This window comes from Rhyacophila brunnea, unplaced genomic scaffold, assembly GCF_057557595.1.
Source record: "Rhyacophila brunnea isolate RB1 unplaced genomic scaffold, BYU_Rbru_1.0 scaffold_24, whole genome shotgun sequence".
NCBI lineage: Eukaryota > Metazoa > Arthropoda > Insecta > Trichoptera > Rhyacophilidae > Rhyacophila > Rhyacophila brunnea.
In genome coordinates, this window is record NW_028232904.1 from 5,434,240 (window position 1) to 5,506,328 (window position 72,089).

General features: G+C 34.4%; 3 protein-coding genes across 4 annotated transcripts; 2 read left to right on the forward strand and 1 right to left on the reverse strand.

Moving 5' to 3' along the window:
• Window positions 1-10,673: 10,673 nt before the first annotated feature.
• On the forward strand, window positions 10,674-30,156 carry LOC147068927 (uncharacterized). Its single transcript, XM_085951120.1, has 8 exons — window positions 10,674-11,023; window positions 11,187-11,316; window positions 14,442-14,720; window positions 15,512-15,677; window positions 23,359-23,591; window positions 24,813-24,887; window positions 25,037-25,157; window positions 27,564-30,156. Exons 1-8 carry the CDS (start codon window positions 10,681-10,683, stop codon window positions 28,500-28,502), a joined length of 2,286 nt encoding a protein of 761 aa, XP_085807246.1. The 5' UTR covers window positions 10,674-10,680; the 3' UTR covers window positions 28,503-30,156.
• A 17,741-nt stretch (window positions 30,157-47,897) lies between these two features.
• On the reverse strand, window positions 47,898-49,895 carry Alg3 (Alg3, alpha-1,3- mannosyltransferase). Of its 2 annotated transcripts, none has more exons than XM_085951166.1 (2): window positions 49,840-49,895; window positions 47,898-49,640 (listed from the first exon to the last, which is right to left on the reverse strand). In XM_085951166.1, exon 2 carries the CDS (start codon window positions 49,633-49,635, stop codon window positions 48,070-48,072), a length of 1,566 nt encoding a protein of 521 aa, XP_085807292.1. In that variant the 5' UTR covers window positions 49,636-49,640; window positions 49,840-49,895; the 3' UTR covers window positions 47,898-48,069. The 2 variants fall into 2 exon arrangements, with proteins under 2 accessions (XP_085807292.1, XP_085807291.1); XM_085951165.1 differs by having other exon boundaries at window positions 49,732-49,895.
• A 278-nt stretch (window positions 49,896-50,173) lies between these two features.
• Window positions 50,174-54,263, forward strand: LOC147068929 (small integral membrane protein 8). Its single transcript, XM_085951129.1, has 2 exons — window positions 50,174-50,319; window positions 52,472-54,263. The coding sequence occupies exons 1-2, from the start codon at window positions 50,206-50,208 to the stop codon at window positions 52,625-52,627; spliced, it is 270 nt and encodes an 89-aa protein (XP_085807255.1). The 5' UTR covers window positions 50,174-50,205; the 3' UTR covers window positions 52,628-54,263.
• Window positions 54,264-72,089: the final 17,826 nt, after the last annotated feature.

Here is a 72,089-nt window from a genome sequence, read left to right on the forward strand (position 1 = left end):
TCAGCAGAGAGAATATTTTTTTCAAGATTTTCTCTGATAGGTAGGTACCTTCTGAAGTGATTCCAAACCTAATTAAACGAATTAACTCTACTTCATCTATTTGTTTGTATTTGCTCACTAAACCAGTGCCTTCCGGTTTGTTCGTGAAAGCATGTGACTAGCCTGACTCATTGCTATTTTCTAGGACATCTGCCGAACACATCCTGTAAATGCTATTCAATCAAAGATGTAGAAAGACCTATATGAATGAAATTGAAGCAAAAAAAAAGAATGTTTGGTCTACTGATTAAGTTAGCTACAAGTGACTTCACATTGCAAGTTCATTTGAAGAGAATTGCACACTTCTAATTCTTCAGAATACCTACTTAAATTCATAGGATTGGGTAGTGTATAATTAAATTTGACTTCAATTTGACATTTTTTCACACCTCAAAGGCATCTGCAAATTTTTCAATTTCGAGATTAAATGCAAAACAACTGCAAAAGTCGTGAACTTGATAATGTAAAAGTGAAGTAACTGAAGGAACATGCAATATAGATATAAACCAAATATTATGGTTTTTTTTAAAAAAACTCTATTTCTCCTAACAAAACGAAGACTTCAAACCCTAATATATCCAAAATATGTCTTTTGCAGATGCAGACAAGTAGACATTTGAATAAACAATCTATAAATACCTATGGAAGGATATTGTCTTGTAAGTATTTTGTAGGCAGCCATTGTTACTTACGTAAAACATCAAGAATGTAGATTATGGAAACAAAGCAACTAACTTTAAACCAGAACACGAGCTGCCATTTTGTTTTTGAAGCTGCCAATGGAAGAAGATAATAATGAACTTGTCACCAATACAACAATCGTTCGGTTTGAAAATTTAACTGCCTTCAAAATTACTAATATGAATAATCTGTAAAAGACTCTATCTAGGGTCCAAATTTTTTGTATTCAACAGAAAGACAGTCAAGGTTTAATTAAGAATAATTCAATTATTGTAGTATACACTGTTAATGGTAGGAAGGCTTCAATTTTTATTTGTATTTTATTCAAATATCCATAATCTTAAAAATCGAAACATACATATCTGTGTTATGGTGCAAAACCCAAACCCAACGGGTCGGGTTGTACATATTGGCCAGTATTTGTAGCTTTATAAATAATATTTTATAACCGAAACAAGTACGCCAGACCGGTTTTAACTTTGACTCACTCTAGCACCTTTCAGCCGATAATTATTATAATGATAGTTGATTTGTTTTCATTGCTTTTGTAAAAATTGAGGCGATGTAAACCAAAGTGACCTAACCTGCAAATTATTGTTAATTGTCTTCATAAAATTCTATACTTAAGCATTTCCACTAAAAATCAGAAGATACAGGTAAACCTCCGTTGATCGCGGCGGATACATTTTAGACTCGGTCACAAAAAATGAAATTTCGCATTCAACTGAGGTTTTAAAGAAAACAAATAACAAAATAAATGTCATACCTACATACTTAATTAGTTTACCATTATTATGGTTTATGTTAGTCTATTATAAAATAATTAATAATATTATTATATTATAAAAAATAATGCATTGTCACTTTGGTTTTCATGCTCTTATATTTAACATATAGATAAACATTATAAAAATAAACCACAGTGGACATATATATGAGTTTATTTCAATTAATATCCTGTCTTATCAGATGTCTAAAATGTAATAACCCAGCTACTACTAGCGTGTTGAGATCACAGGTGGCTACATATGCGCATTGCCTAAACAGACCCTATATTATACAATGATATACTACAAATTATTAGGTACCAATTTGTGTTACTCAGCAATGTTCAAACGTCACTAATTTTGGGCATCTTTGATTGACCAATTTGGATGCCTAGTAGGTACTAATAGATGCCTATGTTCCAAGAATGGAGTATTGTAAATTTCTCATGTTGCATATTATTTACTGTGGTGTATTAATTATAAAGATATTATTAAATTGTTACGTAATGAATATGTTTTAGATAATTTTCTTGTCGTGCTTTGATAATATTATGCCGAATTTGAAAGCAGCTTTCCAAATTTCAAGAATAGTAAATTTAATAAATTCGAATTTGTAAAATTTCTACCTTTGACATTAAAATTCATGTACAATTAAGAAATAAGTACTTATAATAAGTTTAATGCTGTATTCACAATACAAAATATAGACACATTAATTAAATATTTAATTATTAATAAATTCTTCGAGAGGTTTTTTGGGATAATTTTCATCAATATATTGGTAACTCTGAATTCTGGCAACACAAGAAAACTTCAACTCATTCGATGGTAATTCGAATTACAGACCTACAAACTTATCTAAAGAGTGGATGGGGGAGCCACTGTCGAAAACTACCCAATCAAGATTCGCAACTGGACAGAATCTGACATTCGAATGACATTTTCAAAATGGCGTCCATATAGTAGTTCCACTTTTGGCCATTCTACAGATAAGTTTCTAGGTCTGTACATCGAATGTGAATTATAGTGAGAATTTTTTTATGAAATCAAAAATTGAGTATTTATTGTCTATTGTTTTTTGGAAATACATTAATTAATCTGAGATACACATGCTTGTTACTCGGTCAAGGCACGTATACTTGCATACACAGACAAAATAATTGGCCACTAATGGTTATTTACCTATCATTATAGTTAATCCGTTACAAGAAGTCAGTTTGCTAAATCGGACATACTGTTTCTATCTTTTTACGTACCTACCTATATCACATTGTCCATCATGAGAATTTATAATATATGTCTTACAATAGATAGAGCGTCCCACCATTCTCTTGTTTCACCACGCCTCTCTTGTTTTCAAAGTAGTCATGAAGATTATCTACGAGTTACGACATTGTTTTTTCCTAATTAAAATACCACTGACGATTATAAAACACAAAATAATACTGATCAATGATGATTTTAGATACCACATGTTTCTACGCAAAATTTTATTGGTCATTGCACGAGAGGAGTAGGTCAAGGATGGGATAAAAGGTGATAGAAGGGTAGCATGTAACTGACTTTTATACCGCAGATAAACTATATATTAATAATTTTATTATTAATTATTGTAATATTATTGTTTTTACGCTGAAAACAGGGTTGCCAGTATATTATATAAATATATTGTAAAGAGTGAAGGGAAATGGAAAATTACCACCTAGAAGATAAGATGTAGAATTCACGCACTATTAATTATAATATAATACGTAGTAAGAGTGTAAATAAATTATATTGTGCAGATGTTTTTGTATGCTTTAAGCTTCGATAACTTGTTCACGGTGAAAACATAATAAATATTTTAAATGGTTAAATGTCAATGCTGTCTTAAAATTTATATAAGGAGTGCACTTAACGCAGAACTCACTCAATGCATGTGCGTACTTATTTCAGATTAATATACGCAGAAATTTTGTGCAATAATTATTGATGCTTGCTTCTACTGTCCAGCAAGAACTTCTTGACCATGTGTTAAAACTGTGAATAATTAACAATCCCCTCCAGTGCAGCTAATCACACTTCCGTTTTCAAATGAGGAACGCCACCAACTTTATCATTTAAATTTACACTCAGGATCTGTAATTTACATAATTTGAAACCTGAAGATCAGGAGTGATGTTAGAATTGTTATTAGTAAACTTTTGGTTTATTGCGAAGAAGAAAATGTGTAGCAGCTAAAAGGAGAACCGATACATTATTTAAACACGCCTCTAGCACGTGTTGCCGCCATGTCAGGTACGTCATTAGAAGTCTTCTACATGGGACAACAGCGATTTCTTGTAATCGCAGATTTCTTGTTGTCAAACTGTTTCAATGAAAACAACTTAAATTTGAAGTCAATCAATAGCATCATCATACCGAGATTTTGACTGAATCTGTCAATTTCTATGAGATACATTTTTATATTTTCCGTCTGTCTCTACGAAAACATTCAATATTATAAATAGAAAATTTATAGTGTTCACAATTACGTAATTATTTTTCTTTCTTCTTCATCTATAATCACTACCTAAATGCAGTATAATCTTCTCACTTCTTCCCAGGTAATAGCTCTGCCGAATACACACAATAGATGTTATTTAGCTGAATTCCTGGACGTCAGAATCCAATTGGATAAAAGAAATAGATAGGTCTGGGTAGTTGAGACTCTTTTGAGGCATGGGAACGTAGCATGAGGCTGAATCAGATCCAATTCTGCATCTTCATTGTAGATGTGACAAACTCTTTCATCTTTTAAGCCCTACAACTGTACATCCAAAATTCACATCACGATACTATTTTTTTAAGCTCAATTTATAGTTGTTTGGTGTCTTTGTAAGGTACTACGATTCACTACTAACTGTAAATGAGAAGAGAAAGATTACAAGCCGCATTTAGTTTTGATTGTTTAAAACAGAGTAGTTTTAGCTATGCCCAGAGTTAAACAGGTGACTACCTCTCATTGCATAGTACTATATTTCTTGTGACTTGCTGCGAACTGCTAATAATTATTAATACCTAATGATTGTTTTTGTCGTTGTTATTAAAATGAAATAATTACACATATTGAGTGAGAAGGCTTTAAATAAATTGTTTTTATGTCACTTTGTGCGCGTCAAAGTAAATACATACACACCTATTAAGAATATTATGTTAAATGAATTAATACTTCTGTAAGTTGGACTTTCATTAGGCATAGCTACATTTTTGTGCGGTGGTATGTGAGTAAGTGTTTCCCCATTGCTGTCAGTATTAAAACTAAATCTTAATTACTATTACAAAACATAGATGGCCTACGTCCGGGTGATGTTTTACTTATCGGTATTGTTTCAAGATGTATGACGTAGCGTATTTTATATTTTAAAATACTGTATAATGAATATTATTATGAAATACTAATGAAGCTTTGTTGAATGCATAATGTTGAGTGTTGTTATGGAATAGGTGTCAAAAATATGACGATTGCTAAAATTATGATTGCATTATGAAGAGAAACTAATAAACGCTTGTAAATAATAATGTATGATTATTTATTTAATACCCAGACCACCTTCCTATACCGTAAAAGTGTATTATTTGAGACACTTTTGGTGAATCTATGGCAACAACTTTTTTACTTAAACACGAATAAAAAAAATTATTACTTTGATTTATGGGTGGTACCTCATAGAATACATATTCAATAAAAAGAGTTTCTTATTTTATTTATTTATGGTTTTAATATAAAAAAAAACCACTTGTCTCAAGTGACCCGCAGTGTTGTCATACTTGATACAGAGGTGTTTTTAGTACTAAAATGAAATATTTTCAATCATTGATGTTACTTGGGTCAAACTATAGAAGTCTCCGGATATTTCTGTATATTTTTTTTTTAATTCGGCAAGGATTTGGATTTTATAAGAGAACCAATACATGAAAAGCAAAAATACTTTTAATAAAATTATAGGCACACAGTTTATAATAAAAATACAAAATAAAACGTCATTAGAAGATCTGTCATCTGCCATCTCTTCTCTGAAAGAGACTTCAAAATTTCCTTGAAGCTATCTATATTTACTGTACAGATATCGTCAACAGCGGGGAAGATATGTACATTTTGATTCCTACCGAATTTCCTCATGAACTTGCATTCTGCAGTCCAAGGAGACGTATTCTTATCGATAGTCAAAACTTTCGCAATGAAACCTTTTTTTTTGTCTTCTGGTTGTAGGTACACTAATAATAATGCCATAAAATCCCCACAACTTAGTTCGCTCATATCTTTTGAATTCGGTTCATCATTTATAGCATTTTCTTCAGGATCATTGAGAATTTCATCTTCTGGATTATCAATAAATTCTTCATCATCAAATTCATCATCAGCACCGCGATTTCCTAACTATCGTCTCGTGTGGCACCAGACGACATGACGTAATTGTGACGTCAGCCAATACATGCCGCTCGCTCGAGCGTGTATTGGCTGACGTCATGTCGTCTGGTGCCACACGAGACGATAGTTAGGAAATCGGGCCCCAGAAGAGTCATGAAGTGTGTAGTCACTCTCGTTGTAGACATGTCTCAAGTTAAACGCACTTTGATGTTTTTTAACAAAAGAGGGAATAAAATTTTAGCAATGCTGGCAATATTAATTTAAAGTATGGTTTCAAAATGTCAAAGGGTGAGGTTAGGTCAGATGCTAAACAAAAATCGTTAAAAACAATTGAAAGTATAGGTTGGCGATGAAGTTATGTTAGGACTATTTTTCTACGTTTGATGTACTGAAATTATAATAAAGACTGCTTCTTACCTGTGACTTAAATGTATTGGGAGAATTGTAAACGAGAGACACATATGCACTCATTCAGACTAAAAATTAAAAGTAAGGTCACTGTGATAATGTTAGGTACGACAATGAAAAAAATTTTCATGTCATTTTTTCTCAAGTTACCCACTGTCTCAAGTAATACAGTTTTACGGTACTTGATCTAAATTTACAGGGGGTCCTGGTTATTCGAGGGTAATTTGGACTGAAAAAATACCTCTTAAAGCGAATCCGCTCTGATCACTGAGCTGAGTTAACTCGTCAGAACATGTATGCGGCATCAGGCCATGGAAGAGTTAACTCATGCATTCTTGTAAATGTCATAATTTCTGAATAAACTGTTTGTGTACAATAGTATTATCAAAACAACATTTATCATTTTAGTGTGAAAATATTCACAATACCAATAATAACGATAAAATGCACTGCTTGGTTTCGCGGGGTTTAATTGAATTTTAAAAACTAACCAATGCCGCCTGTAAATTGTAGTCTTATTTCAATGAAAACAAATACGTATCACTGACAAAGCTTAGTGTGCACTATTTATGGCTAATCTTAAGAGCCATAACAAAAATATGCATATGAAAACATGTATTATCGTGCAAGTTTGCATGCATCGATTAAAAGTAGTAGACATTAGTTCTGTTGTCCGTTCAGTCGAGGTTTCCATTTCGGTCTGTTCAGTTTTGAAACGGCGGTGTATTTAGACAATCAGTTTAGTTGTCCGTTCAGTCTCAGTTACTAGTTCAGTTGGGAAACAGCGATGTATATTAAATTTAAGTATTTTTTATCCACTATAAATGAATATTATTTTTATAATAACTTTTGAAACATATTGGTTATGTAGTATAAATAATGCAGTACCTACTTTTATTTGAAGAAATAATAATATTTCAATCGAAATTAGAAAAGTAGTTTGAAAAATATGTCAAATTAACTGGCAACTCTAAAAACGGATACGATAACTAAAGGAAAACCCACCCTGGCTCGTCTCCGTTTTGGTTTTAGTCAGCCGCTTCAGTCTTGAATTTACACGTCAGTTTAACTGACACCTTGACTGAAACGGAGACTGATTGGACAGCAAAACTGATTGTTTAAAAGCACCTCCACGCGACAGTTGGAATTTGTGCGATATCTGCTCCTGCACAATAGAACGACAGTGACGAATCTGCTAGAAAAAATTATTTTGATAATTAGAATTTTTCACAACCAGTCAAATAGTGCCATAAAATGACAACAATGCGTCTCGCTTATTGGCGAGAAAGTCAGCACTTTTACAATATGTAAACAGTTATTATCGCGATAGTTGAATGTATATACTATTGGTGCCAGTAAATCCATGCACATTGATACCAGATGAAGGTCTCCCATGGGAGACCACCGCACAGGAACTGAGGGCATGGGGTAGCTGGATTACTCCTTTTTGGTGGTCTCCTGTTTGGGCTGGAGGGCCTGCAATACGGACACTGCCTCCTCCACCTTGGCCTTGAGCGATTCTCCATGCTCCAACATGTGCACCATGTACCATGTTGGCCATGCACTTCTAGGTGGTGGGGCGGGCGGCGGTAGCTGCTGCAGGGGGTACGCACACTGGGTACAGCCCCCTACTGCCCGGTGATGGGGTGGGCTGAAAAAGAATTGTGGGCAGGCCTAACCGGGGGCGACGGGCAGAAGGCCGGAAAAAAGAGGAAAATTTAGAATTTAAATGCATCAATATTTCAAAATAATTATATTATTATTTTGGCGTAATTGACGTAAACATAGTGGGTACCTATATGAAAAGGTATAGTAGGTACAAAATTAGGTATAGGTAATTATTTTACTATCGTACAATTATTATTAGCATATTATAATTAATAAAAATAAATTTTCGATTTTGATATGTCGTCGCTATAGGATTTGTTTCCCGGATAGACCAAATGTCAATTTTACAGGAGACGAAAAACAAATTTCATTGTCGTATATTTAAATATCAGTAGATGTATCAATCATTCTTTCTACACTTGCAACATTATCTAAGAATAGATTTCAAGAATAATATACTGGTATAAATCATTAAATGCACAGAAAATGCGTTTTATTTACAAGTACTCACTGTGGATATTCGGGAAATTTTTAGCGCTCTCTCAGAATAATGGATATTCGGGACAATACAAGGACGTTCGGGATTGAAGACTGTAGCGTATTGCTGCACGGCCCACGGATTACTGAGTGGTCAAAAAGTACGCGCTTCAAATGTTATATTTATTTACACGATAATTGTTAATAATTACTACTACTATTTAAATACTTAATGATCGTAATCACCGAAGTTCGTATGTAATAATAACATGCGGCAATCGTTTTTTCGGTTTTTTTCGGATTAAGTACCTAATAAAATAGTTTTTAAGTAATTAACTATTTTTTTATTGAACGAATAATTCACAAGATTTAAGAATGTACCATTCTAATAATTGAACATACATAATTTTTAAAATCACTTCTGAGAAAATATATTATAACCAATAGAAAAAATCTTTTTGAAAAAGTAAGACACCCGGCAGGAATCGTCCCTGCATCTCCTGGGTTTACGACCCAGTCCACGAATTATCCACTATGCTACGAGGTGACATACTTATGACGACAAACTTTAACTATTGGCCTTTTAATACCTGCTCATCAGTATTCTTCAAAATCAAGCGACTATCGGCGATCGGTTTTTGTTTATTAAATAAAAGTAGGTATCTACTACTTCAATTACTAAACGACGTCACGGATTTCTCCAATATTTTATGATGGTTCTTACTTGTACTTGCTAACAATTTTAGATTAATACTTTTCCAAAAAAAAATCTATGTATATCTATATATCTGTATATTATTATATCTATATATTTCTATAATTAACAATTAAACTTATTACAAACCACCAAATAAATATTATATATTTACTATTGGAATGACAACACAAAATAATAGCATGTATAAATTAATTATCATTGGCTGCTAATATTAGGTACTATAGGTACCAATATCCTAAGTATATAATATTCACCAAATAAATAGTTACTAATATACATATTAAATTAAATTAACTATCAGCGGCGGCTCTCGTGGTGCAGTGGGTAAGGCGCTCGCCTTCCACCCGAGAGTTCCTGGGTTCGATTCCCGGTCATGACAAAAACATTTATGTGTTTTTCTCAAAGCCTGGGTGTTTGTGATTGTTCAAAATTACTAACAACCACCTTGTACGAAAAAGCAAGGACATGGTTATTAATAATTCTAAAAAAAAAAAAATTAACTATCAGCGCATTCAAAAATAAATAATAGCGTCGCCTTTATTTTCATAGAAATACCTAGATTAAAAGTAAAATAAAGACAAACAATGTTTGATTAATAATAATTTGAAATAATAATTATTTTTTACGTCATAGTAGTTTCCGGGTCACACTATAGAATTCATATAACCGTTGGGATTTTGTGTCATTTATCAAAACAAAATGCAGTTATTTAGGTTAAAATACTCACTTCCATAACTTTACTGTAAGTTCATGGCGAACTGGTGATGTATCAGCTATGAATGATCTCTTCAAATTTGATGAATTCACTATTAAAACAATAGTAACTTTAAAAACAATATCAATAAGACGAAATTTGAAAGAGGATTCCAGACGGCCGAAAAATATGAAAGTGGGCGTGATTGTTTTAGAGCTAGACAGCGTGAATGTGGGAGCGAGATGCACGGCGTCAGCGCGGTTTGATTGGCTAAAAGTTATATTCGGGAAATAAAAACTCACTGAGAGATTTATTTCGACCGAAATTAACTTGGATATTCAGGTACGAATAGTTGGACATTCAGGAGTACACCACGGAGTAATTGTAACTTAACATGGCGTATTCGGGTTTTTTTTTTTTTAAATATCTCTGTTCCTAGATAAAAATATATTGTTTTTATAAATGATTTCGGTAGAGTTCGATAAAAGAAATTGAACTGCATTAAAATGTCGATTTCGACAAAAATGGATATTCGGGAAACAAATCATATAGCAACGATGTGTCAGGGATAATTTTATATTATGTACGGCAATACAAGATAACCGACGCATTGAAAATTATTTTTTTCTTACACTAAAAATATCGTGAAGAAAAATAAGATTACACTGGCCTTCATACAATGACATTTCATTGCCTTCATAAGCCAAAATATGTTAATAAATATGTAAGACAATTAAATTTATATTTTAATCGTGTTAATTTGAAAAAAAAATGATACAATATGATCAAGTAATGTTGATATTTAGACGACCGTATAACAAATGCCAGCATCGTTTCACGTAGCTGCCACAAAAGGAAATATACATACAAGATTTTCCCCAGCTGTTTTCCAGTAAAAATGGCGGCCAGGTTCAAGAAAAGGCCGCCGGGAAGGCAGAATAAACTATTAAAACTCGATTTATTAACAGTCAAAGATCTAATATGCACCGTTTGTCAGTCCATTTTCGTGGAACCCGTAAGTTTGCCCTGCGACCATGTCTTCTGCCTGTCTTGTTTTAACGGTACAATCGAAAACAACGCTCTGTCATGTCCACTATGTCGAACGCGGATCGGCTCCTGGCTCCGAGCCGCGACCAAACAAAATAATCTGGTGAATATGCGACTGTGGACTTTCATAAAAGAGAAATTCTCGGGCGAAATAGAAATCAAACTAAATGGCGGAGAGTTAGATATATCGGAAGGTGGGTTTTGCACGATTGTTTTCATTTTTTAGTTATGTCAACCTAGATAAATAATAACCACAATCTTAACGTTTATGAGCTACTTTTTTACTGTTTATTTTTTTAAATAATTTGATAATGTATTATGTATTTTTTTTGTCAATTACACTCCTGTAAATTACAGTTTTGAGGGAACGTCAAATAAGCGCCCCAGGAGAAATAAGGTCTGAATATGAGGCAGAAATAAATAAAATTAGACATGAAAGACAATTGCTCGAACAAAAACATGCAAGAGATACGGAACTACTAATCAGGTTGGTAATAATGAAACTATAATCATCATTTTTGACACCACAACCTACGGAGGTCTTGGGCTCCCCTAGAAACTATCTCCATCCTTGACAATCCAGTGCCACCGATTTCCGATTCCTGTGGGCAATAGTGGCGAAGGGTGGAGGTAGGCTGTTAAGATCCGACTTAAATAGTGCACACTAAACTTTGTCAGTCATAATTATTTGTTTTCATTGAACTAAACTACAATGTGTAGATTGTGCTTGATAGTTTTTAAAATTCAATTAAACTCCGCCTAATCCAAGCCATAGTAGATAGTAGTCAAAAAACATTTGTCTATCTATAAAATATCTAAAATTATGCAATTAAATCATAAGTACACAATTTTAAATATTTCAAATTTTTTATCAATTTATGGTTAGTTTGGTTTGGCAGGGGTTAATGAATTTTAAAAAACTAACCATGTAAATGTACTTAATAATTTATGTATTCATAATTCACCGAAAACAAATAAGTATGACTGAAAAAGTGTGCATTATTTTTGTCGAATTGCCTTGAATTTAGGCAAACTAACCAGCACCATTTACAAATTGTATTATTAGTTCAATGAAAACAAATAAGTGTGACTGACAAAGTTTGGAAAAAAAGGGATCTATACCATAGATCGCCACTAAGATGTCCGCAGTCATTAGCTCAATATTATGACATTATGGTATCAGGTAGGTATCAGAAGAATACATCCAAATAATGCTGCACAGATTTCACCTCTCAGCACATAGTATAATATATCGTCACTGTTCTGGCAGAAGACACTAATTCGAAAAAATGAAATATTGAGTTAGTACCAAAATGTTCCTTATTTCAAACTTTACCGTCAGGAAACCTTCTTAATAAATAAACAGTCTTTATTATAAAGTCATCCTTTTTACGATTACTTAATAAACTCACATGATAGACCATTATTTCAAACTTTTTAACAACTTCAAAGTCAAATTACTCAAAACTAGTATTCTCCAGTTAGTGTGTTCTGCCAAAACATAGACGATATATACTTATGTATATAAATATATCCAGAATTGTACAAGACATGGTAGTTACTAGAGCCTATGATCAATGGACCCAGCCATGGCCCCCACATCCTGAAGCGGGCCCCCAGGCTAGGATCTTTGGCGGATGCCCTTACCAATCGCTAAGGATAAAGGCACTGTGATGCTCTACAGTAGCGTTTTCCAAATGGTGTACACGGTAAAATTAATGTGTATATTTAGTGTTTTTTTGTATCTTGTAATATATCCATTTGAATTGTGGAGTTGTCGAGTATCGATACATAATTAAAAATTTTTTCGTACAAGCACATAAATTTAAGTAATAACTTTATCGAAGGGAAATAGCGCCTATTTAGGAAATAGCAGGTGACTTTTTTTTACTATGAGAGCAGATTTGTGATGTGTGTTTATCGTACTTATTTGGTCGAGTCGCCACGCCGGAGCCCTGTCAGCCCCCCCCTTGTGGGGGCCATGGACCCAGCACTCCGATATGTAGGTCTATATCAGTGGTCAACAAACTCAATAAGGATGTAAGCTATTTTCGGAAATTGAAATTGTCTGGCGAGCTACTTATACATATTCCTTTATAATTTTTAACCATACTATTAATTGAGTTAGCATTTACTTGGTAGAATTCCATTTTACAAGAAATGAAAATATAATTAATATTAAATTCTACAGGTTTTTTAAAAAAGGTTTGTCGATAGCTATTTCGGTTGTAACACCATTATCAAGACTATCACATAACCATACATATTACGTAATATTATTATATTACTTAAAATAAATTAGGACATTGGACTTCCAATAAAATATAAAATGCGTACTTTAAATATGTATTTATAAACAAAATAATAATTGAAAAATATCTTGATATAAGTGAGTAAAAATAATAATAATTAGTGGAAAGAATGGCATTCACCTTCCTTCACAATTTTTTCAATTCTCTGTGAGTACCTTGTCACTCCCAATGCCGAATGCAATTATCAAGATGTACATCTGTGAGTCTGTTTCTATATTTACTTTTAACCACCTTCATAGTGGAAAACGTTGATTCACATAAGAAGATATAACAAAAAATTGCTTTCATTTTGAGAACAATTCGAACTAAAATTTTTTGATACTTTCTTTTGGGACGAAAAGCCATACAGATTCTACAGTTGAGGCAACACTCTTAAGCGAAAATCACATACAAATTTATAAATATGATACAGGGCGGCTCTCGTGGTGCAGTTGGTAAGGCGCTCGCCTTCCACCCAAGAGTTCCTGGGTTCGATTCCCGGTCATGACAAAAACATTTATGTGTTTTTCTCAAAGCCTGGGTGTTTGTGATTGTTCAAAATTACTAACAACCACCTTGTACGAAAAAAGCAAGGACATGGTTATTAATAATTCTAAAAAAAAAAAAAAAAATCAGTGGCGAAGGGTGGAGGTAGGCTGTTAAGATTCGCTATAAATAGTGCACACTAAACTTTTTTAGTCATATGTATTTGTTTTTATTGAACTAAGACTACAATTTATAGACGGTGTTAGTTAGTTTTTAAAAATCATTTAAACCATGCCTAAACGAAACCATAATAGTTTTGGTCTAATTTGGGCAATACGACAAAATCGTGCACACTTTTTCATTCATAGTTATTTGTTTTCGTTGGATTAAAAATACATATTACACATATTGTTGGTTAATTTTTTTAATTCATTAAGCCCTGACTAAACCAAACTATAATAAATAAAAAATATTCTATTTATACAATATTCAAAGTTATGTTTGATTTAATTGCATAATTTTAGATATTTTATAGATAGACATGTATTTTTTGACTATTATCTATTATGGCTTGGTTTCTCAGGGTTTAATTTAATTTTAAAAACTAACTATCACTATATGTAAATTGTAGTCTTATTTCAATGAAAACAAATATGTATGTCTGAAAAAGTTTAATGTGCACTGTTTATGGCGGATCTTAACAGCCTACCTCCACCCTTCGCCACTGTACAATATCCTATGCGAGCTACCGTCTGGTGATCACTGGTCTATATGAATCCGATGAGGGTTTTGTTGACTTTTGTTTATAAGACTTCCTTTTTTTATATATCTTCAGAAAATTGCAAGACCAAGAGAAACAAGAAGCAGAAGCTATCGCGGAGAAACTGAAAAAAGACGAGCAGTTGGCAAGAGAACTATCAGTGAATGTCCGAGCGTCCACCCGAGAAAAGCCGGCCGCGTCTGGTCTGCAGGCCTGCAAGCAGTCGCAGTCGAATGCCCCTTCCAAGGAGTTTTACCAGCGGCTGGTGGCTTCCAAAGCTCCCCCCTCCAATGGATATAAGGTGAACACTCTGGATGCGTACCTCACCAAGAATAATAGCAGCTCACTCAACAGGTAAATACGATTTCTTTCTATCCAGCGTATTCTAACATATCACTTAACACCTAAAAAGAACTAAATGTGATAAATATATCACTTTATGTGTTCAGGCAGTTAATTTTTACAATAAGTTAATTTAATGTAGTCCTCTCTTGGCTGTGTTAACTTTTAGAGCGAGATGGAGTAAAACATATTTTTTAATACATAGCAATGACATGACTAATAAAATTGTGGCTTATGTTGATATGTTCAATAATCTTCGATTTTTCCTTCTTCTTTACGACTTCGAAAATTTCGAGCATCTCGAAGTTTGGGTGCAAAAACCATAGATACGAATTTGACCGAGGTTTGCAAATAAGAGACATATTTCACACGACATGTCTACCAACTTAAATTTTTGTCATATTACGAATTTACCAATTATCGTAGATAAGCGCTGATAGCCGCCTTGTGTATGAAATTGGTTCTGTGTTAATTTGGACCAATAAATATAACGGAAGCGTGCTAAAGTGTTAACTGCTAAGAATAGCTATGCAGGAAGAGATAATAATATGATATTTGCCTCCTGTTTGGCTTGACGCTGTCAAATAATATTACCTAATATGAATATATATATATTTATTATTATATTATGTTTGTATGGAATCGTCAATAATATGGCCTCTGATAATGAGTTCGGCCCCCTGCCGTTTATTTTAATAGAATAACTACTGATGAAACATCAGAAGAACACACTGACTGTTAGGTTACAGCACAAGGTTTGGTTATTTCATTGATGATTCAATTTACCGTGTGATATATTACAGTTTGCTGACTGATGAAAGCAGCGGAGGGGAGAGCTCGACCCCCCAAACGGCGCCCTCCCCAGAGCTGATATCCACGGCGGGCCGCTGCGGTCTTTTCCTCAAGAAGTTCCTCAGCCACAAAATGTGGGGGACGTCCGCCAAGAACAAAACCAAGACTGAACCCAAGGTTAACTTTGATAATCTATTTTTTGACCATTTCAACCAAATAGCAGCTAATTCGCTGTTGTCGTATCGCTGCAGGGTAAGGGGTGATCAGCCATGATTTAGCATTATTAATTAAATAATTATTGAATGAGCATTAGCCTGGACATTCCTCAAACGTTGTAGATAATCTATTTACATAATTTTGAAGCCTTATTATCCTTTATATTTATTTTAAACATTTGATGACTGCATAAAGTATTTTTATTACATAAAATAGTATTCTTTTAAACCTTTCGATCTAATGTTTTAGAATATAGTCATATTTCAGAACAACCGTGTGCAGTAGTGTTTAGATTTTTTAGATTTATTAATTTTTAAACGCATTTATGAAAAGATTAGTAAAATTAATGTTAACACTAGCTGAGCCAGCTGGCGGTCACCAGTCTGTCTCGCTAGGTCTTGCAGACAGCTTGGCGGTGTTGGATTTTAATATAATTGTGAAATATGCATAGATGGCGCCTTAGTTTTCCCTTCGGGATGGGTTTTTTATTCACGTCAGACAGTTTGACATTTCGCTGATTTGTCATTTTTACGATTTGCAAATCGTTACTGCCAATATAAATTTGGATTCATATGCGTAGTCTATTCAGAAGTCTGGCCTTCACAATATCGTTTAACACCGCCTTAGGCTGCTATGCCTAGCAGAATCGCCGATTGCTACCACTGACATTTTAATTTTAATACAATATATGTGTAGGTATGTGCAGTTAAATATGATAAATAATTATACGCCTCAATCATTCGAATATAAAGCAATATATTATGTGATTATCATAAATAGCGATCCAATATAATGTGATTTTAATCTCCTTCGGGTCCCATTGAGATAATAGAAGAAGATTAGCAGTGTAAAAAATAAATATAAACATTATTTTGTTTCATTGTCTATAAAAAATAAATGCTTGCAGCCATAGAATAATATTTAAAAAATCTAAATTTGAATTAAAAATTAACCTTAAGGTGATGTCTCTAGGTAAAGTTGTTATCGAAAAATAGCTAGAAAAGTTTATTAATCGGTAAATATATATTCAAAAGTAATGAGAAAAATAAAATAAAAAATTAAGATGTATCGTGGAGTTCTATATACCAAAAATACGTGTCAAATTCGGTACATTTCTATCGGGTGGTAAGAATGAATGACATAAGATTTATTATCAAAATTACGATAAAAATGTACGTAAATCTATTACCTAGGGAAACGCTAAACGTTAATTGGAATTTATTATATCCTTATATCTTTTTTTTCAAATTTAAAAAACATCGATTTAGAGGTTAGAAAGCATGCAATTAAAATCGAAACATCTCGGTTCAGACTTAATTTATCGCAAAAAACGATTAGCGTTTCTATTAAAAATATTATTTAATAATTTTTAGGCTAGTTATTTAAATTTAATCTTGTATTTTTGTATATTAACGAATCGATTGTAAATAAAATGAATATTTGACAAGACTTTATCGACATATGCTGCTAACGCGGAAATAAATCGAACTATTTTTGAAACAGTACTTGCATAGATTAAAAAATACATACACACACACATACATTGAAAATAAAGGTTCGCCAGGTACGAAGACAAAAACTGTGTTAATTCTGCTGTCAATAATTTTTGTTTGCGATATTGGAGCATATGTCAATGGACTACATATATCAACCTCCACTTTCTGAAATAGTGTTGTGTAATTATTTCAGATATTTATTACTGTTTTGACGTACCTACCTTTTATAAAGCGATTTTAAAATAAATATAGTTTCATAATAATATAAAGAAAGCATACGAGCGAAAATGCCTAAGATACTTCTGACACACATCAAATTTAATCTTTGTCTAGTAACTGTACAATTTATCCATATTTATGTTAAGTGTTTAAAATGTTATAAGTAAAAAAAAAATCGTCTATTCACGTGGTAGTCGCGAAAATTATGAACAATATACAATGTTAAAAATAATAAGAATTGTTAAAATTTCTAGTCACAATATTATTCAAAGACAAATTAACCCGATCTTAACAGCCTCGACAAACTTCCACTTCACTAACTTTTGTTCTATATGTTTATCCTGGATACAGCGGCAAACACATTTTGAAAATAGCCGATATACTGGATTATTTGTTAGTTTGGGTTAGTTTAAGTTAGATTAGGTAATCCTAACAAATAATCCAGTATATAGGCTATTTTCAAAATGTCTTTGCCGCTGTATCCAGGATAACCGACTTGTACCCTAATTTTAATTACATACATACTATTGTACTATATTTGGGCCATCAAACGTTCATTCCTGTCTACGGCCTTAAAATTATTATCTACGTGCCTATATAACTGTATGCCGTCCTGTCAAAAAGTGGAGGTTGATAATTTAGTATGTAGAAAATAGAAGTTATTATTAGTCTCCATAAAATATAGGGTAAACAATTCAGTGAATGAACACATAAGAGGTGAATTTGAAAATAAATTAAATTAAAAACGATTAAATGAACTAAGAAAATTATAACAATAGGTAGGTACAATAAATTGTGTATAACAGTGGTATTACTAATTTTATGCCGTGATGCTTTGATAGTTGAACTTTTCATAATATTTGGATCACTATTTAGTTGCTCATTTATCTGCTACATCATAAAGTCGTAAATATTGTTTTTTTATGAAGCAATCATAAATACAAAAAATTAAGATCTACTTTTCAATCATAGTAGATACCTAGGAATATGGTATAGGTGTTGATAATTTTAATTATTTATTCGAGATCTTCAGGGAATTACAAAAGTCCACACCTAGAAACCACTGGGCCAATAAGGTTTCTTTTTATATCTCCAAATCCATTTCACTTACACATTTATAGGTAAAATAAATAAAACTATCTTTTATTTTATCTTGCACTGTTCTTTAAAATCGACATTAGATTTTTTCAAAGAAATAACGTTCTGTCTTTTTCTTAGAATATTATGTAATCAGTGGTGCACTTACTTCAAATTCTAAATTTTTTTCTTACGTTTTACAATTTTTTTTTTAATTTGTCACTTATTTTGTCCTTGGGTTTGCTTATCAAGATTTGTTTGCATGTTTATTTACGTTTTTTCTTACCTCCAACTTCTTTTTTATTCAATTCGTTGCGTGTCTTACTTTATTCTTATCTCAGATATAGTTAGTTAGTTAATACAAACCGTCCACTCTGTGGAGGCCCATATGAACCCATTAGGATCGGACATGGATGAAACGAAATGAATTGGGATGTCTATATAATATCGACATTGTCATAATTATAACTACAGTCCAACTCGGTTATTACAATCTCGGACATAGCGAGATCTCGGATGTAATGAGGAAACAGTCGTTGACATTTGGTATATGATTTTCTCCGTACATTTTTATTCACTGTTATAACGAGATACTTATCGGATATACCGAGCTAAAATACTGGTAATGTGTTGATCGTTTAAAGACATTTCGACCCTAAGCAATAAAATCCGATCGGACAGGATGCCGCCGGGGACAGATTACGTTTATGACACTAGTTAAGTGTCTAATTGTTGTTTTCGCCGACAATAAAAATACCTATTCTCTGATATAACGAGTACCGCTTATAACGAGCACATTCAGCCGGTCCAACCTTCCTAGTAATAACCAAGTACAACTGTATATTCCTTATTTTGTTTAATAATAATTCGAATGGCATTTGTTTTGCTATTCATTTCATATCATTCTTTTATTCCACCTCTAGTAGAAATTCGATGTAATTGTCAATTGTACAAGATTAAACTCAATCTTATAAACATTTGTACTTAAATGTTCATTTACTACTATAAATGAATTTTACTGTAGAAAAATATTTATATTAATTCGTATTGACAACGTAAAAAAATCTGGTTCATTGACTGGACAGGATACCCTTGTATTGCCACTGTAAAAAAAACTACGGTAAACAAAATGTAAAAATCATAAACACTTTAAATCAAATCAAATAGATATGTTAGAATTGTAAATATTTTATGGGGAAAATATTAATTGTAAATATTTTTACATAGGTAAGTAAATATATAATAAATTTAAATGCATTTTTATCAAGCTTATGATTTTTAATATATGGCGACACACAATATTTTATTTTATATTTTATTGCCATCTGGTTGCGATCGACGAAAGTTTTTAGTAACACATTTTTAGAAATTCATGGTAGATGCCTGTAGATGCCTTTAGATGGCGTTGAAGTCACATTTGATCGTAAATTGAGGCAAAGAATTCGCCTTAAACAATATAGTTTCCCAGTGCAGGACATTCATATCGAGACAAATGTTGATAAATAATGAAGCAATACATATTATATTTGAGAGGAATAGAACAATTCTGATAAGAATAGGAATTTATAAGACCCAAATATGTGGAATTAGCTTAAAGAGGCCTTCATCCAGCAGTGGATTGATACAGGTCGATGACGATAAGTAATGACGATATAAATGGGTAGGTATATAAAATCACAAATTTAAAAAATAATGCAATTTATATGACCAAGTAGAGTAGAATTAGGTTGAGATAACCTTCATCCAGCAGTAAATTGATATTGGTTGATGATGATAATGACGATATTATGAATAGGTAAATATAATATCAACAATTTTGATAAATATAGCAATCGTTTAACCGCTAGTAGTAGAATCAGGTTGCGGAACCCTTCACCCCCTGGTTGAAGATGATGATCATATGATGACGATATGAATATGTAGATAAATAACATTAGCATTTTTAATAAATAGAGAAATTCAATACTGTCAAGAATACAATCAACGTAGAGAGGCCTTCATCCAGCAGTGGACTTATTGAGGCTCGTGATAATAATGGCATTATATATAGATAGGTAGATAATAATATCACTGATAAATATAGCAATTCAAATGACAGAAAGGAATAGAACCAGGCTAGGGAGGCCTTTATCCAGCAGTGGATTGGTTCAGGTCAATGTTGATAAGGATGATAGAAATAGGTATAATATCACAAATTCGTTTAACCGCTAGAAGTAGAATCAGGTGGCGGAATCCTTCATCCAGCAGTGGATTGGTCCTAGTTGATGATGATAACGATATGAATATGTAGATAAATATAATATCACCGATTTTGATAAATACAGCAATTCAAATGACAGAAAGGAGTAGATTCAGGGTAGGGAGGCCTTTATCCAGCAGTGGATTGGTTCAGGTCGATGTTGATAAGGATGATAGAAATAGGTATAATATCACAAATTCGTTTAACCGCTAGTAGTAGAATCAGGTTGCGGAACCCTCCATCCAGCAGTGGATTGATCCTAGTTGATGATGATGATGATAGCGATACGAATATGTAGATAAATATAATATCACCGATTTTGATAAATACAGCAATTCAAATGACAGAAAGGAATAGAATCAGGCTAAGGAACCCTTCATCCAGCAGTGGATTGATCTTGGTTAATGATGATGATGATAACAATATGAATATGTAGATAAATATAATATCACCGATTTTGATAAATACAGCAATCCAAATGACAGAAAGGAGTAGAATCAGACTAGGGAGGCCTTTATCCAGCAGTGGATTGATCCTGGTTGATAATGATTTAAATAATATTTATAACACCAATTATTGTTGAATACCTTTTAAATATTTTTGGGTTATATGAGCTAATTGAATGTATATAAGTTTCATTGGTAAAATTATCATTTAACAGCCATAAAAAAAATGTTACGTTATCAAATTTTGAAATATTATTCTATGGTTGATCCAGTGTTGCCTTGTCTACTGAAATTTCAGTAGATCAACTGATATTTTTTGCTAATAAACTGAATTTTTGATTTTTTTTCGAAATTCAAGAAATCTACTGATATTTGTGTTTCTCCATAATTGTAAATTAACTGATGATTCTTTTAATAATAAACTTGAAATGATTTACGCATGACCTTTTTTGATGTTATACACTTCTAAATTGACATAAAAAGCATTGTAACTCTACCCAAGAGCGCCATTTTACCCATTAATATCATCATTGTTTACAATAAATTAATATTATTAGTTATTGTTATTCTTATTAGTTTTAAATCATATCTAATTAACCACATTTTTCAAAATCTACTGATATTTTATGAAATCTACTGAATTTTTTGTCAAAATCTACTGAATTTTTAAATTTTGACTTGGCAACACTGGGTTGATCGCATAGTACTGAAAATGCTGAAAATGCGCGCGGATAACCGGATAATAAAATGAACAGTTTTAATGGAAATTTGTATAAATGTTATTACGAATAAATGATTTTAATGTGTTCAGTTATTATAACAGGATACATTTTTAAGTGATGAAAGTTAACAAAGTGTAAATAGATTATTATTATTATGACATCTACCTATATCCTACCTAATAATATGAAATATCATTTCCTTTTGATTTAAAGAACAGTATTAAAAATGACGATTGTTTGTCATACTCGTTTATAGAGACATTAAAAATATAATGATTATTAAGTAATTAACGTAAATAATGATTACAATTACGATAATTGGTCGATACGGATATTTTTAGGTTATAGGAGTATAATTTTTGAGACGACCTTATGAATAAATTTGCGAATGAAATCTCTCGGGAACATTAATAAATAAAATAAAATATGTGTATCTGTCGATTCGAATTTGAAGAATAGTTTGTCAAAAACGTATTTTAATTTAAAATTGGGGATGATATTAAATCAGTGTTGCAAGTAAGTGAATTTTTTCCCAATCGAGTGCCCGGTCAATAAAGTCGCATGTCGCTCGAAAATGTATTGGGAAGTAAGCAAAAATCACCGAAATCGACTGGAAATTAATCCAGCGGGTGTCAACTGTGAAGTTATGATTTTAAACGATTCGAGAACGGATTATTTTTTTGAACCCATCGGACATGACAAATAAGGCATACAATCGCTCGCCAAAACCCGGGAAAGCTGTAGGATAGTAATATATAGGAGATTATATAGTGAAATATTTACGATAAAAAATTATATTTATAATCTCTGTGATCAAAAATTTGACAAGAATTAGGCATTTTATTATTCAAAAAATGGGCATGATTAACACATTTGAAGATAATTCTAAAGATACTGATTATAAGTTATGTCTTTGAACATTCAAATGTGATAAAACATCCTATGAATCATTAATGATTGTTTTATAATAATTATTGACCTAAGAATGAGGTAGTATTTTTTTGAAATACGCCATTTTTATTGGCATTTCCCAGTGGTTAAGTTAAAAAAACGATTTTTTTCAAACACGCGCGTTAAAATGATCTTACTCCCTACTTCAGTTATCGTTTGTCAATTTATGGCTACGGCCGTAGGTTGGTGATGATGATATTTTTGTTACTTCCTACCTTTGAGTAATATCCGCATGCCCTGCTCCAGTTTGAAACAACCTCGCAAATTCCACGAATAAATTTAGTTAATCTAACACAATTCAAGGTATTTTTATCTCAACTCTGCTCGGAAATGTGAAACTGGCTATAAATGAACCTGCTATGTGAAATATCTTGGAGCTAATTTAATCATTGTTCCTAGTAACCATCTTGATAGAATGGTTTTTTTAACGTCTTTGGTTCATTAATTTTATTGATTGTCAGCGTTACATAGTTTACTTGACTATAATTCTAGGTGTGGGAGCCGCAGCACACTCGGTGCGGGGGCCAGGAGCTGTCCGTCCACTCGGGAGGAGTGCTACAGCGGCAGGCCGTCAGGAACGCCTCGCTGCAGCACGTCCATTCCGACAGAGACAGGGAGCGAGCGGTACAGGATGATAAGGATTTTGAGCCTGACACCGCCAGCGAGGACTCTCTCGCTCCTGAACTGTGCTACTTCAAACCACTGCAACCTGCGCCCATTAATAGGTTGGTAATTTTTTAAACTAAGCCCAATCACCTTCATTATCCTTCTATGTTAAAGTCTTTCAATACAGAAATGATTTAAGAATTCGAGAAACTTCTCCGTTTTCTGCCGCTACAGGCCAGGGTTACGTGTTGGCCTTCTCATGCGGACTCTTTTAATCTTGGCTATCTGCTCTACTTCTCTGTTCGATTATGCTACCTAAGATTTGGTTTACTCTACACTCGGTTTTTCCTCTGGTCCACAATAGAGGTCATGATTTTAGTGGCATCGCCAGATGCCTTTCTCGCAGACAGGCTATTGTGGGATTCTACATTAGAGCATATGTAGCTTTCGGGAATCACTGACAGTCAATGTCCATGTCTGTGAACTTGTCTCAACAATGTTCTAGATAGATGAGTTTGTCCACCATGTCGCATTATTAATTGATTTTACAAGATTTTTCAAGGGTTATACCCCGTTTACACGTGCATAGATCGCACCCTCGCAACTAAACTGCCACAATCCAAAAAACGTCAGAGAAAATCAGCTTTGAAGTATTTACCTTTTGCATTTTTGTACTGTGTTTTTGAAATATGTTTAGATATTGAATGAAGTTTTGACATGAATTTGATGTCTTAGAGATATGAAATTTTCGGTACATATACTATGAACGATAGACAATGAAACGTAGTAATTAACTCAAAACACGTAAATTTGGGCTTGTGGCGGTTTAGTTGCGAGGGTGCGAGATGTACTGTGCACAGTAAGAAAATGTATGGGAAAACATGTATTATCCTGCAGTTAGCAAGATTGCGTGCACGAATTAAACAAGTTTGGACGGTTCCGTATTTCAACGCGCAAGTAAGATTATTTTCGATCTGCGCCTGCGCAGTAGAGCGATAGTGGCGAACATGCCGGTAAAAAAACGAACTACTCATTTTAAGCCTAACCGATTTTCAATACCACCTGTCAGATAGTACTATAAAATGACAACATCGCGCCTCGCTTACTCTTGAAGAATGAGATTGGAGAGACAGTCAGCACTTTTACGTGTAAACAGTTATTATCGTGATAGTTTAAAATAAGCACTATTGCTGACAGTAATACCATGCACGTGTACAAGCGCTATTAGGTTAGCCATTTGCTTGGTGCTTTGGGTCTCCACATCTGGATCCGAACTTCTTCTTTAAATCGGTCGAATTATAATTTGAATCAATAATTTAACTGTCTTTTATTTATTTCAGATTCAACGGAAAATCAACAAAATGTCTTGCCATCAAATCAACTAAATTGTCAACCGCCAGTCCTGTAATTGAAAAGTAAGTGTGTCATGATTTTTCCTATTCTACCGACTACATCTCCACATGTAAACGTATACTGTGGCATAATGATTGTTAGTGATATTCACTACAAAAGAGAGGATGAGCCAATTGGACGCTAATATTTTTTCTTTCTTCTCATCGCGCAGGGTTCCTGAAATATCTCTAGTCGTGAGCGGACTTGAGAAACTGAAGGGGTGCGACTATTGGCACAATGTTCAGACTTCGGCGTTCGTCTGCCTCCTAAGCGTTCCTAACTCCTATATAAAGGTTTGTTATTTTTGTAATATGCTGACCGCTTTGAATGACTTGTTTCTTAGCTAAGGGCCCCGTATGTATGAGATTCCCAAATTCTTTATAAGCTATTTAACCGATTTTCCATCGAATAGCTAATAACACTCTTTGTGACGTAAGCGATCTGACGTCACGCGCCATTAAAAATGGCTGCCTCAGCTAGCTGTCACTTTCAAATGTCATTTTAATTTTGCATTCATTGCAAAAAACATTTGTTTGAGGCCCTTATTCGTTTTGTAGATTCTGTAAAACATTTGCGAACTTTAAAAACAGTTCCTAGTCGTGCTGTTTACAAAATACGTATAATTTTGATCCCTAGTCTATAATCTAGATAGTAGGTAACTGATAAAATGCCTCGCTTATTTCGCTTGCAATATTTCTCATGGAGACATAAGATGGACTTACGTAAGATTACGATAAAATATCTCCGCTAAACCACCGCAAAAATATGTATCTACTGCTGTATCTGGCATTAAAATATACAATTGTAAGCATTCTGCGTTCTTCAAAATATTACGGTACCACCTACCTACCTAGTTAATTATTGTAAGATAACTGTAATAAACAAGGCACAACTCTCAAATACACTGGAAACATCAATAGTATCATACGGTGATTGGTATAAATGATAATATTATACAGAGATCATTACATATTATTGTCTTAAATCATTTGCATTTTCTGTCATTTATTCTTATTCTCTTTTGAGATCTCAATAATTGAAGTGAAGTTAGTCATAATAATATTCAGTATTGCCACCAAATGTATTCAGTGTTGCCACCAAATGGAAAAGTTTACTGGCAATACAACCTTTCGTACAGTAGAATAATTATAAAATACATGTGATAAAATAGCTGATAAATTATTTAAATTTCATAATAATTATTCATGTATAATTATCAAATTTATATGGTACCGTTCGCACACTTTCAGACACATTTACAATTTCAAAATTTTGAATTATTTATCGGGGAATGAAATTTTATAATACGAACACCATGACACATGATATGTCACATTCGTGACGTCACTTAACAGCTAATTACGTTTTTACTCATGCATACAAACGTGCAGTATATAGCCTATAAGGTTTTTGGGAATCTCATGCATACGACAGTAAGGCATTCACTCATGTGATTTCAATGTGTATTTCTTCCGAAAAAAAATCTGTTAATTGCCGATTGGAATCGAATGTGGTAATTTATTTTTAAATGGCAGCCAAATGACATCTACGTATAAGGTCGGAACTGAAAAAAATGGTAACTTTTCAATGGAAACATTTTAGTGTTGCGATTACCATAACATATATGCTGATTGCCGATTACAACTGTTAATATCCTCTAAATAAAACATAATTTTTTATTTTTGAATTCTAATGGATTTAACTTTTGTACTATTCCATTTGTGTCGTTTTTTGCGACCCAGGTTTCACCTTTTTGCATCGAGGGTATACTGACAGAACGCATTAACTCAGTTTTTGCTGTTTTTCTGTTTTTAATGCCAAAATGTATCCAATTTTACCCTCTACGTCCTGGTAAAACGCACAAAAGCATAGGATATAATGGTGAGAAAATAGAAACATTATTAAATCATATTGTTATTTTTTTATTCTGATAGAAAGCATGATAATGACCTAATGCGTTCTGCATATACAAAATACAGGACTTGTAACATGTCGTATATTGTGTTTGCCATAGAGGTTAGTCTTTATAATGTAGAAAAAAAGTTTTTAAATCATAAAAAAATCTACGTGGGAGAACGCTTTGAAAAAAAAAATTAAAGTCCTTTTTGCGATTATCTCAGAACTTGTTTTATTGAGTTAATACTTTCTGTCAGTATACCCTCGGCATCTTCAGGCGCTGTGTATACTCACCAAAGGCAAACACACACTGTCAACGAACACTCTTAACTCTAACTTATATAATAAATCAATACAATAAAATAGGTAAAATCTCAATTACCTACCTATCAAGTCAAGGGCCACAATAAAAAATATAACCAACAAATTATGAATAGTTAAAGTGTTAGTAAACATAGTTAGTAACAGCACCTCTTTTGGCTGTGGTAAATTTTAGAGTGAGATAGACAGTTTTGACTGTTCAGATGGCTAACTTATTGTAATTGTTACAATAAGTTTTAATACTTCAATACAAACCTACCCTAGATAGCTGCCGTAGCGGCTGAAAGCAGTCTTGTGTATAGAATATATACACTAGTTTATTAACAATTTGTCTTTTGGAACACAATGTGATGTTGATGTTGTCAAATGTTGACAATGGTTATGTAGAATTTAATGTCAAATTACCCAATACATACTGGCCATCTATGCATTTGAATTCCGCATATCGTCAGCTTGTCATGATGATTATTTTTGATCGACAGGTCCGCGAAGCTACCGTAAAAACTTCCCAGTCCACTACCGTGTTGTCGGTATCGAAATCCAAAATGTCACCCGGCCGGAAAAGAAATCTAGCTAAATCGAGTATATCGCAGAAACTGAACATGGATGCTAAAAATAAACCCCATTACAACAACAACCTCGACGAAGTGAACTCCGAGAGAAGAAACAAGAGGTTAGAACTCAGTAATGGCAACACTAGAGATGAAAAGAAGAACCAAACTAAAGCAATTTGTGATATTTCCATTGAAACCACTCCCAAAAAATCTAGTCTCACCCGAAAGACAAAGACTAAGTCTCGTAGCTGTGTCAAGCTGGGTGCCACTGCTAGTCAAAATGGCGTCCTCACCAGGTCCAGGAGGAGTATATCCTTTGGAAGCGATCTGTGCTCTGAGAAGAGCTACAACTTCAGAGCTTCCAACGATAGCAAAATGAAATGTAAAAATTTCAACGGAAACGAAATGAAACAGACTGAAGCGAATCCGAGAGTCTTGCGGCGAAACGGTCAAATATCCACAAGTAAAGAGTCAGTGATTTTATCCCCTGATAAAAGAAATAATAAAATAACAAACGGGAGTGTTAATAAAGACTGCATGAAATATTCAAAAGACAAAGTCGCTAACGGAACTGAAAATTCATTTAGTTATTGTAATGGTAAGAAGAGCTCTTCGTCGGTCTGCGATGATTCCAGTGAAGATTTCTGTGTGGATAATGTAGACGCGAGGATCATGGAAGAGCAGAAGAGGATTGAGGAGCTGATAGCTCAGGAAAAAGCCGACCTGGCACTCGCTAAGAAGCTGCAGCGTCGGTTGAGGGGGAATAACCTTTGTAATATATCCACCGGCTACACCATGAGGACGGCCGCCAAACGTCAGGCCACCCTCACGGAAATGATGCCGACACCGAAGAAGATGAAGACTTAATCGTGGATTGATTTAAATTAATTGTGACTTTTAATTGTGTACTACATGTTTTTTGTCACATATCCTCAATGGAAGAACCGAGAGCGTGCTTTAAGTCACTTGTAAAACCGGTGTTCTCTTATACCTCAGAAACCTGAACATAAACATCGATATTGGACATTGATATTTATAAGAGGGACAGTCACAGTTTCGTCTACCTTGATTGTCATATGAACGGACAACAATGTTATAAAGATTAAATTTAATGCTGTCTATATAGAAAATTTAAATCCTACCCACTGACTAGAGCATGCCTTGCAAGACACTTGTGTGGTCAGTGCTCATCTACACGTCAGAAATCTGAACATTAACACTAGTGAAAAATCCTCTACTTATATGTCAAGCACTGCAGTATGTACAGTGATGCCAGCGTAATTTAATCAAGGAAGATTGGAAGACAAAAACGCAGTATCTTCTTTGAAACCATCCGCTATCAGAGGTTGGATTTATCGTCTCCTTTCTGAAACAGTTGTATGGAGCTGCACTCCTACGAACCTTGTATACTCTTAATCTTTCCATGGATGTATCTATGCTGTATCTATGCCCTCTAATAATGTGGCCGAGGTACTGTAATTTTCTAGCATCGATACTGTGCAGAACTCCCCGATCTTTTTCCATTCGTTTGAGGATGTTAACATTGGTCAGTCCAAAGAATTTTACAGATACCTCTATACAACTACATCTCGAAGGCTTCAACTCACCGTGAAATATGAAGGATCATGAGTCAGCAAGAAGATGAAGCTATAGATGATTACCGTATCAGAGTCGGGAGTCAATCGTTTTAAATTATTGTGTTCATTCAGATATGGTAGGTAGGCTTCTGAGTAGCACGGACATTCACTGTCTATCAGATGACGAATAGACTTGCACAAGATATATATATATATTACATATGTCAAGAATTTTGTGAGAGAAAGCAGTACAGCGCTTGCTGACAATAGAATAAATGTTGGTTATATAATATACATATGGCCATACAATGTCGGTTCAGTTGAAGGTGTTTTTAAGAGAGAAAGTATACGATATGAATATTTTTTTAACAGATGATAGAACTATTGATTTCCCGTCCGTGTATGGAAGGAAAGAGTGCGTGCGTAGCGCGAGTGTAACGTTACAGCGGTGGTGTGCCAATATGTAAAGATAAAATATATAATAATCATTTTTGTATATTATTCGATAATTGTTGATACATAGCGAATATCTTTTGTTTTAAATTAATTCTAATTACCTATTTCGTATGCGGCACTATTCTCAGCTGTGTACGTCAAAAAGACATAGATTACAAATTATATATTGTGTAGGTTATGCAAAAGACAACTATCCCACAAGAGTTTTAAAATTTTTGCTCATTCATAGTAAGTAATACATTTTACTTTTTAACGATGCAAGATTATTGCATACATTTTATTTTTGTTTAATTTTTTATTCACACCGGAGCGTAATATCGGTTGGGCTGCGTTTTACATTTATAGATTTGGCAACGTAACTAGGTATTTCGAAAAAGAGAACTTTGAATGGCATCTCACAGTAAATTTTTTCGATTTTAAATAATGTTATACAGTCAAAAATATACATGAAATCCTCGTTATATATACATTTTTGAAGTTTTTTACGGAAAAAAAAATGTAAATAAAAGGAGATGTCATCGGTGTTTTGTAAAAAGAGCGAATTTACCAAAATGCTATTTTACAGGAGGATTTTTAACTTTTGACAATTATTTATTAATTACTTACCTGTGGATGATTATAAATGTCTAACAGGTTTATAATAAAGCTTAGAAAGAATACTGTCTTCATAATAGGCATTATAATATAATATTTCAAAAGGCCTAATATGTATGTCACATTCGTGTTTTTATTCATAATACTAGGTGGATATTCGCCCTTACGATTATCGTTTTAAGTGCTTTCCTGTGGAGATACAATTTTGCCGTTTTTACACAAGACAGCTAGTGATGTAAATATTGTTGTTTCATTAAAATCTCGATTTCGCCAAAATGGTTGATTCGCCCTCTTTACAGAACGCCGATGGTGTATAACAATAAGTAAAAATTTTATTTAAAAATCACAAATTGGTTTGGAGCATATTATGTCAACATGTTCTTTCACCTTTTCAAGAATGTTCCATTTGTCACGAACTGTCTTGCTTTGTTGAGACATTAAATTTGAATGGGTGTATGTGAAAAAATAAAACATCAAAAATGTATGACTGTTAATGAAATCTTTGTTGACTACCGGGGAACCGAGGTACACAAAGCTATCGACACACTCGAAGAAGAGTTATTGATTTGGAGATCTCGTAGATAATGTTCTTGTTTGATCAGAACGAACCGTTGTGTACGTATTTAAGAAAAGAAAATTTTAAAGCCGATCTCAATGTTTTGGTAACGTTTCTTGATCTATAAATGCATCGCAGTCCTTACTATCTTAGTATGGGTGAATATTATAAAAAATACAGTGGTTGCAATGGTTATGAAAAAAACAAGTGGACTGTATTAGTTAACTGCAATCACATGGGAAAGAAATGGGGGAGGGTGTCTTTCTTTCTCTGGGTATTCGACGTCATCTCCTGACATAGTGTGGGATGGTTCATGTTTATCTTGTCCGACTTTCTCGGTTATATTACAAAATAATGCTGTTATAGTATGCTACGTAAATGAATTCTTCCGTCTTACTAAATAAGTAGGTAATGCATCGTACATTTATTTTTGTCCGTGTTGATTTAATGATGTAGGCGGTGATAATCAAAAGGTACAAGAACAATTAATAACCTCATTCAAATCACTTAACCCATTCAATGACTTCAATGCCGGAGTGTTGTAATGGTGATTTATTTGACGCGTTAATTTAGGTTCAAAAGTTACATAATTTTAAATTTAGCGTTCGAAATTTGCCGATTTTTATTTAACATTCGTGGAATTTGCCTACTTTTGTATCATTTTTGCGGTAAGTAAAGTGTTCAGCTAATTACTCACACATATTCTTGCTCGACGGTATCGCTCGATTGAACATGGTGACTTGGAAACATGCTCGATGTTGCGTCGACATGCCCGAGCAGCTTGTCACAAGACGCTCAGTCAAGGTGCACACGTTGAATCATGCTCAAGCGAGAATTTTGGACCTTGAATCTTTTTTGCATCAAGCCGTTCGCTCGATATCGAACAAAAAAGCATCGAGTGAGGTGGTACACACGTTGAGACATGTTCGAACGAGCGTAAAACCATCGAGCATGAACGTGCATGAGTACTTAGCTTTAAAATAGAGTCTTTGTTTTGTCACTACAGAGTGGTATAGATCGGACATGTCCGACGCGTCGATCGCCGAATAGATTTTGGTTGATCGATCCATACGAATTGAATCATGAAAATAACTTGATTCTTTACATCACCACTCATGACCTGCTACAGGATTGAGAGAAAGAGAAGATGTGAATTCCCTACGCTTTAAACCGATGCGTAGTCCCCCTCACCATTGCGCAGTAGTAGAATTGTTTGACGATGATTGCCCAAAAGAAGACCAAAACGTATAATTCTCACGACGAATGGGAAATTGAGTTTATCTCGGTGATGGTGTAAAACAGGTGTTATTCAAGTTGAATGGGCAAATATGATAGATCTCTGACTATCTATTTTGAAGCTGGTCATGTCTGGTTTTGTTCTTTAGTAAAAGTTTCTATATACCTTTTGATAGCGATCTCCTCATTTGTGTGTTCCTAATAGTTGAGAGATTGGACTGCCGCAGTTGAGTGCGCGGAAAGAATGTTGTGATTATTGTATTGTGACGATTATGTTATATATGACGGATAGCCAGCGTGTATTATGAGTATTTAAGTCAAGTCTTCCATCTGTCAAATATGTATCAGAATTGTTTGCTTGTCAATCATTAGATTCCGTAATGTATTATATATTATATTAAATGTTACGATATCACTCTGTTTCAATAGAACAAGGTTGTTATAGTATTTAGGAGAACAGTAGAACCTCGATATAACGGACAAAATATCCGGTCAAATGTGAAAATTGTTAAAAACATCCTGTTGATGTTATATGTTGTAAATTAATATCATGTTCAAATCTAAGTGTCACCGCGTAAACAATGTTCTGCGCATGATAATCACGTCATACCTCTCGCATTCTGTCAATGAAATACATAGACGTTCGTCACGATTTTTTACAGAAATTGAACAAGGAATTTTTTTCAGTTTCTATCTACTACTTAGTGGTTTTAATTCATTTAACGTAATGTTTTTTTATTGCGGATTGAGAATTATCATACCTGAGGCTTTATATAAAATTAAAAGAACTCTCTTTTCGTGGGAACTTAAACGTATTATGCACAATTAAATCATTATTTACCTGTGCATATTTAAATTCACACCGAGTATTAAATAATAATATAATAATTTAAACATAAATAGTAATATTACATAGGTATTTTAAAAGTACTATAATTCATGAACACGAACGCCTATTTTGTTTTTGAATTGCTAGTTACAGCATTTTTTCTCAAATTCGCTGAAAAGTCACATACAACCTTGTTATATTGAAGCAGCGATATGAAAAACTGTAATGGCCTTTTGGTCCGTTAGACCTGTTTCCACCTTAAACTGTTGTGTGTACATATTAATTGTCATAACGTAACAATTGAGGAGCTAGATAGAAAGTGTTCTAAACGAAGTAGGGGCGTTTTGCTATGACCGAAAATCGTTTCAATCCTACAACTGCAGGCACCGCTAGTAGTCAAAATGTAAATGTAACGATGACTTATATTATATATTATAGAAGGAGTCTTGTTTATAGAATAGTTTATGACATTTGAATGCATGAATGAAGTATGGTTACATTGGTCAACTGTACAGATATTAACACTCTATGTTGGTATTTATGATTTCCTAATTCAAGCAATGGCTGTCACTTTTTGATTGTCATTGTTTTTATGTTGTTTAAGCGCCAAATACATTATAATGCACGTCGCCTACTGTCACATGCTGTCACAGTAAGCAGTAAGTCGTTTTTCTTGGTGTTTAAAATGTTATCAGACGATGCTCCCACCCCGTAGCACATTTTGAACCTTTAAAGGAACATTGTCATTTAGCAAAATCTGCCGAAATCACTAGAACAATAATGAGGTCACCTCACGCGTACCCCACTGCATCAACACAGCATGACGGTATGCGACGCGCATCATAATTTGAACCATTACTTACTCGCGTGCAGTAAATAATAATGTCAAAGTGTTGTATTATTGGCTGGTTTATCTATTCATCGTGACAAATTGTCTTTTCTACGCCCTTCAAATTGACAAAAAAATCTTATAATAGAAGTATGAAGTTCTCTTCAAATTAACCTGCATTGCGGTCACTTGTAGCTAACCTAATCAATAGACTAGATGTCCTTTTTTGCATCAATTTCATGTTGGGCTCCGTCTATATAGAAGAAGGTTTTCTTTGACACCTTCAGTTTGAATACGTTTTTATAAAAACTATATTTTGCCACTTTCCTATACAGTTCCTCAATTACATTTACTTAGGTACCATAGTGTTTAATGCTCAGGGAAAGATTAATGAAATGTCTGTGCACAATCTCAAGCGGTACGCGCACGGAAAACGCATCAAATCAACTCGAAGTCATGAGCTGTCAATTTTTTTCTTACAATGTTACATTAACTGGTTGACCGCAGACGAAAAACTAGGTTATATTTAAATTCCAGGGGTTTTGTTTACTTTATGGTTGCTGCTTTAATAACGAATGGATTAAAACAAAAATCCATTGACATTACTCAAGTTTTTGACGTTGTTTATGGTGAATTTTGTGGTTGTACTTAATGCGTTAGAATCACCTGTCTGTTAAATTAACTTGTTGGTTTTTCGATCCGGCACTCGAGCGAATGGCCAGCAGCCATTTCTCATTAAAAACTGTTGGAACCTGATAAAAAAACATGTAACCTGTTTTTTTATTCAACGTAATTCAATGTAATTCAAGAAATTCACAAGATTTGAGAATGTAATGTAGCAATCATTCGTTAAAAATAGTTATTTAATTATTAGCAAGTTCAAGTACGTTAAGACTGAAATTTGCGAGATTCCTGACGCCATCTAGTAATCAAGGCAGGTACTCATTATTGGCGAAGGGTGGCGGTAGTCTGTGGATATCCGACAAAAAAAGTTCACTCTAAACTTTGTCATATATTATTACGTGTTTTCATTGAATTAAGAATACAAATTGCAGATGGTGTTTCTGTGTGCGTGTTCGCTACAGTGATTTGAAATCGAAATGACTTACGTTTTAGCAAAAGTATTTTATATACCTATTTGTATATACTGTGTTTCGTACTAGCGTTGAAGGAATGTATATAACTGAATGTCCATATTGTGGGGAAAGAGATATTATGTTTAGTAAGTAATAAAGTTGGCTTTGTGAAATTTGTTTGGACATTGGAAAATATTCAAATATATGTTATAAACAATATTGTTATATTGAAAAAAAATTCTGATCTCATTTTTATTGTAAGTTTTTTTTTAATTCATAACCCCAGTGTTAATATTAATTATTTGCCAAGCTATGTGTAATTATTATATAGTGATACAACTGTGTTGGCTGTTCTTCCGATACTGATTTTTTTAAATGCCCCGTATGATATAACTTGTAAGCATGGCTAGATAAAGACCTCCATAGGACCTATTCCAACTACATAACACCTTTTCGTTATTTATCTGAATCTGAGATAACAACATTGTGTAACGGATGTATTCTGTGTTCAAGACGGTTATCTAAAATAACTGCTAGTTTCATTACATTATTGAAAATATTCTACCTAATAATAACAGCTCGCGTGCTTAGCTAATTAATACGGTTACATGTAAAACATTTGACCATGGCACAGTTTGCCGTGAGCTTTCTTGTCGGAGAGAGATGACCGTATACTATACGGTCTCCAATTTTATTAGATTCAATATGAACATTAATTCAATTTTCCTAGCTGATTTTGGCAAAATTCATGAATTCAAGAATGAAAACCTAACTTAACGTAACAATAATCCAGGATATCGGCTATTTTCAACATTTGTTTGCCGCTGTCTTCCTGTAAAGTGTAAACCGACAAAAACCGTGTTTTATTTAGACATGAATTTTATGTCAGTACTATACGACCCAAAGAGGTTGGACGGTCTTTAATGTTACGGCCATATATTTCTGATATAACATTTCACGGTGAAGTGTAATGGCAAACTGCATATGTGCAAGTTTCCGGACATGAATTAATACAACCGGTAGAGTGATGTTAACTAATGTTATTTTAGATGTTTTATAACCCCGGGATAACGCTTGGAACACATCATAGCGTATTATTATTAAAGTGTTATGTTGGAATAGATCTGAAGGGTTCTTTATGTTATATTGTCTTACAACAAAGTTAAAATTAACTATTTATGTTAATGGTTTTACTTATATATTGGATTTTTAACTCTGTATTGTAATTTGTCTCTAACTCATATACAGTGATCATTTCAAGGTGACCTCGCTCTACCGCGTCGACTCTCAATATTTCCTTGAACCTTTCCAAATTCTTGTATTCTGCAGATCTCTCTGACGACATTAAGGCCAGAAACAGATTTGTTATACATGTCACATGACTTCATATGCTAGGACTAGCAGAACAAAAACAATAATTACCTGTCATTTCCAGTACCCTTGCAATTTTCTACTAAGCTTCATGGCGAATATGTTGATAATCAGGCGATCTGTGATGGTTGTATACGTTTTCATGTTTTTTATTTAAAATTTCATCCATTTTCAAAGATAAACAACCATAATAGACTAACCACTAAATACGAAGATACATGAGTCGATTAAAAAAAAACATGTGTGAAGTTAGTGATATGATATGATATGCGTGAGGTAACTACAGTATGGTTCTGATCAGCGGTGAAGGGTGGAGGTAGGTTGTGGAGATCCGATATAAATAGTGTCCAATAAACCTTGTCAGTCATACTTGTTTATTTTCATTGAGCTAAGAATACAAATTGCAGATGCTGCTGGATAGTTTTTAAAATTCAATTAAACCCTGCCTCAGCCAAACCATAATAGTTTAGGTATGCTATGGGCGATCTGACAAAAATAGCGCACACTTTTCTGTCATACTTATTTGTTTTCGTTGAATTGAGAATACATAATATTACAGACGGTGTTTAGTTTTTTTAAATTAATTAAAGCCCTGCCTAAACCAAATCATGATCGATAGAAAATATTCTTCTATCTTTAATTATTTATGCAATTAGGAATTTTAGATATTTTGTAGATGGACAAATATTTTTTGACTATTATCTATTATGGCTTGGTGTACGCGGGGTTTGATTGAATTTTAAAAACTAACAAACACTATCTACACATCGTAGTCTTAGTTCTATTAAAAAATAAATATGTTTGACTGTCAAAGCATAGTGTGCACTATTTATGTCGGATCTTAACAGCCTTCGCCACTGCGTAATGGTATTGCATTTTGCTAACTTCTGTAGCAACCTCCTTAGCCATTGAAGATCCGACACCGTGAAGAATGTAATACGATGTCATCGTTTTGAAATGATCATGCATCGTCTATTTTTTGTATTTCAGTATTTTCTTAACACAGTAAATGTATTTTAAGTGTATGTAAGTATTTTATTATGTTTGTATTTTAATATGGATGGGATATACCAAGTATATTTTTTTCTAAATCAGGTTGTAGACGTCATTCTTTTTTTTAAATTAATTATAATAAAAACAGTTACAACCTTGCTAGTCTATTAGCGTGTATATATATGTAAGAGGCCATCCATGGACTGAAACCGTATGCGGTTTAGATCCGTGTGCCATACTAAACTTATGATTTTTGTTCATGAAAATATATTTTCACTTAATTTGTAAGTGTATGGTATAAACGGATACGATCAGATGCTTATAATATAGTTTGTGAAAATATATTTCCAAGAACAGAAAAGTTAAGCTTAGTATGGCACACGGTTTCAAACCGCATACGGTTTCAGTCCATGGATGGCCGTTAAGTCTATAAACATCAATTCTCAGGGCAGCTATCTGTAGGTTTGGCTTTCTGTGGTAAAATGTGGTTTTTGAATGATTTAAAATTTTAGTAAAATGTTTGTAAATTCTCAACAAACTAAAATTTATTGAAACATTCCTGATATACCACAGAAAACCAACTTTACAAATAGCTGCCCTGAGAATTGATGTTTTTATACCTTACACGGATATTATATACCAATATATATTATATATATTTTTAAGAACATTAGGTTGTTTTAACATTTGTTTTTAATATGTATCTGTTTTAGTATATTATGTTCTTACTGTAGGTTTGTTTCCTCTACAAATTATAACATGATTGGAATCCGAATGACATGTTTTCGTAATGTTCATGGAGAGCCGACCGCTGCGGACAATAATTCTTGAGCGCAGATGAAAAACTAAGTATTCATCCACGATTCTTTCGCCATTTCTTTGTTTATTTTAACTGTGTTGCCGCATTTTTCGGGAATGGATAAAAATAAAAATTCACAATGATTAATTCATAAGATTTGAGAACGTAATATTTCTTATATTGAACGTACATAATTTGAAAACACCTCAGAAATTTAAGTCGTTTAGTCGTTATTTGGAAGGTTTTTTGAGTTTCGAGTAAAACACGAAAAATGATAATGTTGATGCTAGTAGTGGTGACGTTTGTAAAGCGATTTAAACGCAAGCTAAAAATCATGGTTTGAATCGCGACGTTTTATTGGTTGGCTATGTAGAGCGGATTTAGTAACCGGTTGTTTATCCTAGAGCGGATTTCGCGACCTCAAGTCAATATTCATTTTGATTTTGTGACGAAACAGGGCGGGATTTAAAACTCCCACCTCGATAGGCTGGTAGACCTAACGATATAGCACATACGTTCATACAAAATTAATTTTATTGAAAAATCGCCCAGAGCGGTATTGGCGACTAAGCGACTCATGTTTATATACTTACTAGAAAAACTACGACACCTGGCGGAACTTTGCCAACGTGTTTTACCAATAATTGAGCCATATGCGTCCTATCTAATTACGACGAATTTAACTAAGTAGTGGTTTTTACATCATGAAGCGTGTTTCAAATTGCATTCATTTTTATGCTTAGTAAGTCACGCTTTTTTAGTAAGCTTATGAATTTGTCTGTTGCCAATATTGTCCGTGAACGTTACATGCGCATTCAAGAATCCAAATCATTTTAAAAAATATAAGCGGACACTTAATTAAGATTAAATTTGGACGTGTTGTCTGTAATACAAAGTTTATTTTAGTTTGCGTGAAAATAATTTTGTAGATTTACGCAGAATTCCATAATAATAATAATGTGTGACATTTTATCTATCGCATTGCAATATTTATATGCATAATTGTACAATCGTATGGCGCGACTTTGGGTTAATGAATTTTTTTCAAATCATTAACTAAACACTAATTTTATTCATCACAACTGATTAATATTGTTTTATTTTTTTAACAATTAACTCTGATACCAGTAATTTTATATCATTGATGGATTCATTACGTACTATTATTCTATGTCCAGTTTTTACAGAAATTTAGTCATTCATTCAAATAAGGTATTAGAGAAGATATTGCCTCGTTCAAATACTATTTATCTGCATTTCACTTCAAATTTTTTATCGATTCAAATCATGAAATTGTACAAAACTGGACATGGAACAAATGTGCTAATTTAATCTCGCAACAGGGCGTATTATCCCAGTAAACATATTGTAAATAAATATGTATTGTCACTTCAATACTACAACTAGATAACTTCCAATTTAACATTTTTTTTTTTGAATTATTAATAACCATGTCTTTGTTTTTTCATACAGGGTGGATGTTAGTAATTTTGAACAGCAATTACAAATACCCAAAAACCACATAAATATCGTGTCCTCACCGGGATCGAACCCAGAATTCTCGGGTGTTAAGCCAGCGCCTTACGCACTGCACCACGAGAGCCGCATCCAATTTAATATTGTAGAAATTTTGAACCTAGTACAATACCAGTGAATTATGAGGAATATGTACTTTTTTCATAACCTTATAAACTTAAGTACACCAGTGAATTATGAGGAATATGTACTTTTTTCATAACCTTATAAACTTAAGTACACCAGTGAATTATGAGGAATATGTACTTTTTTCATAACCTTATAAACTTAAGTACACCAGTGAATTATGAGGAATATGTACTTTTTTCATAACCTTATAAACTTAAGTACACCAGTGAATTATGAGGAATATGTACTTTTTTCATAACCTTATAAACTTAAGTACACCAGTGAATTATGAGGAATATGTACTTTATTCATAACCTTATAAACTTAAGTACACCAGTGAATTATGAGGAATATGTACTTTTGTCGTAACCTTATAAACTTAAGTACGTGTAAAATTTCAAGCAGTACGCATTGATAAGCGTTTCGTAAAATTATAAAGTTTGTCTGTTGCGCGCCAATACAAGTATCAAATCAGATATTACTGCATTAACATAATATTGTCGTATCTGAGATGTACAACTCGGCCCTCATAGGCGCTGGCCTTTCATCTGGGGTCTCCGGATTCGAGTCCCGGTGAGGTCACTATATAATTTTTTTATACATACAGAATGAGAATCACTAATAACCAAATGAAAGTAATCTAGTTGTAGTTAATTGAGGTGACAATAATCATGATGATTCATGACAGTGAAATATATAAATATAGTATATTCGAGGAATGATAATAATTATATTACTATGTATATGTATTTTTTTTAAATCATAAGTGCTCAGTACATCTCCTATATAAAATGTAATCCAAACCCTTGTAAATTTTTGTATTGAATCGGCCTACAGACGATCATTGAAATTAGATTTAAGTGATGTATTTTCTGTACTTGTTTTGTTATTTCCAGAGATTGGCTCAATTGCCGTGTTATTAAAATTATTTTAAATCATACATTTGTTTCATTTTCTGTAGATATATTGCAACTATTTTTCAATATCAGAGATAACAACTTTGCGTTATGTATGTATTCACAGTGCACGAGGTTATCTAAGGTTAATTGCAAGATAACACCTGTCAAACAAAAATGTTCAGTTAGTACGGTAGAACTTGGCTAAAGCCTGAACATATAAGAATTAAGCAAAAATGGGATCTGTAGTTTATTGACTAGGTTAACTACAAGTGACTATACTGAAGGTTCGTTTACTGCAACTGTGGCACCCCTTGTATTTGAACCTGGTCACCAGCTCGACGGGCAAACCGAAAACCCTCAGAGAATGACATGCAGCGCTGCATATGGATTTGGTCTTCGCTGCAATCAGGTAAAGACCTACACGGTTCGCGGCGTGCCTGTTCATGGTTACCTCCAACCGTTCGATCGTCGAGTCAAACGCGACTGTGTACTCTTAAATTGCATACTTCGGTTGCGTCATAATTCTGTAGGTGTCTTATGCATTATGGAATCCATCATGATAATAAAAAGAAAGGGCGCAAGTACACAGCCTTGCTCGACCCCTGGCATGATTTTGAAGACAGAGGAAGTTCCAACTGATCTCACACAGCACTCAGTATTGGTGTAGAGATTATTGTCGTGTTAAAATAATGAATAGCCTTCATTATAAACGTCAAGTTTGTGTTGTTATGTCAAACACAAGACAGAACATACTCGCACGGCCATTCATGGAAGCTCAAGGACAATCGTGGCAGATGGTTAGCCCGAGAATCTACCAATGTAATTTGAGCATAAGCAGTGGCGTACCCAGGATTTAATATTGGGGGGGGGCCAAGGAGGAGAATATAAATTAGTCCCATAGGCTCTTTTTCTTCTTCACAGCCTAATTTCTCGTTTATCGGTCTTTTGTCTGTTGCACTCGGTGTACCTATACCATGGTCCTTACATCCTGAAACGGGCCCTCAGGCTAGGATATTTGGCGGTTCCCCTACCTACCGCTAAGATTAAAGGCAGTGTGAAACACTACATTAACATTTTTCAAATTAAGGGTACCTACTTATACAGTGAATTATTGGCGACTTTTAATACATCTACTTTAATAATGGAGCTGTCGAGTATCGACACATAATAATCAGAAAATATATTGCACAATTATATAATTGAAAATGTTCATGGCCATGAAGTATAATAGCGCCGCAGGCGACTTTTTTTACTATTAAAGCTGATTTATTATGTGTGTTTATCTCACTTATCTGGTCAACCCTACACACCGGGCCCCCCACAGCCCGGGCTCCCAGGCTAGAGCCCTGTCAGCCCTCCCCCAAAGGTATAGTTTATTGGCTTTCAGTTTCAATGTTTAAAAACATTCTGATAATTTTCATGTTTGAGGTGTGCCAGGGCCCCTTCCCCCCCTCCTGGGTGCGCCACTGAGCACAAGACTCCAATTTACTTGGTTGGGTAAGAAATAATAAAACAAAGAATTTTTTTATACAGGTATTTTATTGAATGTTTACTAAATTTACCCTGACATTAATTAAGTAATAATCTTTAAAACACTCACGATAACACTAAAACATGTTATATTCAAATAACGCACTCAATAATTTACAAAACTAGGTAAAAAAGAGACAATAATAATTCACTTGTCGACTAATCTATCCATACCTATATTATTATAACTAGAAAAGATAGGTACATAATTATATTCATTATGTAAGTATTATAGCTTTTTGACCTTTTAAAAAAATGGCAGAATAGATTTTCTTTTTGTTGGTAGGTATTTGGACTGTGACCATATTGTATATTTCCTTCCCGATGTTTCAAGCTTACTGTAGATGAAACTGAATTGTCAGGTTGGGTTAAGCTAGGGTTTCCCAAGAAAGCGGTGCCGTTATGTAGCGCCCGTAACATGACGTGATGCTGCATACGTAAAAATGGTAACCAGAGATGTAAACTTAAAAAAAGACGTACAATATTTGGAAGAAATGAAGTATTCTTTTGTACTGCATTTATTTTGACATGTGCCACGTAACAATCAAGGTAAACATGCAGATTCTTTTTAGTAACGCGGAACAAAATTAACGTTATTTTTTCAGTTTATTATTCATATTACCCATTGATCGCAACCGTGTCCAAAACGTATTCGCCAGTAATAATTTCTACTTTGCCATTTTTTCTTGGACCCCTAATTATTTCTTGGACCACATTTATACATTTATAAATCAAGCAACATTTTGACAAAACTTGAAAGCCTTCTTAGATAAATATGAAATTGCAATTTTTTGGCTATTTAAATTATAAATAAGCGTCTTATTTAAAGTTAGTACAAGTAAGAGGTGCAGATGAACACAAGTGACATATTATATTTAAAAAATGAGTTAAAAGTGGTATGCATAGTTAGTATTTATGCATAAAAGATGTAATTGCTTGGTATGAAACGATATAAGCATTTTATTCCCTACATTGGAGTATACACCATAGACATGTAATATAAAAATTTGACTGCTTAATATGCAAACCGGGCAACTGCATTTGAGCAAATTGTTCAGGAAATAGAAAAAACTTAATAATTTAAATATCGAGCGGAATTTAACAATTCCAAAAATACACTTGGTATCGTTTATTATTTACAAATAAGCTGCACTATGAATTAATACTCTATTTTAACTTCCCTTTTATATATAAAGAACATTTATACAAAGTGCCGAGTTGTTCCATTTACGATATTGGAAATTTGGCACTTGCAGTTGGCTGTTTTGTGTGAAGAAAGATAACGCAATATTTCTAGGTTTAAGAGTTTGAAATTTTGTGTGAGCATAGAAAACATGCTTTATAACAAAATGCCATCAAAATGTCATTTTTGGTGAAAAGTGGAGTTAGCTGGTTTGCAGATTTAGCAGTCGAAATGTAATTTGAATGTTTCAGCTTAACTTCGCGAATGGAGAACTACAAAGTTCCAAGTGTTTGTTTTTGGCGAAACAAAAGTAACAATGACACAGCTTTGAATACTACTTCATTGTTGGGTTTGTTTTGTCAAGAGTAAACACTTAGAACCTTGTAGAATTAGACTCGCGATTTGTTCAATCAGAACAAATTGCGAACACCTCAATTCATAACTATTTTTAATATAATATAATATTACGTTGCTTGATGTTAAAATTCATAATTCATTCCATTAGATCCTAATTATAACCTATTTATTATAATTATTATTGATAATTAAATATTCATTTTGTAAAAAATCTTTAATTTTGAAGGAATATTATAAATTTAAAATAGTATCCAGATAATATGTGAGAAATAAAAATATATTATGGCTTCTAACCTTCAATGACTAGAAAGGAACCGAAAGAAAAAATTATCAAACGTCTATTATAACCTATTCAGCAGTTTCTGCTACATGTAACGTGCTGAAAATACCTCAAGAGTGTCCATGGCATGTTTCTTTTATAAGTCAATCAGATTCTAGGATATATGTAATAGAATACAAGATTCATGTAAGTTGTATGGTCCATTGACACAACTTTGGGAGAGAGAGAATATTGGCCATAAATTTTCACAAAACTTAAAAACCACTTTTGAAAGTATAGCTGAAATAATAGGTTATTATAATACCCACAATACAGCTAGTCAGTACGTGAACAAGAATATCATCGTCGCTTTCCTTCGGTATAATACCTCGTTTACACATGCATGGATTAACTTCTGACAGTACATATTATCGTGGCCATAACAAGAAAATGTACGTGTAAATATGTATTATCCTGTAGTTACAAGATTGCATGCATGAATCAAAAAAGTTCTTCTGAATTTTCATGCGACACGTGGGATTTTTTCGATGTCCTCCTGTGCAGTAGAACGATAATGGCAAACCTGCCGGTAAAAAAACGAACTACACCGCGAGACCGAGACTTGAGGTTAACCGATTTTCACGACGTTCCAAATAGTACCATACAATGATAACATCGCATCTCGCTTACTCTTGAAGAATGAGATTATCGAAACAGTCAGCACTTTTACATGTAAACAATTATCGTGATAGTTTAAAATACACACTATTGGTGGAAGTAAATCCATGCACGTCTATAACATTTATGGACGTAAAAAACAGGATACTTTATTATTTAAAAGCACCTAAGTACAGTATAATAAGTAATAAAGATACGGTCGACAGTTTCATATACCTTGGATCTCTTGTAACTCGACATAATGATATTACAGAAGAAATCAACAAGAGAATCATGTCTGCGAATAAATGCTACTTTGGTCTGTTAAGACATTTTAAGTCCCGCTTACTATCTCGTCGAACTAAAAGCACTCTTTACAAAACACTTGTATAGCCAGTGCTCACCTAGGCATCGGAAACCTGGACATTAACTCTGCGAAATGAACGAGCCCTGAACATCTTTGAAAGAAAAATTCTCCGCCGTATATATGGACCGATCAGGGATGGCACCAATTGGAGGAGAAGATATAATGCTGAGCTCTACGGACTGTACGAAGATTGCAGCGCAGTTCAATCAATTAAGATAGGGAGACTGCGATGGCTAGGTCATGTGCACCGTATGAATGACAATGAACCGGCAAAGAGAGTGATGTCCAGCAATCCAATAGGACGTAGAAGAAGAGGGAGGCCAAAGATTCGCTGGTTAGATGGAGCTGCCAGTGACTGCCGTATTCTGGGGGTACCAAATTGGAAAGCGGCCACACTGGATAGGGACAGGTGGAGGGAGCTGTTGGAGGAGGCCAGGACCCACACCGGTTGTCGCGCCCCTGATGATGATGATAAGTATAGTAATTTATTATTTACAAATGCTCTCATTGTGAAAGAGATATAGAAAACTCGTTTCAGCAAGTGACATACTATAAAAATTAGACTACATATTATAATAGTGACATAAGCTAGAAGTCAGGAATAGTTATTAACCATTCGCAAAACAAATTGGGACCTTGCACTGGATCAAATACTCACTGAAATGCGTTGTTTTAGTGATTGTAGTTAAATATAGAATGTAATTATATTATTCCTTCATCTTAAGGGGGACATGCTCAGCGTAGGTCAAAATGGAGATTTTGTTCTATTTTCAAAGCATGATCCTGGACATACGTTAAACGTTGTAGATAATCTATTTATATAATTTTGAAGCCTTATTATCCTTTTTTGAATAATAAAATGCCTAATACTTGTCAAATTTGGGATCACAGAGATTATCAATATAATTTTTTATCGTAAATATTTTACTAAAATTATCTCGTCATAAATTATACTAATGGTTTTATAAATGCGTTTAAAAATTAATAAATGTAAAAAATCTTAACACCACTGCACAGTTATGTACCGAAATATGACTATATTCTAAAACATTAGAGCGAGAGGTTTAAAAGAATACTATTTTATGTAATAAAAATACTTCATGCAGTCATCAAATATTTAAAATAAATATAAAGGATAATAAGGCTTCAAAATTATACAAATAGATTATCTACAACGTTTAAGGTATGTCCAGGATCATGCTTTGAAAATAGAAAAAAAAAACATTTTGACCCACGCTGAGCACGTCCGCCCTTAATGATACCATATTATTAAAAGTATTTATCTATCAGAACGCAAAATGGCAGTAGTTATTAAAATAGTATTACAGTAATTTAATTACAACGTCATTATAATAATTATATTATAGTTGAGCATAATATATGTAATTGAAATGGGACATTTTAATAATATTCTATAAAATAGTACTTGGCATTCATGTGACTAGTAGTCTGTTATACTTTGAAATTGTCAACCATTCTGACGCCTGTTGGTGCCAGTGGACTGATAAGACTATTTATCACGTGCTGCACCCATTAGTGAATCAACGGTTCCTTGTAAAAAGGTAATCACTATGTCTCTAACACCTACTGCACTCCACTTTAATATGAAGTATGTATTGAAGAAGAGAATTAACCAGTATGCGTTATATTATAACTGACATATTTTATCAAGAAACTGTCCACGAATGTGTAATATTGCTCTTAAAACAAAACTATATAAACTATGCCACCAAAGTTCTTTCTACTTCTTTCCTCGTCATTTCGGGCTCGTTTGAACAGGTTATTGTCACGAGATAAAGTGTTGAATGTAAAGAGGACGAAGCATATAAAATACCAAGATGGTATTAAACACTTTTGAAAAAATTAAACATCTCTTCTCCAATTGAGACATGGTTGTCGGCACTCGATGGAGGGCGATTAGGTGCTACATCATACCCATACTGGTCTACGGAATTGAAGCCTGGACGTAGGAACGGACAATAAGAAAACTGAAGGGTCTTGCGATGCGGCTGTAACGGCGTACTATAAAGATATCCCGGGCTGATTACATTATCAATGAGGGCGTCAATCAAGTGAACATATAGCTACTGACTTATTAAAGCGAACCATAATTCAGTCATATTTTCCACAACGAGAAGTATGATTTGCCCCAACTCATAATGCAGAGGAAGGTAGACGGCAGCAGAAGTGTAAGTAGAAGAATATTGTCTTAGCTACGCAACCACCGTAAGTGGCTCAATGTCTAAGACGTTGACAATCAGATACGACTGGCCCAGGATAGGGAGTAATACTGCAAGTTGGTTGACAACCTTCGACAGTAGTTTTAATCGTCCATGTTTGGTTAAAATACTAATGACTTCCATGAGAGGTTATCTCATACATGTCTGCTGGATCCAAAGGTCGCGAGTCTTTTATTGGTCATCCTTGATCTTCACAACTGTTGCAAAGATGTTTGCCATTCCCTCCCTTCAGATTCCAGATATACCCCTGATTAGATATCGAAAGTGTAGATAGATTAATGTACTTCAGGGTACAGATCACGAGAGACAGCACTTTGTAAAGAGAGTTCGCTATCCGAATAGGAATGGCTGGAGTAACATTAAACTCGATGCGGAATATTTAGGACTCACAGATGCACTCTGGACTTGTATTCTGGCTGTGCTGCTTTATGGTAGCAAGTTATGTCACCTTATGAAGATTAAAAGCGGCTATATATAAAGCTTCAAGAACGGATGCTTGCAGCGGATACTGAGTGTGTGGTATGTCTTTAATAGTAACGAGCAGATAAGAAGGTAAACCATGCAATCTCTTATCACATTAAAAGTGAAGAAGGAACCTGGCTCAACCTATGGGTGCCTCAAATGAGCTTCCTGGAAATCCACTAACTGCTATCTATAGGGTTATATATGGTGAAGTTATGGGATGCTAGCATGACCCGGGAAGATAAAAGACGACTGGCAAGCGACAGGGATTCTTTTAGGTGTTGCGTTAAGCATGGACATGGTAAGTCGAATTTTGTATACCGATTTGTTTTTACTTTTATTGGCTTATTTGGGGAGCCCGAAACGTTGAAAAAAGAAGGGGGAAGAAAATACGGTGAGAACCCAAAACGATAACTTTACAACAACCGTGGAAGTCTCGAGCAATATATGGCATGACCTTACTGATACAGTACTCGACCGAGATGTGCGCATAGACTATTATTGGTGTTTCACAGATTGTTTATGTAGAGTGCACATTCTTGTACACGCCCCATAGCAATACTATGTGGCAAGCATGCAGTAATGAGCTCGAGAAAACAGTACTCGGATAAGTGTTCCAGCTGAACTCGATCAAAGCGAGAATGAGGAACTTTATTATATTGGAGTAGCTCGTAGACCATAGGAGATACGGCAGAGTATGGAAATACCACGAATAGAATTGATAATGCAGACTTCTGGCACAGACGATTCCAATAAAGTTAGCCAAAAACATCGGCAGAATAAAGAGTCTGTTGATATGATTGAACTTGATGCTGTAAAATGGTTCTTCGTCTTTCACGATCTTCTCTGGCTTTTTGGCGACTTGATTATTATCTGAAGATTTTTTCATTGTGGTTTCGAACGATTTTAAAAACTCTTTCTGTTCAGACGTCAACGTTTCTTCTTCGTTCTTATCGACGTTACTACTGTTTTCAACGTGTCTACGGTGTTTTATGTTATCCTTTTTCGGATTTGATTTTAGTTTAAATTTTTTAGCTTTATTTTCAAGGTTCTTGGCGTCTATTTGCGGTTGAATCTGAGCTTGGACATACTTTAATTTGATAAAACTTTCAAAGTATTTTTTTGTAATCGGGAAAAATAACGCAAGCAGGATAACATGCATTACTAAGAGTCCAATATGGAAACGTTTGTCTTCGAAGAATTCAATGTCTAAAAATCTATAATTGACAGTCCATTGGTGGTCGAATACTCGACCGATATCAAAACTACCTTTCAAATACGCCAGTGGATTAACAATTAAAAACGGTGCACCTAAAACTAACTGAATTGCTCCGCATATAAGCAACTGAACAACCGTGGAGGCAAAACCAATATTCGTAATGTAAAACAATAATAATGGTGGAGCAAATAATAAAATGTTCATCTTAACTGACACAGCCAAGCTGTAGAATATGCTACCTAAAGTGAAACGAGAATCTAAGAATAAGTTTAATGAAACATACAGGAGTAGCACGGCTATGGGGTCGTTGAAAAGACGTAGCACGTAGATGGAATGTATCCTATACGATGTTAATATACTGATGACTATTGCATACGGTGGGACTTTACCAGTTTTACTGTAGATTCTTAACACAAGCATTAACTGCATTAAATAGATCCCCAGGAACATGTATTGACCTATTCTGATGTTCTCTCCGTAGCTTGTCAGGTAATAAAACGCTGAATATATATAAACAAAGCCAGCTGGATACACTAAAGGGCCGGTGTCACCTTTGAGAAGAGAATAATCGAGAGTACCATTCAGAAACCCTTCACATTCTTGCATGTATGCCTTCCAGTCGATCTCGGTGTAGGGAATTCTCTCGATTACAAATATATTAATAAGTAATTCCCATATTAACACGTGAATAGCGACGAATGGCAGTTTTTCTGGGCTCAAAAACAAGCTCTTGACGAAATCCCAACTTCCATACTTCTTGATGAAGTTTTGCACCATTTTCATCTTGTTTTTGGAGTTCATCTTGACCATAGGCATTCTAACACTTCTCTTGCGGACGCTCTGGTATCCCTCAGTGGCTTTTTTCATTGAAACTGTAAATTAAACATATTATGTTTTGTTGAATCACAAACAATGGTATAATGGCTGCAGGTTTGGAATTGTTTATCACTGAATCTAACTTACGAGCATGTTGGATTATATTAAATTCGCTTAGAAATATTTAAAGCGTGCGCCAGATAACAGAGCAACGATCTAAAAACATATATCCACGTAATCTATTTTTATACTAACCTGTCGTCTACAAATATTTCTTGCCGGGCAGAATATTATTTTTGATTTTGACAAACAGTATTTTGTTGCCGCTCCTAAAAAACAACTACTGTAAAAAGAAGATTACCTAAAAAAATCCGTTTGGTATTATCAATTTTTTTAACGAAATCACCTCTTAAATTATGTTAGTTTGGAGATAACTGTAATCATCTATTTTTTAGTAAATATTTATAAATAATTAAATTATTTTGCTAAAAAGGTTAATATTTCGTTATTAAGTGTAGCCATTTAGCCATAAAATATTTTAAAAGCTAAGCGAACAGCTGATTTTGATATTTTATTTGACAGTTGGAGCAATTGGTAAATTTTTAATTTACTAAATTTACGATGTCTAAGGAACCTACCCCTAGTCAACCACAATCCAGTCCTGGAGATGGATTAAGATCCATGAAAACGACAAATGTTTTTAGAGCAGTCAATTTTGAATTATATGCTAAACCTGTAAGTATTTACGAAGTCAATGATAAGATTTAGTAATAGTATAACCTCAAACATGTTTTGGTAATTTTATAGTACATAGGTACTTCATATTATCGTTTTTGTGATCGAGGTCTTTTGAGACAAAAAAACCAAACCAAAACCTAACACAGACTACAGTAGTCCCAAAAATCTGTAGGTTGAGTCAGGTTTTGGGTGATTTTTCAGTAGGTTGTATTAGGTTTTGGTTTGGTTTTTGGTTCAAAACACTGTAACCAAAATGACCATACGAAGTAATGTAATATTACCCATTTTATTATCTATTTAAGATTATCATAACATATCATTTAAAAGTAGAATTTTAAATTACATTCATCGCATGAAGCCATATTATTTGTTTTGGCTGAAAGACAGTAGCGTTTGAAACATTCAGTAGGTATCACGTTGCTGGATGCTTAGACAAGGCTTTATAATTTTACCAAAGTATTGGCTTCAACCCGCTGTCAAATCGCCTCTTCTCACGTGGGTGAAGGTATGTTTTAATAATCTGTTTGGGCAGTCCACCTTGAATGTAAAAATATATAGCTGACCTCTGCAAGGAGACTGAAATATTGAGAAGAAAAAACCATTACACACAATGACAGCTTAAAAAGATATTACGATTAAATATATAAAATTTTCAATGCTCCTTCAACCAATGTGACCAAATAATCCGAGTATGCATCGAACCCATAATGCCAATCTATAAAAAAACCTTGCGACAGAGGATTGCGTAAATGTCTAAAGATTATAGAAGTGGGAGCCACGTACATCCACTGAGCTATATGAGTTTGTCTACACCGGGTTTTAGGGCATCCCTGTGGGCATTGAGTGCCCAGTGATCCACTTGCCGATCGACATGTCCAGACCATTGCCATTTCATCCGCTTAGTGACCTCTATCACGTCATGTAGTGTATTCTTTTTAACAATACAAACGCCACGAGACCCAATGACAGTAGTGTATCTAGTAATAGGAGAGAAACAATCACAAACACCCAGGTTTTGAGAAATTTATATAAATATATTGTGACCTCATCGATAATTGAGCGTAGTTATGCACAAAGCAGCCAAGCCACAATTTTGAAAAAAATGAGTTATTGTGATTTCCATAATCACACACGTTTGTTTTACGTTCTGCACAAATAAGCCAAGCTGCCTTCATACAAACATCTCATATAAATGCGTTTTAATTGAAATTGAAATCGCAGAATATGACATTTTCGATTTGCATAAAACAACCAAGCTGCTGTCATACAAAAATGTCATATAAATGCTTTCTAAAAATATGCAATATTCATTCTGCAAAAAGCAGCCAAATGCTAATATTATGTACTTACGTAAATTTTTAAAATCGTGACTGTAAGGTGTTTTTTTCTACATTCAATTAATAAACATTATTTTCTCAATTACATTATATGTTTTTAATTTTATTATATATAATATAATATACAGATTTTTCATATAAAAAATTGTGCCAGGCAGCTAAATATTGATGTATAATTTACAAGTTTTTCGAATTATTTTCAGAATTTTGAAATTCCCATAATAATTTAGTAACTTAGAAGGCTATTTTTAAAGAAAATAATCAAAAATAAAGACTTTTCTTACAAAAATAAGAGATGGCTGCATTCTGCAGAATGCACATTCTAAAAAAAATCAGTTTACTCAAAACACCTGGACTGCTAAAACACTAAAATTTCATAGATTATATCTCTTCAAAAGTTATACAAAATCATATATATATATAATATCTATCATTCAAAAAGTATACACAATATACAGAGGCTTTGCTGATTTAAAGAAACACAATTTACATAAAAGTGCTTCTATCTCTGTTTGAGGTTTGTGTGGCTCGGCTGCTTTGTGCATAACTACGCTCAATTGAACTTGGGGCCCCCGGATGACTACTACTAGGGTCGCCTTCTTCGCCCTTTCTTGCATTCAGTGTCCATGTTTCCACATTGTAGCGCCATATGGAAAATGATTTATAGTGTTTTTAGTGTGTATAGTATTTTCAGTCATGTAAATTTATCGCCTGATTCACAATACCCATTTTCAGTCTCAGACTAAAACATTTCAAATATAAAAATTCAAATTATGTTCGAAATTAAAAAAAAATCTTTTGTTCTTTTTCAGAATATTGCCATCATGACAGTAGGACTCACAGCCTTTGGACTTTGTCTAGGATACATCGCTTATATGAGATCAAAATACGAAGGGATGGGTTACTATTCCGCGATTACGGAAGACGGGAAAGAATTATTTGAAAAGAAGAAATCAAAGTGGGATTGACATTTGTGAACACCTGTGTAGTTATAATTTATTTAGACTTATTCTATAGATAAAATGATAAGAAACATTCATGAAATGGACGAGTCTTCCTTCATCATTATAATGGTAAAATAAGGGACGAATGTATCTCTAGTTCCGGGAGGTGATATGGTTAAGTCATCCAGTGGTGAAGGGTGGAGGTAGGCTGTTAAGATCCGCCATAAAAATAGTGCACACTAAACTTTGTCAGTCACGTCATGTATTTGTTTTCATTAAAATAAGAGCACAATGTACACACGGTGTTGGTTAATTTTTAAAGTTCAATTAAACCCTGCGAAACCAAGCCATAATAATTAATAAGAGTCGAAAAATACTCGTCTATCTATAAAATATCTAAAATTATACAATTAAACCATACATAATTTTTGTTATTTTATAGATAGAATAATATTTTATATCTATTATAGTTTGGTTTAGACAGGGCTTAATGAATTTAAAAAAAATAACCAATAATATGTGTAGTATGTATTCTTAAACCAATGAAAACAAATAAGTCTGGATGAAAAAGTGTGCACAATTTTGTCGTATCGCCCAAAGTATACCAAAACTATTATGGTTTGGTTTAGGTAGGGTTTAATTGATTTTTAAAAACTAACTAACACCATCTGTAAACTGTAGTCTAAGTTCAATAAAAACAAATACGTATGACTAACAAAGTTTAATTTGCACTATTTATGGCGGATTTTGACAGCCGCCTACCTCCACCCTTCGCTACTGAAGTCACCTTACCTCTTAGGTCCATATTTTATATCGTCCCCTCCCAGCAACATCTCACTAAACATTGATTACATTCAGTTAAATCAGGGGTACCCAACCTACCTAACCAGAACTTCTCAAGACCTTGATAGAATGGTGTTCGCTATTAATGTGGAGGATTCCTAGTTACATCATCATCGTAAACATCAAAGCCTTGGGTGGTTGCTTCTCAGGCACTCCTGGAATATATTGAAATGTGCTTAACTTCTAGGCAGTGATGTCCCTAGATAAAATGCCGCCCCTAGGCAGCGCCAAAATGCCGCCTCATTTTTTTATTCAGTCTTTTTATCATCCATTCATGAGTTCAATATCTAAGAAATGTGTTGTATGGTTGCATTATCAACAAAATATAACACTATTTATTCGCAAATCTGCACGTGTTGCTTCTGGTCACCAAGTAGATAGATCGAAGGGCAATGGAAGTAAACTAGATATCGCGAACCCGACAAAACCAGCGTGCTGATTTTTTATTGGAAAGATATTTTTGTTATTACTAAGTTTAGGTAGCTATTTCTATATATTCCAAATGATTTTCCTCGATTTGCCGCCCTTCGAGTAACTGCCGTACCCAAACGACACTCAATCTGCCTGCCCACACGGGACGTCACTGCTTCTAGGGGCTAGTTATTGCAGCAAGCGATCAAATGCTACACAAATAATTCTTCTACTTTTATTGTCAAAAGTATGAGAAATCCAAATTGTCCAAATCTTTAATCAGAGGTGAAGTAGGATTGTGCAACAGGTCGGTGTTCCGGAACTCCAGGCCGGAGCGAATCTATTGACTGTTTTATGGAATTTTAATTACTGTGTTAATTCAAAATAAAAATTATGTGTATCTATTACAATATAATATACTTAGTGTTTTTTTTTTGTGTCACCAATTTCAAATTTGTCAAAATTATTTTTTAGATGTCTTTATTTATAGTGAATATTTCACTATAAATAACAATGTCATCATAAATTTTACTAATGGTTTTATAAATTCATTTATAAATTAATAAAGCTGAAAAATCTTAACACTGCACATGGATGTACTGAAATATGACTAATTCTAAAACATTAGATCGAGAGGTTTAAAAAAACACTATTTTATGTAATAAAAATACTTTATGCAGTCATCAAATGTTTAAAATAAATATAAAGGATAATGGGCTTCAAAATTATATAAATAGATTATCTACAACGTTCAAGGAATGTTCAGGCTAATGCTTTGAAAATACCATAAAATCTCCATTTTGGCCTACGTTGGGCATGTGGGCCGTTAATGAAAAAAAAAAAAACTAACTAACACCATCTGTAAATAAATAACAAATAAATATGACTTTTAATTGAATGAAAACAAATAAGTATGACTGAAAAAGTGTGCACTATTTTTGTCGGATCTCTCATGGCATACCTAAACTATTATGGTTTGGTTTAGGCAGGGTTTGATTGAATTTTAAAACTAACCAGCGCCATATGAAAATTGTATTCTTAGTTTAATGAACACAAATAAGTATAACTGACAAAGTTTAGTGTGCACTATTAATGTCGAATATTAACAGCCTATCTCCACCCCTCACCACTGCTAGATATTTTCAAAAGCAATCTAAAATCTGTGTATTATGACAATCTGTTTAAAGATTTTCGATTGTATATTTCGTTCAAATCAATTAAAGTATTATCATGTAAGTATCTATTGCATTTCAATATGAAACAATCATAATTTTCTACAGATAGTTTATCATTTTTTGTTTTTTTATTATTATTAATGTCGATGTCCTTGCTATTTCGTACGTAATTTTGAACAATCACAAAACACCCAGGCTTTGAGAAAATCACTAATATATTGTGTCCTCACTGGAAATCGAACCCAGAGCACCAGGATGGAAGGCCAGCGCCTTACGTACTGCACCACGAGAGCCGCCCAGTTTATCATATTGCACTCGAAGTATGAACAATAACTAGCACTACTATCGAGAATTTACATTTTAGTGTCGCGGTCTGACCATAATGGGCCTTAGTTAATACCACAGTAGGGCACAGAATCGCAATTGTGTTAATTTTTAAGCAAATCTGCTGTAGGTAATATTCTAACTTTTTTACGAGAAATTTTTTGCGATGCCGTAAAACGTTAGTTTTAACGCCATACGCCAGAGATTTTCAGGTGCACATTTTGCAAGCTAGATGTGTAGATATACCCCATCCTCTTTTTGCACGGGGGATACGTTCCAAAGACTAAATCGAATTTATTTATTATTACTTAGTACATAAAAATAAATAGTTTTTGATTTAAATTAAATTTAGCATAGAGAAATAATATATTCAATCAGTTTCGCTACTTGACAATAAACGTGTCCGTTTATTGCTATTTTTCGCTGGCGAAAAATCACCCTCATCACTGGAAATATTTAATAACGCTAACGCCGATGCACCGGCGCGTCTCTCGTATCGAACCCGAAGTGACTGACTAGTGGCGCCATGTATGTACGTATGTTTAAAGGCGGCATCCTGTGACAACATATGTATGCACCAGTGGCGTGCGGTCTATTGCAACGCAATTTTTTGATAAATATGTACATACATACGTATTTTTATTCTTTTTAGTTTTTTTAAACCATGTTGAAGCAAAAAATCAGTGTAAATAAAAGATAATCGCTACTTTTTTTTAAACCGTGTTATTTCGAAACCGTGACCGGTAAGTAAGCAACGTTATGCGTCAATGACATTGAGCTACTTTACAAGCTGTTTGTTGGCGAATTTAAAAGTGGACGATTCAGATACTGCGATTGTGAGATGACACACAAAACTTTCCATTCGCTGAGAAGCCAACAAGCTAGCGACTATTTTGACAGAACGTAGTTCGTTTTTTTACCAGGAGATCACTACTACGCTCTACTGCACAGACGCAGTAGGCCCATACGCCGGCGTGTAGCGTGTAAAGTTTACCGGCTTTCAACTTTTCTCGGTAGATTGTTTACAATCTGCTTGTTAGCTTATTCGATGATGACACTGGGCAACTTTACAGGCAGAAGTAGTTCAATGTCATTGAGGCTTAATGCGTCAATGACATTGGTCTACTTTACGAGCTGCTTGTTGGCGAATTTACAATCTGCCTGTAAAGTCGCCCAGCGTAAATGTAATTGTGCAATATATTTTTTGATTATTATGTGTCGATACTCGACAGCTCCATTATTAAAGTACATGTATTAAAAATCGCTAATAATTCACTGTGTAAGTAGGTACCCTTAATTTGAACTAAAACACAATTTGAAAAACGTTTCGAACGATATCTACTTTTCATTTCCGTATTTCACGCGGGTCATGTCGCGGGCTATCGCCAGTCGGAAATAAAATAACACAGGGCATACTTGAATACCGCTGGATTAAGCTGTGCATTACATCGGAATGATTCAATAATTGAAGGGCGCAGCGCGATAGACAAACGGTGTCTTTTGAAGAACCTTTCGCAGACTGCCATTGCCGAAAGAACCGTTTTCCGTCTCCGAATCGGACGCCAGCTGTTTAACCTCAACCACAATCGACGAGACCAACTCGCCCGAGTCAGACATGCATACACGCCGATGTCTTTTGACGATGGTGAATAGAGATTTGAATAATAAAGGTATGGGATAACTTCGCGTTCGCTTATTATGATAAAAAAAATATATAAGTAATTTAAATCAGCAGTTAATGAACACACATTGACTAGAAATGAAAAAGGAATTAACCGTCAGTTTTTAGAAAGAAAGTTCGAGTACCCGATTAAAATTATTCGAAGAACTTATGTGTAGGTACCTCTCACTCAATTTTGACTAATGTTACAAGGTACCGTAGGTACGTAGGTACGTAGGCAGGGGTAGGGCCAAATATCCTAGCCTGAGGGCCTGTTTCAGGATGTGGAGACCATGGTGTAGGTACACCGAGTGCAATAGACAAAAGATCGAGAAATTAGGCTGTGAAGAAGAAAAAGAGCCTATAGGACTAATGCTTCAAATACACTCTATGACGAACGGTCATATATATGTCGAAAAACACGTTTCTTATGTTGGCGTCCTGTGACACAGAGTGTAAATACGATGTCATAGCTGTCATACAATATGTATGTATAAATGTCGGAATGGCATAGATTTGATCATAGACACTAAAACGCTCTTAGCATATATGTGCCCGATCGTCATATAGTCTATTTGAACCTTAATTTACATTCTCCTCCTTGCCCCCCCCCCAATAATAAATCCAGGGTGCGCCACTGCTTCTCAGCGAACGGAAAGTTTTGTGTGTCATCATCACAATCGCAGTAGCTGAATCGCCAGCTTTTAAATTCGCCAACAAACAGCTCATAAAGTAGCTCAATGTAATTGACGCATTAGGCCAGTGGTCGGCAAACCATGGCTCGCGAGCCACATGCGGCTCTTTGGCTCCTTGAGTGCGGCTCTGCCACAAATGCCCTCTGCAATATTTGTCATGGCTACAAAGAAGAAGCAAAGAAAATCGGATGACGAAAACCGTAAATCTAAGGTTGATTGGACCGAGACTTTCGCGTTTATTCAATACTTAAATGGCCTACCGACTTATATTATTTGTCGAATAACATGGAATTGGCGCATATCAAGAAGTCAAATTTGGAGGGACACTTTACAACTAAATACACGTCATTTAGCACTAAATATCCTATCGGTGATGCAAGGAAGAAAGCAGTTGAGGAACTTTAGAAGAGTCAAGAAAAAACAAGTTCTGTATTTAATTACTGAATTCAATCTTCCAACAATGTTAATATTTCATATTTTGTCGTCAGTAAAAAGATTTCTGAGAGGAAATCAAGAGTAAATTGAGAAGTCGTCTTATTGACGAGAACCTGGAATCTTAAAATTTAAAAAATCTACATTACTCAAACTTTCCAATGAGATGCAAGGCCAAAATTCATATTGAGTGTTTGTCAGTCATTGGCATGATTTAATTTTATGGATACCTTACTTACAATTTAATTTTTAACAATAAATAAAATCATTATTAACTATGATATCAAGTTTCATTCGGTGTAGCTATAGTTTAAATAAGATTTAAATCATTAACTAAAGTTTATTATTTTAATAAACAGTGTACCTACAGGCAGGTACCTACTTTAGGAAATTTGGCTCTCAAAAGAAATCTCAATCGTTGAACTGTTGATATTTGGCTCTGTTGACTAATGAGTTTGCCGACCACTGCATTAGGCAATGTTGCCCATAATATTCACTCTCAGTGTCGTCAGCCGTACTATAATTATAGTATTTGTACTATAATTTTGGTCCGCGTACTATGTACGATATAAAAATCTGAAAATACTATAATTTTGAAATTTCGAAAAAAGTTGACAATAGATGAAATATAGGAGTAAAGTTGCTTGAGAGAGCTATATAAGAAGCTCTTGTTAATCACTTTATGTGTAATTCGCAATATTTTGCCGGTACGAATTTTTGTCATACGAGCTATAAAAAAAATCTCGACCATGTCCGATCCTAATAAGGTCATATGGGTCTCCACCAATGACATTATTAATGGACAACGCACTCAGTACAGTAGCTATCAAGTAAATTCGCGCATAGCGACATTCGCACATGTATAGGTAGATGTCATGTGACAAAATTACGCAATTTCCATTATGCGATATCACGCATCGGGAATTTATAGCAATCTCACCTTTATTGTAATGGCGTTAGAACAGTGTTTCTAGTGTCAATGTTTATTTGAGCGAGCGATATTGATAGTAAAATATGAATTATATCATTCGGCAGATCCGACAAAAAGCATCGGGAATTTATAGCAATATCACCTTTATTGTAATGGCGTTAGAACAGATTATGCCATTCGGCAGACCCGACAAAAAAGTGAGTGTCATTTTTTTCCAGATGTTTCGTCCATGTTAATGTTGTTACCGCCTAAAAAAGACATCATCAGGGGGGGTCCAGCGCTTCATCCTACACCCCCCCCCCTTTCGGAGGTGACAATGTCATTGGTCTCCACAGACGAGAAATGGATGTCAGCCACTTGCTCAACCTATTAGTTCCATACGCTGACTCATACACAAATTAAAAAACAATAATATGCCTATGTATGTACTTGCCATACCCAGGATTCGAACCTGGGACCCACGACGCTTACTATATTTTTACCGAAATACTATAATTTTTTTGTCTGCGTTCTATGGCGTACTATAATAATTCGGAGACAAAAATATGGCAACACTGTAATCACCACAGAATAGATAATAAATAGAATACCGATAGGCTATATTCAATACGTCGCACGTTGAAGCAGGGTTTTTGAATATGTGAGTGTCCTACGAAAATGGAGCACGCATTATGCACGTGCAATAGTGTGTGTAATACACCAACATTACATGAGCGTAAATGCATAAACCGAGAGCAGTTTTCAGTATTCGACGTAAAACGTATTCTTGACACGTGTGTAAGTTTATCCCGGATTCCTCCTTACTCGAGACGGTTACCTGCTATCGCCTTACCCGTTGGGTATTTCAGTTCACATTATTTCTGAGTTCCCTGGTAATCACTCTTAGCTGTTGGCTCAATGCAGATTAGGTTAATAATTGTAAGTATGTTACGGTTCATGCAACACGACTTCATTGTTGATTTTGAAGCACGTAGGTAAGTAGGTAGGTACAATTACCACCAATATACCTACCAATTAAATAAGTAAATTATTATTACCGCTATTTATGCAATGTCATGTCCTTGCATGTTTGGACGATTTTGAGGAATTCGATCAATTTATTGCATTGAGAAATAGGCAAGAATTTTGTGAAATCGACATCATTATGCAGTCATATCGACTTATTATTTATTAATATCTACCTAATTATATTGGTCACTAATAGGGATTTCAATCCCGGGCTATTTTCAATACATATGAATCCCGGGATTGATAAACATAATCCCGAAACTTTCGGGATTGATTTTTTATCAATTTTTATGGAAAATAAAATAAAAACGTAAATAAAACAGAAAAAATACTTTTAATAACAAATAACTACATTAGAAATAAGCTGAGTCTGAATGAAATTTGATTTATACCCATGTGTAAGTTGCCGATTCATTTTATTTTGTTCACATAAATTAATAAAAATGAGAAAGATTGGAAAAAAAACAATGCTTCCCACTATTAACAAAGTAATTCCACCATGATCTCATACGTTTTACGGCAGTTTCATATTTGGCTGACTAATTAGATTTATGAAGCGGAAAGGCCATAAGTACACCATGATTTGCTTTTCTATTTTAAATTTCGCTAACCCATTCATTAAGTCTTTACTATCAATGTCTATCATAAACAGCACTCTCATATTAAATTCACATTATTATTTATATTACAATATTATTTACCCCATTAAACTTATGTATTTCCAAGATTGAACGTATACAATATTAACAATAAAATATCTTAAATCGTTTAAATTGTACTAGATTTATTTTTGACCGTGGCGAAGGGTGGAGGTAGGCTGTTAAGACCCTCCATAAATAGTGCACACTAAACTTTGTCTTTCGTAGATACGTATTTGTTTTCATTGAATATGATTCAATTTTGCAAAACCCAACCCATAATAGATAATAGTCAAAAAATACTCGCCTATCTATAAAATATCTAAAATTTTGCAATTAAATCATACTTACATAATTTTGGATATTATAAAGATCGAATGATATATTTTTTTATCTACATATGCCTATAATTTGGTTTAAAAAAATGATTACCAACATAGTTGAAATATGTAATATTATTGGAAAACAAAATAAATAAGCATGAATAAAAAGTGTGCATAATTTTGTCGTATCGCCCAAAGTATACCAAAACTACTATGGTTTGGTTAAGGTAGGGTTTAATTGATTTTTAAAACTAACCAACACTACCTGTAAATAATTGTAGTCTTACTTCAATAAAAATAAATACATAATATGTATAACTAACAAAGTTTAATGTCCACTATTTATGGCGGATCTTAACAGCCTACCTCCATCCTTCGTTACTGATATATACCTACATTGACTTCCCTAGGCAAAGTGCTGCCCTTAAGCAGACTTAGAATGCTGTCCCCATTAATAATTTAACTTTAAGATGTCGCGACAACATCGTTTGCTTCATGAAAAATCCGCCATTGCTCTCAAAAGTTGTGATATTTTTATTCGTTCCTTCGTTACCCGCCTTTTATAATGCGCCGTCCCTATGCAACGCATGACCTGCCTACCCCCACGAGAATCAGAAACAGATCAATAGATAGAATTCCGATAGGCTATTCCCTTTCCTATTCCCCTATTTCCTATTCTTTTGACGCGGGGGTTTTTGAATGTGTGAGTGTCCTACGAAAATGAACCACACATTGTAGACGTGGAATAGTGTGTGTTGCAACCTTCAAATACACCAATATTGAACATACATAATTTTGAAAACACTTCTGAGAAAATATATTACCTATAACCAATAGAAAAAATGTTTTTGAAAAAAGACACCCCGCAGGAAATGAACCTGTATCTCTCGGGTATCGCGCCCACGTACACAGTCCACTATGCTAAAGGAGTCATACTTAATTGCGACAAATTTTAACTATTGGCTTTTAATATTCACTTAAGCACTTTCCAAATTCCTGCGGGGTGTCTTACCTTTTTCAAAAAGATTGTTTCTATTGGTTATAATATATTTTCTCAGAAGAATTTTCAAAATGATGTATGTCCAATAATTAGAATGTTACATTCTTAAATCTTGTGAATTATTCGTTGAATAAAAAAAAATAGTTAATTGAAAACACCAATATTGAATGAGTGTCAGCGCATAAACCGAGAGCAGTAATTATTGTCAAAACGAAAGACAAGCATATTCTTTACGCGTGTTTAAGTTTATCCCATATTCTCACACACTCGAGATCGGTTTCCTGTTACTCCAGACCAGTCAAGTATTTCTGAGTTCCCTGATTGATTTGCTCTACAATCATGCTCTGGGCCGCCGCACGAAGAGGTTTCTTAATAGATCTGTGTTTTTACGATAAATGGATGTTAACCGTCTATGCTCTGGGTTCATACATTGAAAAATAACATGCACAATTGCTAGACGTGGGATCTGAACACAAGACCCATGACTTTGTGAGCCAACATGTTACCGCTCGGCCATCGCGAGCACTAAGAATAATATCAAATACCTACCTAGTGTCAATAAAAATATGATAGTCTTTTTCTTCCTGGAGTTAGTTACAACCCTATATTATGGACATGGCCCCCACAAGGGGGTTACATGTAAGTTGTACGTATGCAGTTCATCGTGGGACACTTATTCGTGCGCCGCAGTACGTGAAACATGTGTTCGTATAACATTTTATCAAATGACGAGTTCTTCGTTGAACATTTCACCGTGGAATATATTTGTACGTATCTTACAAAATGCGGCGATAGTTTGCAAATAGTACTGTTAAAATTAGATTAACCCTAACCTAACCTAACTTAACCTAGTAAAGACATTTCCACATGTTGTAACATACGTACAAATGTATTCCACGATGAAATGTTCAACGAAGAACTCGTCATTTGATTAAATGTTACACGAACTCATGTTTTACGTACTGCGGCGCACGAATAAGTGTCCTGCAGTGAACTGTTTACGTACAAATTTTCGGATACGTCACAAGGGGGGAGGGGGTGACTGGGCTCTAGCCTGGGCCCCGACGTTGTGGGTCGACCAGTTAAATGAGAAAAACACACACATATTTTCTCGAATAGTAAAAAAAGTCGCCGGCGGTTCTATTTTCCGTAATGGATTACTAGCATTTAAAAGTTATGGCTGTGTGGTCTAATTTGATGTAATTTGATATTGATGTTATTAAACGCTATTTATCCAATATGGCGAAGGGTCGCATGTTACTTGGCTACCATAACAGGAGATCGCGATCAGTGCTTCATAAAATGCTGCGTGCCGACAACTCAATAAATCAACTGGATTTTTTTAAAAAATAATTCCTAAAAATACACGGAATACCCGAAAGTTCTAATCAAATTGAAGTGCATGTCGCCTACTATCACGTTACGCCACAGTAAGCTGCCGCTACGGGAAAAAAGTGTTTAATTTCGTTTTTCTGGTGTTTAAAATTTATCAGACTGATGCTCCCATCCCGTAGCACATTTTGAACCTTTAAACAAACATTGTCAGTTAGCAAAATCTGCCGAAATCACCAGAACAACAATGAGGTCACCTCACGTAGAACTGCACTGCATCGACACCTGCATGACTCAATGAACGTTTTTATCATCTTCTACATGCCTCACATTTCGACTGTCATGTCAAAATCATTTTTTTTTTGTTTTTAGCGGTTGGCACTATGTATTTTCTATAAGAATGTTGTTTATTATCAATGGTCTGCAGGTTGAGTTCTGTTCAAAATATTATCTATGGATGTCATGTCGCAAGTAATTTTAACGCACGCACACGTAGAAACTATTAAAATCAATTGAAATTAGCATGAATAATAATTAATAACAATTCAAATTAGGTACTAATACATTATAGTTGGCACTCGTCATCAGTATCATTCTTCAGTGAATTTACAGAGATGGTGATTGTTCAAGTTATTCCTTCGCTTTAACCCTGGGATTCCGCGAAAACCACTTGGGGAACACTGCTGTAAAAAATGACACTACCCTTAACCTTAAGCAATAGGTAGGGAGGCCCGTCATAGATCCTAGTCTGCGGGGCCCGCTTCAGGATGTGGGGGCCATGATCATGGGTCTTGGCTTCCTCCATCTAGATCTATCCAGAGCTTAAGTTTATCCCATATTTTTTCACACTCGAGATCTCTAGCCAGTAATACCACACCCAGAAGGGTAAACCATTCCCCATTAAATCTGTGTTCCCTGTTTACATGCCTTTTTTTAAAATTTGTTGTCCATTAGGAATCCGTTCCTAAGCAACGAATTACTTGCCTGCCCCGATGATACGTCCCTGCCACTGCTGCATTCAGTGTGCTACGGTCCAAGGGCGGCACGTTGTATTATGCAATTAATTGTAACACATAATAGCTAGGTGTATGACTCTAATATTCGGACCTATTTACCTACATAGTATTATAATTTATTATAAAGGAAATACTAAGTTGAACAGTCTATTCTAATCATATATTATTATAATGTGCACAAGACCTTGATAATTTCGTAATAGTTTATTATTAAAAGAGATTAATTTTCAAGCAATGTAAAAATACGCTTTTTACGCGTTGTTAACTTAGTATTATGGAGGTGCCAATTTAAATTATTTTATTTTTTTCCGCCAGTGTTTCCCAAGCCTAAAAAAATCGGTGTGTGTGTGTATTTATGTACGTGCGTTAGAAGTCATACTTCTTTGGCGTAACAAAACGAAAACAAAACTTGTGATAAACTAGATTTTTTGACTTTTTCTTTCTTCTTTGGCCATATCCGCCCCATAACTGGAGCATATGGACACCACGCGGCGCCTTCAAGAATCCCTGTCGCTCGCCAGTCTTCTTGCTTCGTTCCAGGTCAAACCAGCATCCCGTAGCTCCGCCGTATACACTCTGTAGATTGTATTTAGCGGCCTTCCAGGACGCCGGAATCCGGTCGGCTTGAAGAACAGGCAAGCCAGGTTGAAGTTCTCTTCTGGCATCCACAGCCCTTTCTTTGACTTTCTCGACTTTGACTTTGAGATTCTTTGACTAGCTCTTAATTATCTTGTTAAATTACACACTCAAGAAAAAGGACTGCTTATTGGAACGCCGTTGGTTTATTTCTTTACACTTTAACTTATATTAATTACTAAATTATATAATGGTTTCCCGTTGTTGTTAATTTTAAAATACCAACTGTCACTATGACGTTTAATCGTTTGTTAACGTAAGGAATTGCAAATGGTCAACAATAATAAATTCGCTGCCTAGGCAACGGAACAATTCTAAACTATAATATTATTCTGTATAATCGTCACGATTTCAGTACCATACCGTCGCGTAAAGGTAGTGCGTTTGGCTGATAACCGAATAATCGGTGGTTCGGAACATGTAAGAAATTTAAAATATACTACGAATTTCTTAAGAATATACGTTTTACATTTTGTGCTTTCTTTATTATCGTAGCTTTGTGGCAGATTTAATTTATATTTCTGGAAACCAATCAGCTGAGAAAAAGGCCTGAACAAAAACTAACTATACGTGGGAGTGAGAAAGCATTCGATACGCCTATAATCTCCGCAATGTGCGTTAGAGTAAGATATAAGACATATGAATAATCGTAAACCCAGAGGTGAAACCGGTAAATATTGAAAAAATCAGGAACTCAATAATTGTTTTGCTACTGAACTATATAATATTATATTTTTTTTACTGTGAAATATGAAGTTATTAGTAATTTTTTTAGTTAGCCTAAAGATGGTTAACTGTCGTGTATTTAAATTTGGTGACCGTACCAAGAATCAAGATGGGTGGTATAACCAAGGTCTCAACAAAAACGTACCATAAGTGCGAATGAGAAAGCATTCGGCACGCTCATATTATATCCGCAATATGCGTTAGAGTAAAATAGAATTTCTACGGCTAAATTAAATATTTTTTGGAAACGTCGCCGGTAAATATTGATTTGAATGATTACATTAATTTAAAAACTGCGTGCACGTGTTGCTGAAATTTATTGTTTTTGTATTGAAATATAAAGTTAGTGGTAATTATTTTTAGTTCATTCAGTAGAAAATATGTTTAACTATGTTGTGTTTATGCTGAGCTCTACGGGCCGTACGAAGATTGCAGCGCAGTTCAATCAATTAAGATTGGGAGACGATGGCTAGGTCATGTGCACCGTATGAATGACAATAAACCGGCAAAGATAGTGATGTCCAGCAATCCAATAGGGCGTAGAAGAAGAGGCAGGCCAAAGATTCGCTGGTTGGATGGAGCTGCCAGTGACTGCCGTATTCTGGGGGTACCGAATTGGAAAGCGGCCACACTGGATATGGACAAGTGGATGAAGCTGTTGGAGGAGGCCAAGACCCACACCGGGTTGTCGTGCCCCTGATGACGATGATGATGAAACCATTTTTGGTTGGTAATGAAGTAAACTGTAATATTTTAAAATAATTAAACATTTTGAAAGTAATATTATCATAAACATACATATTAAAATCACATTTGTAGAAAATACGATGCTGGATGGGATTTGAATCGGTATAGGTATCTACTTATATCGCGCCAATATGCTTTAACCAATTAAGCTACGAGCCTCCTACCTAATTGGGATAATTTAAGCTAGTCGTACATGAAATGCTTATTAAATTGACTATCGGTTTTTGTGTTATAAATCTAGGAATATTAATAATTGCCAATATGCATATGCGGCATGTTATTGCGGACGTGAAGATCTCTGCACATAAAAACGGCTTCATATAGCCAGACAATACAATTACTATCTTTAGTATTATGTTGTGAGGAAAATTTTGTTATGCACATTTCGCATACAGGCAGAGAGGTCTCCAAAAAAGTATAGATACTATTGAAAATATATGTCGTTTTTATCAAACTGCCTAAACCTAGTTTTAGAAGCACTGCTATATGTGATTCAAGAATGAATTTGATTTAATTTGTCGCTCCGCAAGGAAGGAGATGTCAAATTAACAATAATTAAATGCATTGTTATGGATACCTACATAAGAAAAATACGTAAAAACAAATAACTATCATTTTATTAAGTAATACAATATTATATTTTACGACCGGAAAACTAAACTCGTGGTGAAATTAAAACAATAAAATAATTAGGTTACACATTAGGTCCGTAACATTAAATTATTTATTTATTTTAACATTTGGTCACCGTTAAATTACATGGCACGGCCTTAAGAGCGTACATAAGTGAAACGACAAATAATTTTCAATTGTATGTGAAACGAAATTACGTAGATAGTCGTGGTGTCTGCACGTCGATTCGTTTCGTCATGGTGTCGGATGAAAATATTCTTAAATCGTGTAAAGATGACTAAAAAACTTTACGTATGTACTTAAAAAAGAAAACATGTCAATGAATATACTATTATTATTACGAATATAATAATAAATATAACATGAAAAGGACGCATGTTGAACTTTTATGACAAATTATATTTCGTTCGGCTTGCGTCATTTGCACCCGCGACCCGCAATCCGCGCATCGCCTAGTCACGATCTTTTTAGACCATGCCTCAGCTGAGGTATAGTCTTAACCCTTTATAAGCTTTTTTTTTGGCTTTTAGAACTGAACCATGACATTTTAAAATATGTATGATATACCTAAATAAAGTAAATTTGATAAAAAAAAAAAAATTCAGAAAAACTATAATTTCTATTGGTCAATATATTATTAACCAATGCACATGTACAAGGTATATGTATTTTCGCATCCGGAAACTTGTACGTATGCACTTCACCGTATTACACTTCACCGTGAAATGTTGTATCGGAAATATATGGCCGTATATTAAAGACCGTCCAACATTTTTGGGTCGTACAGTACTGACATAATATTTCATGTCTAAATAAAATACGGTTCTCGTCGGTTTACACTTTATAGAAAGCCAGCAGCAAAACAAATTTTGAAAATAGCCTATATACTGGATTATATGTTAGTTTAGGTTAGGTTAGGGTATATGCAAACAAAACTAAAGTCATGGTACAAAGCCGACAAAATCAGAGTAGGCTGGGCCAAAGTTCCAGTTTTGGAAACCATTAATTTGAGGTTGTCAACCGGTTCACATACCTGGGTTCTAATATTACAAAAGAGAACGAGGAACTGGAAGAAATAAAAGACCGAATAACCGCTGCAAATAAATCGTACTTCTCATTGTGCCCATATTCAAATCCAGAAATGTCCACAGAAAAACAAAAATCCGACTGTATAAAACCGTCATACGCACAGTCGTTGCATACGGGTGCGAGTCATGGACGCTAAATATGAAAGGAACTGAAATGGTGGACTGCTTTGAGAGAAAGATCCTGAGGCGGATATACGGACCCATGAATGATAGTGGGGAGTGGAGAATTAGGTACAACACGGAACTATAATACCTCTTATACCAAGATTCAAAACTCTCCACCTTCATAAAATTCCAGAGGCTAAACTGAGCAAGCCATGTCTAGCGCATTCCTGAGTCACGGATACCGAAGAAGATCCTCGAAGGAAACCCAGGGGGGAAAAGGCCAGTGGGAAGGCCGCGCACACGATGGAGTGATAACATTACAAAAGATGCCAACCAGCTGCTAAGAATCAGGAACTGAAAAAGACGTGCGGAGGACCGTTCCGGTTGGAGGACGGCGGTGGAGGAGGCCAGGGCTCGACTTGAGCTGTAGCGCCATCGAAGAATAAGAAGGTTAGGTTAGGTTTTCATTCTTGAATATTGCCAAAATCAGCTATGGAAATTGAATCAATGTTCATTTATTTAATGTAATATAATTAGAGACCGTATAGTATTAATTATGGTCATCGTTTTCCAATAAGAAAGCTCACGTCGAACTATGCCACGGTGAAATATTTTAGATACAATTTACATGTATTGTTGTTTTAATTTAATAAAACGCAATTTTTTGTAGTACTTATTCCACTTTTAATCAATAAATTAGGACCGGTTTCGTCCGCCTCAGAGGGATATTTTCAACTCAAAATTTTAGTTGAAAAAATTACGTTTTATTAAATTAAAACAACAATACAATGCAGTTCCACCATGAAATGACAGTTAACAAAATAAAAGGAATTTACATGTAACCCAGAGATATGACCTCACTTATGTGATTTTGTGTTAGCGTTTTCACATTGACCACCGTAAATAAAATAAATAAAGTGGGTTCAAATCAAAAATGGTAATCACATCTACAATTTATATATTATATTATTATAAAGCATATAACAAAATGGCCGCTGCGGTCGCCATTTCAAGGTTCAGGGATAAGTGTCAGCGCTCGGCGTTTTATTTTGCTAACCGTTCTACTTGATTTGGCGCGCATTTCACGAAAAAATCCAATAAAAATGGACGTTAATCATCGCCTTTGTTCTGTTCTAATAGGAGACAATGCCATCGAATCGATTGATTTATATTTAACAACGTTGTAAAGGACAATGCATGCTGTGAATTAATTAGACAATAATGTTCGATGGCGTAGTAGTATTGGTTACTAGAGGTGGGTTGAAAATACTGTCACCAGTTTGTGTATATACCTCATGACCCCCACATCTTGAAGCGGGCCCCCAGGCTAGAATATTTGGCGGGCCCCCTATCTATCACTAAGGATAAAAGGAGTGTGATGCTCTACAGCAGTGGTTTCCAAACGTTATGTGACTACGCCTCCCTTTAAAAAAAACTAATCTTGGCGCCTCCCCCCCTTTAATTCATTAAATAATAAAGACACTTTTTTTTTTAAATAGTCAACAATGTACAAATACAAAAATGAAAAGGGGAAAAAAATAAACAAGGTTTTACTACGTATATCAGATTCATTTTTAAATTAATTTGTTTTTCATACGATGAATGTACTTGTTTATTAGCATAATCAATTTTAATATTAGTCAATCCTTTCCAGTATCCTAAATTACACGGCAGTTATCATTTAAGTACAATATCAATCATCATATAGGTATCACATCAAATCGCAACGCACAATCATATATTTAAAATATTTAATAGCCCTGAAACAAAGCGACTTTTTTTTACTATTACTAAAATAATATGAAAAGTGCAGTAGCAAACTAACCAAGAACTCAGTAAATAGACTATTGTTTGCTTCAATATATCTGGCGCAGAAATCATTTAAAAGTGGAAACATGGGGAACTTATTTTTTTGTAATTTTGATTTCCAAAACTCCAATTTTTTATGAATGCCTTCACTTCGTCTTTTTAAATCAGTGAATGCATTAGTGGTCATTGCATTGATTTATTCACTCATTTTTTTTTAAATTTCAACCAAATAGACAAGTTTAACAACAAAATTATCGTTCCTAAACAATTTTGCCTCAGATTTCAACATTATAATTTGACCCTTTTATTTCATTTTTTCACGAGATAGCCAGCGCGCTTCACAATAGTAGAGAAGTGACATATTATAAAATTAGTCCCCATATTTTCAGACAGGTTTGCGAACAACCTTTTATAGGACTGTTTTTTATGTAGTTTATAACTAGCGGCCGTTTTATAAACTTTGCATTTGCAAACTGCAAACCTGCGGCTACATTAATTGTGTTAAACTTTTCGCGCCTCCCTTTGCAACACTACGCGCCTCCCAGTTTGGAAATCGCTGCTCTACCGTAGCGTTTTACAAACGGTGTACGCGGTAAAATTAATGTGTATATTTTTAGTGTTTTTTGTATAGTTTAATACATTCATTTGAATTATGGAGTTGTCGAGTATTGGATACACAATTAAAAATTGTATCGTACAACCACATAATTTTTAATTGCAGGAAAATAGCGCATTTTTTACTAGAGAAGCAAAGTTGTGATGTGTGTTTAGCTAACTTATCTGGTCGACTCGCCTCGCCGGGCCCCCAGGCTAGGGCCCTGTCATCCCCCCCCCCCCTCGTGGGGGCCATGATGTACCTACTCAAGTATCGGCATGAAACTACCCATACGTAGTACAACGTGTGGCCCAATAAACTTGTTCTAACGCATACGATCAGTGACGTCCCTAGACAAAATGCCGCCCCTAGGCAGCGCCAAAATGCCAACCCATTTTTTATCATCCTTCCATAACTCCAACGTCTAAGAAATGTGCTGTACCTACGGATACATTACTAACAAAATATCACTAAATCTAATTTAACTGCCATTTCTAATTCAATAGACAATGTTGCGAGTCCACGGTTTTCAGATACATTTAAATATATTATACCTGACAACTTTCAAAACTCGCGAGTGACTGGCAAAAATATTTGGATAAATTAATTAGATTTGTACCTACCTATAATTCAAATATAATTCTCAAATCTGCACGTGTCATTGCTGGTCATCAAGGATGTGACGTCCAAGGACAATTGAAGTAAACTAGACATCGCAAACCTGACAAAAAAATTTTCTTCTTCTTCTTTCTCGGCACTACATGCCGGGGCGGGATTTGGCCTCCTCTACAATTGTCCTCCACACGCTCCTTTCCCTGGCTGCTCCTCTCCAGTCTCCCGCCCTCCCCATCTTTCTCCAGTCCTCTTCGATACAGTCAGCCCACCTCTTCTTTGGTCTGCCCCTAAACCGTTTCCACTGTGGGATCCACTTGGTCATGATTTTTGGCGTCCTGTGCTCAGGCATTCTCTCAACGTGTCCAGCCCACCTTAGTCTTTGGGATCGACAGAATTTCACCACCGTTTCATGTTTTATTAACTCTTCTAACTCGTGGTTCATTTTTATCCTGTAACTTCCATTTTCCAATGTGGGCCCGAAAATTCTCCTGAGGATCTTTCTTTCGAATATGGCCAGTTTATGTTCTTCCCTTTGAATGAGGCACCATGTCTCAGAGCCATAGGTAGCTACTGGTCGAATAACTGTTTTGTAGATAAGCAGTTTGCTATTCTTGCTTAGGATTTTCGAACTCAGTAGACCCTTACAGGCGTAGAAGCACTTATTAGCAGCTATGAGTCGAATGTTCACCTCTTCTGTTGTTTTATTGAGTGTGTTTAGGTTAGAGCCCAGGTACATGAAGCTCT

Coding starts and splice junctions, on each gene's coding strand:
- LOC147068929 (XM_085951129.1), top strand. CDS start 50,206: ATGTCTAAGGAACCTACCCCTAGTCAACCACAATCCAGTCCTGGAGAT. Junction 50,320..52,471: donor TTGAATTATATGCTAAACCT/GTAAGTATTTAC, acceptor GTTCTTTTTCAG/AATATTGCCATCATGACAGT.
- Alg3 (XM_085951166.1), bottom strand. CDS start 49,635: ATGAAAAAAGCCACTGAGGGATACCAGAGCGTCCGCAAGAGAAGTGTT.
- LOC147068927 (XM_085951120.1), top strand. CDS start 10,681: ATGGCGGCCAGGTTCAAGAAAAGGCCGCCGGGAAGGCAGAATAAACTA. Junction 11,024..11,186: donor AGAGTTAGATATATCGGAAG/GTGGGTTTTGCA, acceptor TGTAAATTACAG/TTTTGAGGGAACGTCAAATA. Junction 24,888..25,036: donor GCCAGTCCTGTAATTGAAAA/GTAAGTGTGTCA, acceptor CTCATCGCGCAG/GGTTCCTGAAATATCTCTAG.